We start from the raw sequence: 72089 nt of genomic DNA, 5'->3' as shown, positions 1-72089 counted from the left end.
GGAGAAGATTCGAATCAGTATTCCAGAACTGCCCCCACGTACAAAGCTTTTACACACGCACACACTTTTTTAAAAGTATGGAGGAGACATACCCCACCCAGTGCTCTTCTCTTCTTCTAAGCGTCAACTCCTCCCATTGTTTGCCCCCCAAGTAGCATCTGCCTGATTTCTTGTCATTCTCCAGTGCCTTCACATAATTGTTTCTCTTACTTTGTTTGGAGTTCATAGTTGTTACCTGTGGAGAGTTTGATCACATAGACACTACTTAGTCATTAGCAGAAGCAGAAACTTGAGCAATGAATTCTTTTAGGAATCTTATTGACGAGCCCAACATTCCAGCTTATAGCTATATACATGCAATGCCCACACCTCTCCTTGTTCAGGTATACATTTATTACATGTAAGCTTTTTCCAACTCTGTTACATTTGTCTCATTTAAAAACCTGGGGGGATAAAAAAAAAAAAAAAACCTGGGGGTTCCACATCTGGAGAACTAACACTAGAAGCAATTTATCATATTATTGTTAATGGCCTAGAGTGGGATTCAGCTTACCCCAAAAGTCAAGAGAGACCGAAGAGATAACAAAGAAGAGCCTATGTCAGGAACTCACTATAGAGTTGTGACTTTAAAAACTCAGGTAATAGACTTGAATTGCTCAAAACAACAGTGAACTAAGGAGTAGGGCCCATGAGTGTTCATTTTGGAAGGCAGCTGTGCTTACCACACTACCGACATTCTTCATACTAGTGTCTGACTCTACGACCCTCAAACAAAATTCACATTCTATACCACGCCTAGATCCTACTCGGGGATAGGTATGAGAGTCGGTTAACTTATGTTCAAATCGATTGCTCACAGTTCCAAGGAGAAAGCTCTGGTTCTAGAAATCTCCTTTTACCTTAGATATCAACCCCATCAGCCATTAGTTACTTAGCAGAAGCAAGAAAAGCAGATGTTCTGCAGAAATCATCTTAAGTTCCATAAGACAAAAATCTCTATTAAAACTTAACCACGAAGACAGTTATGTTCACCACTATCAAAATAATAATAATGATAATAATAAATTTTTAAAAAAGATCAAGGACTGGGAAGTTATGTGGAGAAGAGAGAATTCCTTTAGGTCATGATTTACGTAACGAAATTATTATAACTCGGTGAATGAGCATCAATATCACACATGGGAGATAGGGGCAGGATTTTTTTGTATTCTGATGGGCACCTTTAAAAGCTATTATACCTTGTTATTTTCTAGTTGATAGGAAAAACACAAAATTGTAAATAATGCTGTGTATCCTCATAGTTTTAATATCACCTCTCCTGGCAGCCTATTCAAAGCACTTAAAGACAATGATGACAACTTTAAAAATAGACTGTGGGTTTCATTATGTTACAGAACTTATTCAATGATTCAGTGTTTTTAGTGGAATATGATATCCAGATGTAAGAATACCAAAATCTGTATTGGTCAGAGTTCTACCAGAAGAATAAAACCAGTAGGAGATAAATAGATAGATAGATAGATGTCTATCATTCGTTTATTTTTATAATAGCTTTGGAGGATCATGTTTGTTTATGTTCAAAGGCTGGAGTAATGTGGTTTTGGCGACAAGTGCATCATATGGGATTCAAGAGACTATGGTCTCTCCCTCCCCAATTTTTTTTTATTAAAAAAAAAGAGGCCATGTGCTCTCTGTTCTTCATTCTTATCTTCTCTTGAGTTACTTCTCTTGCAAACTCCGATGATTAGACATGATGGCCTCTAACAGCATATATCTTTCTACACGTGTGTGATGGCATAATTCCATGCATACATAGGCCCTGAGACTTGGAGATACTCCAAAACTGCTTTCTGACCTCTTTGAACGCTACATCTGTGCTCTCAGGACACCATAAAAGAATGTTATAATAAAAAGATTTAAGGATTTGTTAATACCACAATCACAATTTTTAAAAATGCTAACAAAATTAATAAAAAAACACTGATCAGTTCCTCCACTATCCTGTGGTTAAAAATATTCAAGTCAAATGTTAATTCCTAACGTGGTTTTAGATGGAGTCCAAAGATTTGCTTGTCTTTTCCCTTTGTATTTATAAAGAAAATATTTTCCATTTACGATGACCAACAAAGTTTCAAGTAAACAAATTAATTCCCCAGAGCTTTTTATGATTTGCACATGTGGGGAAACTATGTTGGTTCTTCAAATCATGCTGAAAATTAAAAAAAAAAAATTCTAATAGCAAAAGATTTGTAAATAATTAAATGAATACAGTAGATGTCTTTGAAGATGGGCTTGCAAAATATGTTAGAGATGTGTGCATTCAGGAAAAGTGCCTAGAACTCATACACGAATATGAGGATTTAAAAAAAAAAAAAATTAGCAGCCAGCTGGCAAGGGCTTATCAAATAGTGGTATCAAGTTAGCTACTGGCAGTTATAGCTGGACAGCCTGACTCCCACATGAAATGTATGTGCCATTGTCAACTCCCATGCTAGCTTCACATTTTTGTCCCGGGTGCTGTTCTTTCTTCCTTCTGACATATGATCACAATGGAAAAATGAAGAGCAGGGGCTCCTGGATGGCTCGGTCGGTTGAGCATCTGACTTCGGCTCAGGGCATGATCTCGTGAGTTCAAGGCCCACCTCAGGATCGCTGCTGTCAGCCTGTCAGCCCAGACCCGTTTGGGGTCCTCTCTCCCCCTCCCTACCCTCCCCCAAATGCACTCTCTCAAAGCTAAATAAACAATAAAAAAAAGGGAAAAAGGAATTGGAAAGGGATCTCAGGGTATAGAGATTTGAAGGGGCAAAGTTAGGGCTGATGTAATGAAGCGCTTGCTGTAGTGACTCACTTACTTCTTTTTGTCCATCTCAGGAGTTGGCTCTAGAACCCTTTAAGGTACTGTTTCCGAAAAAGTCCTAGCTCATTTTCTAAGAAATATGGAGTAGTTTAGGCAACTCGCTGTACATTTCTGACTTTAAAAACTCAGGTAATAAACTTGAATTGTTCAAAACAATACTGACCTAAGGAGTAGGGCCCATGAGTGTTCATTTTGGAAGGCAGCTGTGCTCACCAGTCTACCACCACTCTTCATACTAGTGCCTGTTTGGGATAAATTAGGTTTTGTTTGGTTTTGTTTTTCTTATCCTTATAAATACTGGGAAAAAATTTAAATTAAAAGACCTAGTGTTAAAGATCTAATTTTTGAAACTTGATTGGGATGTTTAGAGGTAGTACTAGCCTCTAGAATAGTAAAACCCAGAGTAAACTAAATATAACTTCATGCCATGCCTTGTTAAAAATCTTTTCTCTTAGAGACCATCTTTCAGCAGAATTTCAGCCAACAAAACTGGCGGACGTGGGCACACACGTACACACACAGAGACACACACTCAGACACTCACATACACACTATCTCTGAGGTTATTATCTCAGAGGGTAAATGAGGGAGGAGATGAAAAAGCAAGAATAAAAACCGAGAAGAATAAAAGGAGACAGGCTCACACTCTTAATTTTACGTGGAAGCAGAAGTAAGCCGTAGACAATCTGGGCTCTGAACCAAATAGGAAAGAAGATAATCAGAGGAAACCTCAAAGATCGATATTTAATTAAAGAGAATAAAAGTATTGCAGTTGGGAAACATTTTTCGTATCAGTGTGGTCTGATTGTTCCAGACTTATCTCAGAACAATAAAGGTTCAAGATGAATATATTCTACTCAAATTTACAGGAAACTCAAATCAGATTAAGCAGTGATGAAGAGCAGTTGAAACTTACTGATTAGAGTCACTAATTGGGTTCAGGTATTGCCATTTCCTTGAATGGTCCTCTAAGTTGTCTATCTTATTTAAAATTAATTTGTTAGTGTTTTTATTATAGTGAATAGCTTTCTAATCTGTATCTTGGGTAGGGACACGGAAGAGAAACCCAGCTATTTAGTATAAGGCAGTTTAGGCAGCCCCATTCACCTTGGGTTTCAACCACTTTTTAGGCCACTAACTGGAGGTGCTCCTTAGAGCATTACTGACCTCATAAACACACCTAAAAGCAACACCACAAGCAACATACTCAGATCCCATAAAGGGATGAGTAAAAGCTGCTTGCAGACCATTGTCCTAATTTCCTCCCAGCCCTGTAGCAAATCACCACAAAGGCAATGGCCTACAAACACACAAATTTATTATCTTCCTGTTCTGGAGGTCAGAAGTCTAAAAGGGGTCATCAGAACTGTGTTCCTTGTGTAGGCTCCAGAGAAGAGTCCTGGCCTTTGTCAGCTTCTAGCAGCTGTCTGTCTTCCTCCGCTAGTGGCCCCTTCCTCCAGCTTCACAGCCAGCAGCATAGCCTCTGGCTATGTGCATCTCCCTCTTACAGGACTCTTGTGATTCTATGGTAATTCCATCACACTTGGATAATACACGACAATCTCCCCACCTCAAAAATCCTTAATTTAACCTTATCTGCAAAGTCCTCTTGCCCTATAAAGAAACATACTCACAGGTTCTGGAGATTAGGACATGGGTCTCTTTGGTAGGGAGTGGGTCACATTATATAATCTGCAACAATTGTCAAAATGCCAACAGGATATAAAGAAACCTGGTCCTAATGCTCATTCACAATGAACTATTATAAGAGGAAAAAGAAACGATTAGCCCAGGATACTTTAACTCCACCTTGATTAAGCTAAAGGAAAAGAGCCAATGTAGGTAAAGATTCCTAAAATGTAACCTGAAAGGAAAAATAAAACAGTACTGAAACAATTAACTCCAAGGATTCAAAGTACCAGGTCAGCCATTACTATATGTTTAGAGAGATAAGGAAAAATTATGAAGAACAAAGAATATTTGGCCTTTATTTGCCGTGTATTCTGTTCCTTATCATCCTAAAGTGAATACCTTAGCCTGTTTACTAAAAGAAGTGAAATTTCCCCTAACATTTCAATTTTTTATTTGTTTTTTGTATTGATATTTAATACATTTTTATTAAGTATTCTCTAAGCACTCTTGACCTTAGCACTACTTTGACCTTAGAACTACTTTTTATCGGGAAGCAGTGTTTGTGAAAATACTCGTTCTGGAGAATTGTTTGTTCACTTAAAGTTGTAAACAATGTTTGTCTTAGGAGGTTGAATTGACTCACCAGCCCTAATAATTTCTGTGACTTAATTGATCCTGTTAGAAGCAACTCAGCCAATAGGAAAATAAAAGTTTAGGCATTTAAATGAGGAGAGTGTCCCATAGCCTTCTTATTTGTAAAACTTGATTTTGTAAATAAATACTTTGTTGATTTTAAAAACAGTTGTTTTTAGGGGCACTTGAGTAGCTCAGTTGGTTAAGTGTCTGACTTTGGATCAGGTTATGATCTCACGGTTCATGAAATTGAGCCCCTCATCGGGCTCTGTCCTGTCAGGGAGGAGCCTGCTTGGGATTCTCTCCATTCTTTGTTCTCTCTGCCTCTCCCCTGCTTGCTCTCTCTCTCTCTCAAAATAAATATATAAATATTTTTTTAAAAATGTAACTTTTTAAAATCAGTGACACTGTATTTTTATGAGTCTTCTGACCCAACAAGTCCTTCAATAGCATGCAACTGAATCTTAAATGTGGATATCCAAGCGTCCCAGCAGCTCTCTTCCTTATACATTTGAAACTTTTCGTATTTCAAAGTGAAAAAAAAAATATTTTTACACCTATTCTAAAATATACACCTAAACTTTTATTTTATTATTATTATTATTATTATTATTATTTAGAGTGGGAGAGTGTGAGCAGGGGAGAAGAGCAGAGGGAGAGAGAGAATCCTCAGGACACCTGGGTGGCTGAGTTGGTTAAGTGTCTGAGCCTTGATTTCTGCTCGGGTCATGATCTCACAGTTTTGAAGACTGAGCCCCTCGCTAACAATGAAGAGCCTGTTTAGAGTCCTCTCTTCCCCTCTCTCTGCCCGTTCCCTGCTTGTGCACACATACGTGCACTCTCTCTCTCTGTCTCTCTCTCTTAGAATAAATAAATAAACGTTAAAAGAGAGAGAGAGAGAGAGAGAGAGGGAATGAGAAAGAGAGAGAGAGAGGGAATGAGAAAGAGAGAGAGAGAATCCTTAGCAGGCTCAGTGGGGAGACTGACATGGAACTCGATTCCACGATCCCAGGATCATGACCTGAGCCAAAATCAAGAGTCGGATATCCAACTGATTCAGCCACCCAGGTGCCCCTCAACTTTTAGAATTTTGAAGCTGTACCTGGTGAGAGCTCGCACAGAGCCTCTGGGCTTTGAGCCCCCAAGCAGCCACACCTGGGACTACTTGCCTTCTTCCATGTGGAATATAATACCTACGGCTCCTCCCTGGGCTGTGTCGATGATGGGCAGTGTCACCCGTAGCCAGATGACAGAACACCTCTTGGGCATCACCAAGGTATCAGAGGAGCGGTGAGTACCTCTGTCATTCATTTTGCTTATTGTTTTGGAGACCATGACATGCCCTTAAACTCCTCTCGCTTCAAGAGCCCCTGAGGTAACTGACTGGGGCTAGAGGTCAGCAGACTGGGACCTCCCACAGACCCAGAGCCTGCCTGGTCACCAAAGAGCTGCAGATGCCCTGTTGCATTAGATAGCAGAGTCTTCTTTCTGTTGGTGTTATTCTTACTTAACTCTTAACAATTTGTTTGTTTTTATCGGGGCACCTGACTCAGTTGGTAGAGTGCACAACTCTTGGTCTTGGGATCGTGAGTTAGAGCCCCACCTTGGGCGTGGAGCCTACTTTAAAAAATTTGTTTGTATTATCAGTATTATTGTTCTGCAAGCTGGTGAACACTTTTGAGCACCAACTTGCTCTAGACTATTGAGTATTCAGAATACTTGCAGCATCTTTTTGGCTCTGTTAGAGACTGCATTGGGTAGTGGCTGTGTCTAAAGGCTAATAAATACAGACACATAGAAGGAAAGTCATAATAGTATTTTAAATTTACTGTGGGTTATTGTGTGCCACTGGGCCCAAATGTGTAAAATGTGACTTGCTAGTTCCTTCTGAATCATTTGAAAACCCAGAGTGGTACATAAATAATTGAATAGTGACTTTTAATTAAGGCTCTGTAGTGAAAGCTGCTTTATGCAAAATTAAATGCTTTTTAATAGCTAATTTAGAAATCACGTTTAAACACTGGAAGTACCATACAAGGAAACTCAGCAAATTACTAATTTGATTTGGCAAAGTGTTCTCAGATGACACTTAGGATTCAATTTCTTTTTGTAAATGAGTGTTTCCTTTCATTCACAAAGCTCAGAATTTTATTTCAATTGCCTATACTTCTCAAAGAAGAGAAGATATCAAATGAGAAAACAGAGACCACATAATATATTAAATAATATTTTATCTTAATGTGAAAAACTAATATGGCCTATGAATACGTGGGAACTAAATAAGGTTTCCTATACTTGTCTAAGTTTTATACTTTTAGAGGTAACTAGGTGTTATGGATTGAATTGTGGCCCCCATTCGTATGTTGGTGTCCTAGCCCCTAATACCTTACAATGTGAATCTATCCAGAAGTAGGACCACCGCAGATGTATTTAGTTAAGATGAGGTTATTCTGGAGCAGGGTCGGCTCCTAACCCAATGACTGGTGTCCTTATGGCCTGGGGAGAATTGGACACAGAGACACTCAGGGAGAACATTGTGTGAAGATGAGGGCAGAGATCAGATTGATGCAGCAGAAGCCAAGGAATGCCAGAGCTTGCCAGCAAACTAGCAGCGGCCAAGAAAGTGGCATGGAAGAGGTTCTCCTGCATAGCTCTGAGCAGGAACCAGCCCTACTGACATTGATTTTAGACTCTCAGCCTCCACACCTGGAAGACAATAAGTTTCTACTGTTTATACCACCCAGTTTGTCGTACTTTGTCATGACAGCCCTAGAAATGTTATGGACTGAGTGTTTTCATCCTTCAAAATTCATACGGTGAAATCCTAACTCCCCATGTGATGGTACTTAAAAGTAGGGTTTTTAGGGGTTAAATGAGGTTTAGATGAGATCATGCTGGTAGGTTCTCCATAATTGTATTAGTGTTCTTATAAAAAGAGACATCGGAGAGCTTGCACTGTGTATCTCTCTGCCCTGTGAAGACACAGTGAAAAGGTGGCCATCTGCAAGCCAAGAAGAGAGCTCTCACCAGAATCCAAGCATGCTACCATGGCATCCTGATCTTGAACTTCCCAGCCTCAGAACTGTGAAAAATAAACGTGTGTCATGTCAGCCACCCAGTCTATGGTGGTTTGTTAGAGCAAGCAGCCGAAGCCAACCAAGACACCAACTAATACACGAGGTGATGTGTGCGGAACTCTGAGATGCAGCACCAGTAGGTCTGCTGGCTGTCCCAAATCAAGCTGACATAAAATTTCTTCTAGAGTATTAGATGTAATTATGATCAAAAGCCACATTTTTAAGCATCCTAACATCGATCAGAAATTGCTTTTAGAAACAAATGAATATAACAAATATCATTAAATATGCAGTATAATATCATTTTCTAAAAGTCTTCAACATTGGGAATTTTATCACCCAGAGCTAATTTAAACATTTGCTAAATTAAAACATATGGTAACCAAACACGGTTTCCATAAATGTGACTAAGGCAAATAAAATGTTCATTTCAGTAATTATACTTCATTTCCTAAGGCCAAATAATTATATTATCTTTTAATCTTCAAAGCAGCACTGTAGGATAAAGCTAGTATTAATCTGACTGTACAGTTGATGAACCAGCTTAGCAAAGCGAAGTTACTCATCCAAATTTTTACAGAAAACAAGTCATGGAAATCTGATTTTACTTTCTTTGACTTAGTTTTGCCTTCCCACACATGTTCCTCCAAGCCTCCCTTTATTAATGTTATTATAGTCCCTAATAAAAAGTTTATTAACTCCTCATAGGGTCACAGCTGAATGAGATGAAAGTTATTTCACAGCACAATATCTCATATATAAAGAGTATATATCTCATATATAAAGTTATTCAAGTTAGCCTCTAATTGTAGTCACAATTAGGTGAAATAATATATATAATATGCTTAGCACATTGTCAGGCCCCCAGTAAGCACTGACTACATATCACCTGTTAATAGCAACAAAATTCTTTTAATAATGGATAAAGAGATTTATGTTACAATAATGGGTCATTATTATATTATATGTATACATATACACTGATAATAAAAGAATGGTGAAAAAGGGAAATAAATCTTTTGCCTATGCTCAATAAACTTAAAACTATATAATTTTTTGTCTTTTCTTTATACCTGTACACCTTTGTACTTTTACCTGTTTATCTGTAGGGATGACCCAGAAAGTTGAACAAAGAGACCCAGATTGCTCATGGGGGCCTGGACTGCTGTTGTACTTGGTCTCTACAGGTGTTTTATGACTTGTCTCATTCATTCTCCAGGGCTGCCCTGAGACCAGAAAACAGGTCTCCAAGCCGTGGATGACTCTATTAGTTGACTGCCCCGAGATTGCTTCCCATTATTTGCTGTCAGGAGGTGCTCAATATATTGAAATTTGTAGCTCCTCATGCAGATGACTGAGCTCATGATATCAGATATCTGGAAGGATGAAGGTTACGCATGATGCATTCTTCTGCTGGGTAATACTTTCAGGAGTTCCAGCAATTTCTTAGTCCCAGAACCTGGTTAACTCTGTGATTGTCAAGTAGCTGAAGCCAGATGTATAGGTAATTATGCCTGTGCTATCTTCTTACATAGTTCTAGGTACTAGAGTCTTTCTTTCTTTACACTTACTATTTGCCAGATGTATAAGTAATTATATCTTACAGAGTTCTAGATACTACAATCTCACTTATTTTTTACACTTATTATTTTCTGTAAAAAAGTAGATTGTTTTTCCATTGGTGATTAAATTATTAGATGACTGACAAAAAAGAATAGATTACTCTTCGATTGTTTTAATGCCGTTGGGCCAGAACAAAATTTGCATAAGCATTTTATATTTCTGTGAGTAGCTTCTGAAATAGAAATGATTCAACCAATCTTATTGAATAGAAACTCTAGTTACATAGCTGATATAATAGTGGAGGAACTTTAGAAATGTCCATGTGGTAAAAGGTTAAGGATGATTCTAGACTGTATAGCTCCTCAAGAAGAGATATATTAATAATGTCGCTGGAGCAGGGGATGGAATCACTAAAGTATGTTAATGGTTGGAAATTTCTTGTTCCCCTGGTGTCCCTGGGTGATTCGAGTGGTATTCCTAGCTGTCACACCTCCCCCACAGCTCATGTTTTATGAGCTACATCACATCTTGCCTGACAGATCTCTGCTTTAAAATAATACTCAACAGTAATCCACCAGACCCTTTGGGCAAACAGGCACATGGTTTTATCCAGGAAGATAATCTTTCAAACCATAGACTGGCTTTAAAGAGCACAGATTACGAGGAAGCTTCAGTGTTATACCTACCCAGTTAGGATCGTAAAGTCTCTTACAATCTTGATTTCCTCATCTTCAGCTCCTCTCTGTGAGAGCCAACCTAGGAATAATAAGTACTTCTCAATCTTCCAGTCAAGAGAATCCCATGGATATTGATACCACGAAAAGAGGGAGCTCCAATTTTAATCATTTAACAAATATTTAGTATTTGAGGACTAGGAGACCCGTACGGTGATCCTTCATGGGCACTTAGCACCAATGAGACAGAACTAGTCTATGACTTCGTGGAACACAAGTTTTCCTGGGAAAGGAAAATATAAAAACACAAAAATAAATGCTTAATTGCGATTATTGGAAATGCTTTGAAGGAAGAATACAAGGTGTTAGTGCATTTATTAAGTGGACCTGATTTAGAATGAGGGTAACATTTAACTTGAGAAACCCAAGGTGCCCAGAGTTTGGTCAGGCCAGCATGACAGGGAAGTGGTATGGGGAATAGGTATGTGGGACTGGGGAGAAAAGATGTGAGGACGGGTGCTTCAGGCAAAATGAACAATGATCCCGTATGAAGGCCGCACAGGAGACCAGATTTGATGCGGCCTAGAAATAAAAAAAGAAAAAAAAGTCGGTGAAGACATAGAAACAGGGTGAGTTAGGGGTGGGGGTTGAGAAATTAGCCTGTAAAAGTGGACTGGGCGAAGTAGGTCAAATTAAACAAGTTGAATTTTATTCTTAGAGCAAAAGAAATATCTTTTTTTTATTCTGGGTTTATTGAGATATAATTGACATATAATGTTGTGTAGGTTTCCAATGTATAACCTATTGACATGACGCATTTATATATCGCAAGAGGATTACCACTGTAGCATTAGTCAACACCTCCGTCCTATCACATAATTGCCATTTTGTTTTTGTGGCGAGGACATTTAAATTCTACTCTCTTAGCAACTTTAAATACATAATACAGTAATGTTAGCTATAATCACAATGCTGCACAAAGAGCCCCAGAACTTGCTAATGTTATAACTGCAAATTTGTACCCTTAGACCAATACCTCCCTACTTCCTCAATCTCGACCCTGGTAACCATCAGTCTGAGAAAGATCTTGAATGATCTTCAGCAAGAGTGAGTCATAACCAAATGTATGTGGAGGATGAATTGTAGGAAAACAAGAGTAGAAGAGAAGCTGGTTCAAAGACGATCCTAGTAATCCAGGTGCATGTGAGTGGGGACTGGAGCCCTCTGAACACAGGAGACACACGGGGAAATAGGTAGATTTTCCAAAAGTAAAGTCAGCAGGACTTGATGACTGAATGTGGGGGGTGTGAGGTACAGCAAGATGTCAGGCAGTTTTTCCCACCAGTCAGGGGTGATGATGCTTGTTTGAAGTGATAAAGATACCTGGGAGGAGAGGGCAGACACAAGAAGAATGAAGTTGAATTTTGGGGAGAGGTGTATAAAAATCAAGAGTTAAGTTTGGAGTGAAACAACACGTGTAGTTACAAGTGTAACTGTGGTCCCATGGATAGTAGTCCTTATAGCAGGAGGCTAGCAGATCACCTAGGGCAGAGGTACTCAATTCTGGATTTTCATTAAGATCACCTGGAGGGGTGTGTGTGTGTGTGTGTGTGTGTGTGTGTGTGTGTGTTTAGTATGGATGTCCAAGACCCAGTCTGAAGGAATTGGATCAAAATACGTGGAACTGAAGCCAAGAAACCAGTATGTTTAAAAGCTTCCTCGGGCAATTCTTGTAGGTCACCAAAATGAAGAATTACTGGCTAAGATGAGGGAAAAGCTAACATTAAGTTGCTTCTCACCTCATGTTCAAATTTTCGTATATTCTTGTGTATCTTAGGGCTAACATCACCTAACTGATGATAACTTCATTTGCTCACACACCATTTCTTTTGCGTCTACTATCATCCTGGACCTGGGTTCTTGCTCTTCCCTATTGCCTGGATTAAATCTCCTGGGTCTAACAAGAACAACACAATTTTACAGTGGACAAAATCAAAAGCGGAGACATCATCCATGGGACAATTTGAAGGTTTAAGGATCTTCTGAATAATTAATATTTGGAGGTCTCCTTAGAGACTGAATGCCTGTGGATAACATTGCCACACACAAAGAATCCAGAGGCAAACAACAATGCTCTTGCCAAGCTGTGTAACATCTCTTTTCAAATGCAAACATCTCAGAGGCTGGGGTATCTTTTACTCATTCTAAAGAAAAGGTGGATAACCTCAGACCTCGGCAGGACTGCACCCCATCAGCTCAGCTCTTCAGTCACTGTCAGTGCAACTAAAAGAATAATTTCCTGCCTGGTGAGCTGCTGTGGCTTGAAAATTTAAGTATAAATAACAAGTGTCAGAATGTCTTTAATCAGTGAATTAGCATTTCAAAGATCAAAGATAATAGACCTTGAAGTCTCTGCCTGCTCTATAGAGCTGTCACTAGGCTAATAGTTTAGACACTCCTGTCTCCTTCCTTCCTGTCTCTTTATAGCCCTTCTGTGGCCTAGAGTGTGGCACCCCCCTCCAGTTTCAGGAATGTGCTGGTCACTCCTTTTCCCTTTGTGGTTTTTCTATGAATGTCTTTTTCTATTTCCTGTGCTTGTCCAGCTCTTCTTCCGCCTGTATCTTTCATTACACAAATACTTACTGAGTTTTCAGTTAGTTTTATGCTCTGTGCTAAATTCTGGATAGTTAACAAAAAAATAAAACAAATATGATCCTTGCCCACATATGCAAATTTCCTGTTTGCCTTTTCCTTTTCCTTCAGTTTGTCTACTTCGTTCTTTTTCTTTCTACTTTGTTAAGAAGAAAACCACAGACCCCAAATGGCATCATTTAGGTTAAAGGCCCCAAAATCAGTAAACCAAGACTTAATACCTAACCTAACTGCAGTTTCAACCCCCTAGAAATAGAACCTTTAACCGGAGGACATGGGAATTTCCTGGTCAGCACTAGGAAATTTACCGATAGTCCCCTTTTTTTTTCCTCAGAAGGGTGACCTTGCCTAAAACAATGGATTCTTTGCTAATGATTTCCTTTTTTTCACTCCCTCTCTACCTTTAGAAACCTTTCCTTTTCTGTAGTCCTTTGGAGCTCCCCTCTGCTTACTAAGTGGGACGCTGCCTGCCTGATTCATGAATCAATTAATAAAGCCAGTTAGATATTTAAAATTTACTCAGTTGAAATTCTGTTATTTAACGTCTTACATCTCCATTAACTGGCTATAACGTGGAATTAAGTTTTTTAGAAATGCAATTTATGCATATTGAATCTAATCCCCCTTCTTTTCACTGTGCCATGTTTTAATGCTTTTTTCCTTCAAAAATTAAAGTAAAACAGTCACTAAAGCTAACTGAGCAGAGTCTGGGATATTATCTGGTATTCAAGCACATTAGTAATTCTCAGTAAAATGTATTAAAATTATTCACATCAAGTGGAATAAATAAAAGACTGTGCTTAGTCTCATGTCATTTTAGGTCAAGTTTTGCTAAAAAAACAAACAAAAAAAGAATCTCTGCGCCAAACTTATAAAAAACTTTATAATTTTCAGAGCCTTTTAGATTTTAGAATAAGGATGGAGATTTTGGACTTGTCTACACATGCCTGCCCACAGTAGGTGTCCTTAGAAATATGTGTTCAATTTGCATTGCATCCACGTTATTGTCTGGGATGCTAAAATAAAATAAAAATACATGCATAATGCAAGGATAAATATAAATTAAAAATAAGAGAGACTTGATCTCTCTGTTGAAAATAAAATATTTTCCTCCCTTTTTTCAGAAAAGTTGTAATTGGAAGTACTTTCTCCTCCCTTTGAAATGTATATAAATCCTTTTGAGGACTAGATTGGCAGTTGGTCAGTGATAGGACAGAGAATGTGCTTCTCAAGGACCTGATAACCGTCTCTTTGAACCATCTCTTTGAATGTAAGGGAGATAGGACCCTTGTTTCCCAGTTTCTGGGGTGAGGGAGGGAGAGATAATGGCGGCCTAATTTGGTGGGCACCTTGCTCCAAGTTGCAAAACTACTTTCTGTCATAAAGATATGAGAAGTTTGTTTTTCATCATGATAAAGCCAATTAGCTAACATAGGTGGTCACCCAATTGCCAGGTAAAGTTAGGATGAACTATGTGTGACAAATGGTGTTGTCACATCTTCTTACTTGAGGAGTGGTTATCATTTATCTTGCAAGCATGTATATTACGGGTTGTATCTTCTTGGCTATCTAAAGGGGTGTGAGTCCTTTCTGTTTTTGCAGTCACTTAGAGTGTTGCCCGTGATGCGTATGACATCTTGGTTTAATGCTTAATTGGTTAAAAAAATTTTTTTTCTAGGGGAGCCTGGGTGGCTCAGTTGGTTGGGCGTACGACTTTGACTCAGGTCATGATCTTCCCGTCCTTGGGTTGGAGCCCTGCCTCAGGCTCTGTGCTGACAATTTGGAGCTCAGAGCCTGGAGCCTGCTTCAGGCTCTGTGTCTCCCTCTGTCTCTGCACCTGCCCGCTCGCACTCTGTCTCTCTCAGAAATAAATAAACATTAAAAAAAGTTTTTTTAAGTGTTTCTCAACTACCTTTGTGGAGAGGATTTCTGGGTTGGAAGAAGATTTTGTTTTTAATTTTACTTCCCCAACAATTTATACCATGGTATAGTAGCCACATTTTAAAGATCGTGTTCAGCTAATTTTAATTCCTTCTTACCAAAACTTTTGCTTGCTAATTATTGATAAATATCAGTTAATGTTAAATTAACTCCTTGCTTAAAGTATGGGCAGTTGGCAGGTACCACTTGTAAAAGTAATATGTGTACCTCTTAAATATTGCTGCATAAGTCAGAGACTGTTGGGACAGTGAGAAAGGGATGATACTAGAGTAAAATGAGAGAAAAGATAAGGAAATTTTCTGAAGTCTGTCACAAAAGGTAAAGAGAGGAGAGAAAAGGATCAGGGCTGAGCTAGTCTGAGAGATTATTTTATTCAGTGAGTGTGAGGGTTAATTATATGTGTCAACTTGACTGAGCTATGGGATGCCCAGAGATCTGGTAAAACACCATTTCCTGGTGTGTCCCTGAGGGGGTTTTCAGAAGAGATTAGCATTTGGATCAGTAGATGAAGTAAAGAAGATCTACCCTCGCCCATGCCAGTGGGTGTCATCCAATTGTTTGAGGGCCTGAATAGAACAAAAAGACAGAGGAAGCTCAGATTTACTCCTTTTGCTTGAGGTCAGACATCCAGCTTCTCTGGGCCTTGGACAGCAGCACTTTGGATTCTCCATTTTTCAGACTCAGACCTAGACTTATACCATTGTCCCCTTTCCGGTATTGGGGCCTTAGTACTCAGACTTACACCGTTGGCTCCCTTGGTTCTCAGGCCTTCAGACTGAAACTGAATTACACAAGTGCTTTTTCTGCTTTTCCAGCCTTTAGACAGTAAATCATGGGACTCCTTGGCCTCCACAATTGGATAAGCCAATTCCTATAAATAAATCTCCTTCTCTCTCCCTCTCTCTCTCTCCTATTGGTTCTGTTTATTTCTGGACAACTGTGACAAATACAATGAGACTCATTACAGTGTTCCTGTAGAGTTATCAATTTTTAACTCAATTAGGATCCCAAACACATGCGCTGTCATGTAAACTTAGTTTATTGGTTAGCTCACTGCATGTATTTGGACTTATTGTAAATATTGTAGACCTGCAGATATTTTCAGAATTTAGGTGTTAAATCTGTTATAATATCTTTGGCTGCACAGAGAATACCTGACTCAATGTCCTTTGAAGATTTACGCTAACTCCTCTGACTGCAAGTTTAGAGGAAGGGCAGGACTTCATCATTGAGTAAATCCAGGGCTTCAGACTCCATTTCTTTTTTATTGTACTAGTTGTGATTTTGCGTTAGCATGATCCTCAGACTTTATCATGGTATGTTCCATGCTTTACATCTGCCTACCATGTAAGGAAACTGTTGACCAACTATTTCAAGCAAGACTACTGAGATTCTCCTTAATCAGACCACTTAATTGACATCTCTACATCTGGATGAGAGCTTCTGGACAAGGGAAGGCCATTCATCAAACCATGTAAGATCCATCCTTTAGGTAGAGTGAAATTACCTTCCTCTGTTACATGTACCGCTTGGGAAATTAGTGTGTACTTTCATCAAGGAAGAAGGTAGTTGGAATAAATGGACACTGGGGAGATATCCAACACATCATGTATTGTATAGGCCAACACGTGTCTGTTACATCAAATTGTACAATGTACCATCTACCAAGGAACATATGAGTTTGTTTTACTAGGTTCTAGAGGAGACTCAAGGTGTATCTGCTTTGCGTATCTTTTCATGCAAGTAATATCATACTAGCAATAAGTCATTACCATGTGACATGCCTGTGGGCAAGATGAACAGTGCTGACTACATTTGGCTTTCTGAACAACACCATAGTCTTTTGCAGTAGTTATTTTAGAAAATGAGCTATACGGAGTATCTGGGCCATAAGTTCCTTATGCCAGTTTAAGCCTGCCATGCTCCCTCTTCCTGCGCTATGACAACCTTAGAAGCCTCATGTTGAGATATTCACATCACTAGGTGATAGAGCCTCCATTAACCCAAACTGGGTGATAATATAGAGCCAAAGGCTCTGCTATCTCTAATGAGACAGGATAGGCCAGAAATAAACCTTACTTCTGTTAATCCATGAGATTTCTAGGTCATATGACCACAACATAACCTAGTCTATCTTGATTAGATATTATGTCATTATTATATCATATATGGGGTTATCTGAGCATTATTATAACTTTCAAGTGTTTTTATCTCATATTTATAAGGTAATATTTATATTAGCAGGTGTTGACTGTGGGCTTATTGGAACATTTTCTCCTTATGGTCCATCTTTGTCTCTTTTAGGTCTATAAATTAGTATATAAAACATGTTTTCCTTACCCAGCCTTCTCATTGCACCTATAGTTTAACAACAAAAGTATGTTACTTTTAGGAGTAAAAATTTTAAGCTTTGAAGTATGAATTTCATGGTTAAGGATTCAAGTAACTACTATACAAGAGTCCACTTAAGAGCACAATTGAGCTACATTGAAAATGCTGCTTTGTTGCCACTAAGTCGAGAATATACAATAATGTTTTACATTATAATGCTTTCATGTTTTCAAACATTTTTTTTAAGTATGGTTTCTCTCTTTTTCTCTTCACTGTGATTCAATGAGGTATTACAAGAAGAGTATAATTACAGGTTACAGATGAGTACACTGAAGGTCAGATCTAACCAAGGTCTAATCCATGGCTAAAACAAGATTTATAGACTCTCAAATCAGTGGTATTTATATCATGCCACATGTCAAAACCGCTTCTCTAAATAAATGTAATAGTCATATTTCCTATGATTTTCTAAAAAGATGAGGCAATAATTAGTCTTACTTTTAGCAGTATAAACTAATTTACTGCATTTTGCCTTAAGCTAATTGGTTAGAACTGGAAGTTTACTTTATGCTTGCCAACTAACACAACAATGATTGAAAATTCTCTTATTTAATGCTATTTAGTAAGTAAGCTCCAAGTGTAAAACTATGTATCTCTGAAAATTAGCATTGGCACGTTTTATTATACAAGAGTTAATTATAAAAAGCACTTATTTTCCAACTGGGATCCTAGCCACTAGAAGGAGTCAGAAAGGCTGTTATATGCATGTTGGAGTTTATTATTTACCCAGTGAGAGGATACAGATTAAAATCAGCAAAGGAAAAAGGTGCATGGGGAGAGTCCCAGGAGTCATCAGGTTCAAGTTTTCAGGCATTCCCTCCAAGTGGGGTCTCAAGGGGACAAGCTTATTCTCCCAGCAATGATGCATGACAACACATACAAAGTGTCGTGAACTATGGAAGCTCACTTAAGCCTTGATGTCCAGGGTTTTTGTTGGGGGTCTGTCATGTAGGTGTGCAGCCCAGTGACTGACCACAACTCAGACTCCTGTCCTTCCCCTGCTCCCATCCCCTGCTGGAACAAAACAGACATTCACTATAAAAACAGCATACCCCAAGGCCTTGGGCATACAAACACACTTAGGTAAGCTATTCCAAGGGCTCTGGCCTTCTCTCAGGAACTGGTCCAGGGCAGTCCTAAAGACTGGATTTTCTTTGGAATGCTCAGGATTTGAGCAATGCAGGCCTGCACAAAATAGTGAACGTTTTTTTCCCCTAGATATAGAATGGGACTTGAAATTAGAACAAAGGAAGTCTGCCATATGACCAATAATGAATCCTTTGTGATCCCTAAACCTCAACTTTGTGATCTCTAAAATGGAGTAAATAACATAAAAAATCATAATGCTCTCACTGGAGTATAATAAAAGCCAAGTAAAGGAATAGACGTAAGTAAGTTTTATAACATACTTTATTCAGGTGATTATGGAAAGTAGGGGCTAGACATCTTGTAAATGCATGATAGCATCAATATTTTGTGCATTTATTTATTCATTAAGTAAACACAAATTGAATGCCTAGAATTTGCTGAGACTAGGAGAGAAAAAAAATATTAAACCATACTAACATGTTTGTTCTCTCACAAAATGTATCATATACTAATAAAAGGTAGAGAGAGAAGTGAAAAGACCTGGGAACATAGTGATAAAGATGGTGATGGGTCTGGTAGGAGCTATGATGGGGGTAGCTTAGATGAATAATGTAACTAAGTTAGTGGTGTTCACCAATTACTACAGTAATTTGATACATTCTAGTCAAGCAGAAAGTGCATGGAGGCTTTAATAGCAGGTCTGTGTTCTCCAGGCTCTTGGGTCACTGCATGGAGAACAGCCCTTCTGATTTCGACTTCTTCATGTGGGAGGAATAAATGTCTGTATTGCTAGGATCATGAAATTTAATGGTCAAACTGTTATTGCAGCTTAGTCTACCTTAGTTGGCTGATAGGGTACCCAACCCAGACCTAGGAGTGAAGAAGACCCAGAGTGAAAGAATACCAGGGAATTAAAATAATTTAATGTGATTGGATTAAAGAGTGCTTGAAGGGCAGTAAGAAGTACTAGGATGAAAGGTAGTTATGGTCCAAGCTTTGAAAAGGCTTGTAAGCCATGTTAAGGAATTGGACAAATGGCAAAGAACCACTGAAAATTTTAAGCTAGGGGCACCTGGGTGGCTGAGTCATTTTGACGGCCCTGATTTCTTGATTTAGGCTCAGGTCTTGAGCTCACAGTCATGAGATTGAATCCCATGTTGGGCTCCATGCTGAGCATGGAGCCTGCTTTGGATTCATTCGCTCGCTCTCCTTCTCTCTCTCTGCCCCTCTCCCCCTCAAAATAAAGAAATAAACATCTAAAAAGAAAAGTTTAAGCTAGCATGACAATCAGGTTACATTTATGTTTTAGAATGATTACTCTTGTTGCAGGATAGAGAATAGATTTAAGTAGGCCAAAATCTGAGGTAAGGAGGCTCATAGAGGCTAGCGAAGAAAGCCCCAGGAAAGGTATCCTGAATTGATGACGAGACCGGGGTGAAGGGTGGGGGTGGGGTGGAGAAGAATATAAATAAATCTTTCACAGGCTTTGGGAGGGATTCTAGCAATGTGTTCAAATAATTCAATGTTTTTGTAAAATTTGCAAACACAAGATATTTTAATGCTAATCAGGTGACTCTCTCTACTCCAACTTGCCCTCTATTAATCTTCTCCATCTTGTTGAATGGCTTTGTAGAGACTGTGAACATACTTGGGTTCAGTGAGGGGAAGTTGAGTTGGGAACACATTTAGTTTGGGCTTAGTGTGATATAATTATGTAGCCTGCAGCCACTTCCATATGTAGTTAGTTATTCCATATGTATATTGCATGTATAGTTTAGCTAGTCCCATGTAGGAATGGCTTCCAGGAAAATTCATATTGACACTGTGTCAATTCACCCTATGAAACAAGGTGCAGTGCCAGAAGTCATAATGTGTTATGGATTTATCCTATGGAACCCAGCACAAAAAGAATATGAAAAAGAAAGTTTTGTGATTTATAGGGCCAGAAGGAAGTCTGTAGAATTTTTTTTCAATCATTAGATATGTAAAATTGTAAATGGAAGATTCCATTTCAATCACACCTCATCAAAATGGAAGTTTTCTCATAGCAGATAGAATTACGTAAAACTCATAATATTTCACTGCACATGGACATCCATGCAAACTTACTGAGTGTTGTCAATTCAAGAGTATTTAGGATTATGAAATGCCTTGAATTGGAAGAAATTTGTTAAGTGGTGGCAGCTAGCATCAAAGATAGCCCCAAATGCCTCCTGGCGGCTGTGCCTTTGTATATAGTCTCCTCCCCTTAAATCTGGGTTGGCCATATCAGGCTTTGACAAATAAAATATGGTAGAAGTAGTATAGGGGAGTTCTAAAGCTAAGTTCCAAGAAGTCTTTCAGCTTCTGCCTGGATCTCTTGGAACACGTACTCCAGGAGCAGCAATACATTGTGTAAGAAGTCCAGTTACCCTGAAATTGCCATGTGAGGAAGCTCATGCTACTCATGCGAAAAGCCTGCATCCTCCACCTGCTTCAGCCATCCCAGCTGAGGCTCCAGACGTGTGGTGAGGAAGCCATCTTGAATATCTGGCCATTTTGAGCCTTCCGATCACTTTAACAGTCTCCAACTGATAGCAACAGAATGAGAAATCTGAAGTGAGAAATGCCGAGCTGAATACACAAAAGACACAGAATCATAACAGTTGATGACAAATTGTTTAAAAAAATTTTTTTAATGTTTATTTATTTTTGATACAGAGAGAGTGAGAGCGAGCTGGGGAGGGGCAGAGAGAAAGGGAGACACAGAATCCAAAGCAGGCTCCAGGCTCTGAGCTGTCAGCACAGAGCCTGACCCGGGCTCAAACTCATGAACTGTGAGATCATCACCTGAGCCGAAGTTGGATGCTTAACGGAATGAGCCATGCAGGTGCCCCACAAGTTATTGTTTTAAGCTTTGGTGTTTGAGGGTGGTTTGTTGTATAGCTGATAGGTAACTGAAATAGAATCACTGTGGTATAATTAAAGCCACAAAATCTTTGCCACACTCCCATCAAGAGGGTGGGTCTATTTTCCTTTCCCCTTGAATGTGGCCTGGCCTGTGACGGCTTTGCCCAACAAGTTCTGTGGAGGTGATACTGTGCCAGTTCTGAGTCCCATCTTTGAGAAGATTATTACTGTCTTCCTTGCTTTTAGAGCACTGAGCCACGTACGTAGTCAATTCACAGACACTACATGAAGAGGCCTTGAGATGACATGGAGAAGGGGTGTCTCAGGTGAACTCCAGGACGTGAGGATGGACCCTCCAGACCAACTTGGCTGCTACCTGAATATCACCAAACAACCCTGTCAATTCTGTACGGAACAGAAGAATTGGCCAGTCAAGCCCTGCTCAAATTCTTGACCTATAAAATGGTGAGATATAATAAAATGGTTATTGTTTTAAGCTATTAAATTTAGGGGTAATGTGTTATGTAGAAATAGATAATGATTAGGGGTTTCCCCCAAATTTATATAGCATTACCAATAATGCATTGTGATTGTAAGTTGTAAAGCAGAAAATGTTAAACTAAATTATTGATAATAAAAAATAGATTTCAATCAACCATGCTAGAGGAAACACTGAATTATGTTTCCATCCTTTTTGTGGAAAATACTACAAAATGGTTGTCATGTAAAGAAGAAATCAGAGTAAGAAGACAAAAGAGTAGGGCAAATGTATTCTAGAGTTAGATAAGTGGTTAGTAAAAACAATATGAGTTTTGTGAGGTTTGTAGAATTTATCGTTTATTTTAAAAATTTATAATTTGCTGTGTTTTCTTTTTCCATTTTAGACAATTACTTTTTGCACCTAAGTTTTGTTTTTTTTTTAATTTTTATTTTTGTACTCTAGTATCCTTTTTCTTAAAGAGCTCCTCCAAGTTTTCAGAACACTGCAGTCAAAGGGAAGGTCTTACAAGCTTCCAAAGAGAGAACAAAAAATATAAATTGTCATAAGCAAAGTATCAGGAATCAGAAAGGCTGGATTTTTCAAAAGCACTGCATGATAAAATTTATTAGAGAAAGACCTTCAAACTTATAAAGAGAAACAAATTCCAACCTAGAATTCAATACATTAGGAGCCATTAATAAAATGAGAAAGCAGGATGAAAATATTTTCTGACTAGTGTATGGTCTCAAAAAATTTACCATGCTTCCTATTTCAGGAAAGTTTTAAACGTGTGCCAGTATACTTAAACTTGTGTAAATAGGATATGACTTAACTCTGGCACACATTTATTTCCAAAAACTAGGTCTCTTTGCCCTAAATTGTACCTGCTAGACTTTGCCAAAAATATCTTGGAGACACAATTGGCACTTTATGGTAGCAACAGTTAATATACAAAACCCTCTGATGTGAAATGACAAAGGTCACCTTATCAGCTACATTCCCTAAAAAAACAGTTACTGTTCAAAAGAAAAATTTGTGCAAGAAACTAAGTTTGAAAATACACTGATGATTTTTTTTTGTATTTTTTTCTAGAATAACAATAATATCGTTTATATGATATAAAATCTCAGATTACTCGTACTTAAGGCTGTAAGTTTTTTTCCCCTCCTCCACTCTTCATCAGAGTAATCATCAGAAAGGGATCCTCGAGGAACATGAGGACACTCCAGGAGACCCCCTTCACCCTTTTCCAATCACTGTTTCCACACATACCTCCCCAAACGCATGACTATCCTGACGTTTATGGTTACCCACTCCTTGCTTTTATTTATAGTTTGCCTCTTGAGTGTTCATCTCTGAATACTGCATTAGAATTGATGTTTTTGAGTTTTATATAAATGGAAGGATGTACTATACATTCTTGTATTTCTGGTTTCTTTTAACCCAGTGTCTGTAAGACACATGCATATTATGGAGGTAGCTGTGTTTTGTTCAGTTTCAGTTTGGGATACGTTTCCATTATGTGAGTGTACCATGATTTCATTATCTATTTCCGGTACTGATGGATATCTGAGTTGTTTCCAGCTTGAATGATTTCCAGTGTGCCAGGACCTGCATTATACTATATCAATCTTATTTTAGAACTCATAAACTGTTTATAGGTAAGAGTCAGAAAGATACTTTAAAAAAAATTAAGTACATTTGGTCACCCTTATAAATGTCAGATTTCCTTTCATTTTCTCAAACATAATGACAGCTTATTTTAATAAATTCAGTTGACCCCTATAATTGTACCTTTTCCTATTCATTTTTTACCTATTTTTCTCTGATGTATGTGTCTTAACGAAGGCAGTTTTATTATTAGCTTTCAGATATAAAAATGATGTATTTACTGAAGTAGCCACTGGACTAAATAAATGCAATACATACTGATCTACAGTACTCAAAATGGAAAGCCTTAGATTTCCAGAAATTTCTTTCATGTGATGGAACCTTAAAAATATCATCAATTTACTTCTAATTGTACTCTCATTGGTACATCATTAATATAGCACATGAAAAAAAAAATGGAAGGGAAGATGTGGAGAAAACCGAGGCAAAGGGTAAGCAGATTATCTCATGCTTAAAGCTGATTGTCCCCCCTCATTACAGGCAGCTGATCAGTGGTCTGGTTGGTTTGTCTGGCCGTCAAGCTGGATTTGCCTGTTAGGCCCTGGAATTCTCTGCAATGCTGTAAAAGCTGAATTTGCTACTACAAATGGTCACAGAAATTTAGAATTGAGATTTTAATGCCATAGCATATGACCAGATAGTCACATATATGCATATATTTTAGTCCCATTGACATTACATAGAAGGAAATAAGAAGTCGGTAAAAGCAAGAAAAACTTCAAGTTTAATTTGTGGTTGGAAGAAAAACTTTCTCTGAAAATGAATTATCATTTGAAGTCATTTGGCATTAATGTTGAAACATTCTGCATAGCAAAAGGGAGACAATATTATTGTAGGATGGAGGAATATGTCACATACAATTGCTAAAACCTGGCAAAACATCAAAAAGGATAACAGGGAAAATAGCGGAAGAGAGAGATTTGGAAGGAGAGAAGTAACAATTGATCAGCTGCTTTGTCTTATTCTTGGCCAAGAAATTCCCTTCTTATGCTTCACTGGATCCAAAAGATTACAAATCATCTCAAATAGAAGATTCTACAGTCCTTTCTTTTATTTGTCCAGGAGACAGAAGAATATCAGAGAATAATGGACAAAAAAAAAATGTGGAATAAAAAATGTATTTGTCATTAGAAATCATTTAGCTGGATCAATTTTAGTTAAAACCATTGACAGACATTTTAGGAATTGGCATTTAATTTATTTAATAGTATTTTATTGGTTAAAGCAATATACTGGGGTTTAGCTATAACAAGGTGTACTGTAGTTGAAGTGTTTTAAAATTGCTATATTATTTATGTGGCCATAAAATGTGCATGAACAATTTCATATTCATATTTCTGAGAAGTCTAAAAAGTTTTTTGGTAGAGTAGTTAACAATGTTGTACAAAAGCTTAGGAGTTGTTTTGTTTAAGATTTATTGAAAACAATGAAATCCTTGTATTGAATTATTAAGAGGAAAATGTGGAGGTGCGCTTGGGTGGCTCAGTCTGTTGGGTGTATGGCTTCAGCTCAGGTCATGATCTCACAGTTTGTGAGTTCAAGCCCCGCCTCAGGCTCTCGTGCTGACAGCTCAGAGCCTGAAGCCTGCTTTCGATTCTGTGTCTCCCTCTCTCTCTGCCCCTTCCCTGCTCACACTCTGTCTGTCTCTGTCTCAAAAATAAATAAATACTTAAAAAAAATAAAGAAAAATTAAAAAATATATATATATTGACCTTAAACTTGAATGGCAAAAAATAATAAAAAATTAAGGGGCACCTGGGTGGCTCAGTTAATTGAGTGGCTGACTTGATTTCGGCTCAGGTAATGATTTTGGAATCATGGGATGGAGCCCCATGTCAGCCTCTGTTTTGAGCATGGAACTTGCTTAAGATTCTCTGTTGATCTCTTCCTCTGCCCCTCTGCCCTGTTTGTGTGCACACATTCTCTCTCTTTCTCTCTTTAAAAAAAAAAAAAAAAAAAATTAAAATAAAAAAGTTAAGATAATATCAAGCTAAATCTAAACCATGAAGAATTTAAATTTATTTTTTAATATTAAAATTTTTTTTTAAAACAAATTATTCTCGTTAATTTTTTTTAAATCTGTCTTTTAAATGTTTGTTTTTTTGAGAGAGAGAGAGAGACAGAGCATGAGCAGGGAAGGGGCAGAGAGAGAGGGAGACACACGATCAGAAGCAGGCTCCGGGCTCCAAGCTATTAGCACAGAGCCTAATGTGCCGCTCGAACTCATGAACCATGAGATCGTGATCTGAGCCAAAGTCCGACACTGAATCGACTGAGCCACCCAGGCACGCCCCTGTTTAAAATTTTTTAAATAGACTCTTTTTTATTTTTAAGTGAACTCTACACTCAACATGGGGCTCAAATTCACAACCCCAAGATCAAGAGTCACATGCTTTCCCAACTGAGCCAGCCAGGCACCCCCATGAAGAGTTTTTAAATGTTCCTTACAGCCTGAAGTGGATTACCCGGATGAAGTTAGAGAATTTCCTTCCCTGATAAAATGATGAGGACTGAAAAATTCAAAGACGGTTTGAAATGTGACTAGGGAAATATTTTTAGGGGAAAATGTAGTTAGACTTATTTTTCAAGAAAATGGACCTCTCAGATCTATTGTGGAGAGCATAATTGAAGCCAGTCCCAATGTCCATCACTGCATTTGTGCTGATGTTTCTAGCCAGTGACTGAGTGTGGCAAGGATACTGAGGCAGCTGCATTGCAGGAGAGTGTGCTAGATTCTTTGCACATCTGACTCAAAGACTCTTTGCTGGCCTTGCCAAATCTTCTTAAAACTGCCCTGAAGTCTAACACCTTCCTCTCTCCCTCCTTCTCTCCCTTCTTTCCTTCCCTCTTTACTTTCACAGAAGTCAGACCTCTGTTGCATTCTTTTAGTGCTCACAGCCTTCTGTAGTACCTGGGAAACCTCACAGATGTGTCTTCCAATAAATCTCTTGCATATCTAGTACAGTCTTGGTGTCTGTTTCTCAGAGGATCCGGACTAACGCACAAGAATGCTGTTTCCCTGGCTAAAAAAAAAAAAAGAGAGAAAGAAAGCAAGCAAGCAAGCAAAAAAAAAATTAAAACAAAGGAGAGAGGAGTATAGCAATCTCCTAAATTGTTAAAAATTCATTTCACATTCAAGGACCAAGAAATTATATGTAAAACTAATTAATTTAGTTTATCTTTGTTATTTCCATCTAAAACTATTAAAAACAATATGCTTAGGAGACCCAATTTTAATTAATTAATTAATTATTTTAAATACTTATTCATTTTTGAGAGAGAGAGAGAGACAGAGTGAAAGCGGAGGAGGGGCAGAGAGAGAGGGAGACAGAATTCAGAGCAGGCTCCAGGCTCTGAGCTGTCAACACAGAGCCTGACATGGGGCTCAAACTCAGACCACGAGATCATGAGCTGAACCGAAGTCGGATGTTTAACCAACTGAGCCACCTAGGTGCCCCAGAAGACCCAACTTTTAAAGAAAGTAAGTTTCAATTATCCATTTTATTGATTTTATGGCCAAAGACAATTTTATTGTACAAATACAAAACTTCCTCTTCCACTTAATAAAATAGTCTCTTAGCTTAGTCTCCATTGAAACTCTCTGAGAACTATAGTCCAATGTTCTATTCTTTTTCTCACATTAAAAAAAAAAAGGCAGTTTGTTAACAAAGGGGCAATATGGAGGCATTATACGGAAAAAGGACATTACCTATGGCAGATTTTATTTTCCAAAGACACACTGCAGCATTTCCCATATATGTGCTCCTCTGCAATGTGACCTTGCAACCCTCCCATAATAGGTCTGTGTTCCCTCACCTTAATATGGGCAGGCTCACACTGCTGTGGGCATACCAGTAGGTAGAAGTGACCATTCCTGGATCTGTGAGTTGATATCTCTTACTAACTTTGGAAAATTCCTGACCGTTACTCTCTTTATATATGTCTTTTGTCCCCTTTTTTTTTTTTTTTTTTTTTTTTGTTTTCTCCTTCTGGAACTGCACACACACTATTCGATTTTGTCCTAAAGGTATCAGAGGCTCTGAACCATTTTTTTCACTTTTTTTTTTAATCTTTGTGTTTTAGTCTGAGTAATTTCTATTTATCTCTCTTTCAACTGAATTTTTTCTTCTGTTTTATCCAGTTTTCTTAAATCACATTAAATTTTTTCTGATTGTATTTCTCATTTCATTTACATTTTTTCCAATAATCTTGATCTTTCTGCTGAAATTCTCCATATGTTCCTGCATGTTTTCCACTGAATCTTTAACACATTTATCATGTTTAGTTTTCAGGACCTGTATGAAAATTTGAATATCAGGATCATCTCTGGGCCTGATTCTATGGATCACTTTTTCTTTTGACCATAAGCCAATTTTTTTTGATTATCCACACCTTTCATAATTTTTGATTGTGTGTCACAGAGTGTATATAAAAGAACTGTTGAGAATGTATTAAATGATACAGGCCTTATTCTATCAGGCTGCTATGCTGGGTGCCTACCTCGATAGAAGAAAAAATACAGGTTTAATTAGATTCAGTCAGCATTGGCTTCAAATATTTTGATCAAGACCTTTTTTCTACAGGAAGGAGGTCTGTATGGAGAACGCTTTGTACTTTGCGCTCAGTCACCAGCTTTCTGAACCTTGGAAGTTCTCTGTTTTATAACCTGGCTGCTGCCATTTTGTTTGCTGTGGAGTGGTCTTTGTTCTCCAGTCATGTTCTCTGCTTTCAGTCATGTCTTTGTAAGATCTCCTTATCCTGCTGTTCTATTTCAGGCATGGAGGATTCTTACAATATATCATAGGGGGATTTCTCTCTTCTACCCCCTTAGCCTTGAGTAGCCAATGCCTTGGATTAGGTCAAGAGTCAGATTGCTCCATAGGGGTCTTTCTTGTCTTGCCCATCCTGATCCAGCTGTTAACCACTTTCTTGTATTTGGGGAAGATCTGTGAACCTTGAGATAGTTGGGGAAGGAGTACTCTTCTCTGACCACAGACTTTGAAACTTGTAACCCCTGTACTAAGTGAAGGTTCATGGGTTAAATCTGGCAAGCAATCATAGACTCACTCTGTAGCTGGAGCCCCCTGGATTATACACTGTCACACCAGTTCACACATGGGCAATAAAACATGGTTAAAAGATCACCTCATTTCTCTTTGTCCCTCTCTATGCAGTCTTCTTTCTACAGCCAACCCACAGAAGATAATGGCAACTGTGAACTTTTCTTCCTAAGACTGTCTTATTACTTCCCGGATTTTCGTTCTTTCAGATGTCTTTAGGTCTTCAATTCTCTGACAGTTTTTGTTGTTGTTGTTGTTTTGTTTTAAACTGTGAATTTGTAACATATCTGGCTCATTCTTATTGGGATGGAAATAATTGGTCTTTTATAAATCCTAAGGAGAAATTCATCATGTTCACTACCTCCCACCCTCCTCCCAATTTGCAGTAGTTCCTCGGTTTTCCCCATCAAAGCCCATAAATCCTATGAGGGAATGCTTCTACCACTACAGCTCTTGCCCGGCTTCTGTAATTGTTCCCTAAATTCCCCTTTAGACTTCAGGAAAATCATAACTACCCATTCTTGCTAGAGCTGAGCTGCTCCATTATTTTTTCTTGGCTTCCTTTAACTTTGTCCACACTTTAAAAAATAGTCTCTTTATTAAACTCTTTTCAATTATGCTATTTGGATGAACTATATCCTTCCTGCTGGACCCCTAACCAACAGGTGGCATTTCGTTGAGATAAACAAAGAGATTCAGCCCACAGGGAGATAGTAGAAGATATTATGAAGGAGACAAAAAAAGAGTTGCCATGACTAGGGGGAGCAATGAAGTGGTACAATATTGGTGGCCTCCAGGAATGAGAAGTGGATGAACCGATCTCCTCGCTCGGACTTCTTTAGTAAGTTTTTGGCTTTTACAGTGGAAGGCTGAGCAGCATTGTATTGTTTGGGTTGGATGGTCATTTTCTAGAGTGATTTTTGGAATACTTCGGGGTGTACAGAAAAGATTAATGTGGAATAGAAAAGCAAAAGAATCAATGGAGGCTTCTTGGTGTGGTGGGATTTGGGGAAGTAAGGAGAGCTTAGAAGACAGAGCAGGAAATTCCAAGAACACTAACTATTTCAACCAATTGTAGTGTTCTACTTAACATATGTTTTAGGACCACCTGGGTGGTTCAGTGGGTTAAGCGTGGGACTCTTGATTTTGGCTCAGGTCATGATCCCAGCATTCCATTTGTGAGTGCTGACAGCATGGGGCCTGCTTTGGATCCTCTCCCTCTCCCTCTGCTCCCCTCTAATAAATAAATAAACTTTAAAAAATCCATATATTTAGCATTTGCTATCACATAATTTACTCAGTATGAACCTTTAGGTTCCATATAAATATCTGAACATTTCTTCATAAGAACCTGTTTTGGTAGATGGTACTACGAAACAACCAAGCCTTTACTAGCTTAGCTTAGGTGCCTGAAACACAGTAGGCATTAGAAAACTATTAGTCTTGGGGTGGCTGGGTGGCTCAGTCAATTAAGTATCTGACTTCAGATCAGGTCGTCTGTGGGTTCCAGCCCTGCCTCAGGCTCTGTGCTGACAGCTCAGAGCCTGGAGCCTGTTTCAGATTCTGTGTCTCCCTCTCTCTGTACCTCCCCTGCTTGTGCTGTCTCTCTTTCAAAAATAAATAAACATTAAAAGAAAAAAGCCTATTAGATCTACTAATACTGGCCTACACTTATTGAGCACTTACTTTGTGCCAGGCACTGTGCAAAAAAGTGCTTAACATAATATCTCAATTTATAGGTGAGAAATCTGAGGATACAAGATGCATTTCCGCAGTAGACAGTCAATAAAGTGATAATGGACTGACTTGAGGTGAGGACTGTATCATTTAAATATTTTTCACAATTCTTATTTGGGAAAAAAAGAAAAATTTATTGATATTTAGTATTGAAAGACAAAAATAATCTCTCCTGATTTTCTCTGGCATGCACGTATTCATGGTTTATCAGTATTTGGAAATTCCTGTAGGATAAATTTGACGTGACAGGAGTCACATTTATGGGCCATGTACTGTACCTACTTTCCTAGAGAAGCCGAGAATTCGCTCTCTCCTTTTATTCCTTCCCTTATTTCCTTACTTTTATTTTCCCCCACTTCATTCTCTCTTTTAAATCATTCACATTCGTTTATTTATTTCTCCATTTATTCCTGCCTTCCTTCAAACAAGGCCAGGTGCTTAATTTAAAAATCTCATTCAAAATGGTGCCACGTCATCCACCAGGGCCAGGAACCGAGAGGTGCTGTCATATTTCTCCCTGCCAGCGTGGATCTCCGTCGAGCCCCGCCCTCTTCTCCTCACCTGCTCCCCAGGAAACGACAGGGAGGCCGCTGTCACACGGTCTGGCCTCGAGCTAGGTCCCCTACGGCCTCCACCCCCTCCCCCTCGGCCCCGGGCCGTCTAGCCTCTCCCGGCTGCCGGCAGGCGGAGCGCATTTATTTGCATATTTCTACCTTTGTTCCCTGCCGGCGGCCAATCAGCGCGCGGGGCGAGGCGGGGGTGCTGGGCGGGGCTCGGGCTCAGGCTCCAGCTGCTGCGGCCGCAGGTTCCAGAGCGGGTTCGAGCCGCGGCGGGCGCGCAGCGCACTGCAGCCGCAGCCCAGGCCTCCCACCCCGGCCTCGGCCAGGCCTCAAAGGCAAGGACAAAGAGGCTGTTCCGGAGGCTCCGCCCGAGCCTCGTTTACCTGCGGTTTCGGCAACCACAGGCTCCAAGATGGTTTGCGGGGGCTTCGCGTGTTCCAAGAACTGCCTGTGCGCTCTCAACCTGCTGTACACAGTGAGTACCCTGAACCGGTTCCTCCCCGCCTGCGGGCTTTGCACCTGCTCGGTTGCTCCTTGGTTCCCCTGCCTGACCAGCGACTCTGACTTCATTCCGCACCCCTTCCCGTCTTCCCACGCTCTGCGCGCCCCTGACCTCACCATCACTCCCCGCCGGAGACCAGGAGCCGGCTCTTGTCGCAGTCTCTTCCTTTCCCTCATTGTGAAGCCGCCGTCTTTCTGGCTCACTGGCCGCGTCTCTGCCACATTGCTCTACCCCGCCCCCTCACCCACCGCCTTGTTTTTCTGTCGTTTGACCAGACCTTTCCACTTACCATCCCTATCCCTTCGGATACTCGCTCCTGGCTTCCAACCCCGTCTGGGGCGGGTTTGGAGGCGGGAGAGCAGCCTCAGGTTTGAGGACAGTTTTGCAAAAATAGCGTGATCTGAAACTGACAAGGCGGCATATGGATGGTGTGCATCTTGGTTAGCTATCCGTGCTCTTGTGATTTAAATTGAGGTCACCGAGTAGGTTCACAGGATATCCGCAGCTTCCGAAGTTTGTTTCGTGCTTACATAAAGGGATGCCTTTTTTTTTTTTTTTTTTTTTTGTCAGTTTGTTCATACTGGATGCTTTTTCCATGTGGTCTCCCGATTTATTAATATCCTAACTCCATTTTAAGCAAAATCCTCCAGTAAATAAGCAAGCCTCCACCCAAGTCATTCCTTTCTCTGCTAATAAGCTTGGGCCTTTTAGTTTTAATGGTGCAGTCTACCTCTGTGATTTTTGAGGTGCAATTCTGGGCGAATGGAGCAGTTGCCGTTTATTGATTGCCTATCACAGCCCAGGTCTTCATTCATGATTTCATTCCTCATTCTGACAGCCATCTGAGGCAAGGGGCATGGTGTAAATCTTAAACATAAGATAACAGACCAAAAAGGGTTTTAATAAGTTGGCAAGTCAGGAATAGAACCTAGGCTGTGAGATCCAGATCTTTCCAAAGGCTTCTCTCCCAGGTGGAAGAAACTTCCTCTTCTGTCATCATCCCTCCATCATAGTCTATCTCCCTTCTATAAATACACCTGCTGGTTTGCAGCACCCACCCTGAAAACAAACCCAGTTCTCCTGTATTAGCAGCGAGCTAGGCCATCTGTGCAAGCTTAGGTTACATCCTAGGAATGGAGAGGCTGCCTTGTGGTCACCAACAGGAGAGGGAGGCTGGATTGGTTTACCATTAATGTTCCTTTGTACATGAACATGCTTGCAAAGCTTTGAAGGCAAGACAGTGGAATCAAGTATGCTTTTCTGGTTAGTTAGTAGGAATCTAATCAACATGGTCACAGATAGTAGACTCGGGAGAAAAATTGTAAAACACCTGGTGATTCAGCTCCTTGTAATTGGAGAACCATGTCAAGTTTCAGACCAAAATTCACCTTTGTCTTGCTTGAAGCATGCTTATCTTATTGACTGTATATTAAGTAAGTGCTGACCAATTCTCCAGGTATTTTCTTTTCTTAGCATGAATGGCCTGCTATTCAAATTCATCATTTTGTGCCCTGACTTTCGCCCTCTCCCCATGATTTGGTCACCTGTTCCCCAGACACTTAGTCTTATAATATCTGCTTACACACAGTAGAAAGTCTACTTTGCATGCTTACTTGGCTGTGGGGTCTATATAAATTAATGTGCAATCTATGTATGTATATCTATATATCTATACACACATATATATGCATAATATATATTATATATACATGTTAAAAGACAAGTTATTTTTAAGTCTAGTTGTTTTCAAGATATGTCATTTTTGGTTGTATTTAGTGTGTATCAGGAAAGCAAGGAGAAAGGTGATCTAAAGGAACATTTTAAGATTTTTATATCTATTCCAACTTATTGGCCTTCAGAATGCATTCTATTGATTTTTAATAGTTATGTAGTAAACCTTAATTAGAAGCCACAAGGCTATATAATAGTTAGCACCCTATTAAATCCTAGACTTTTTAGATAAAACGGGTATTTCTTAAGATGAATTAGTGTCTACTCTTTATACATTGTGAACAAGCTTAAGTAAGTTCAGCAGTTTAAATTGGAGGTGAATGAGACATACAATTTGGACCAGGTCTTAAATAGATGCCGACAGTAGCCACTACTATTATTTAGATTCCATATCTTCCTTGGAACATTTTAAGATGAGAAATGTGAAGTAGTTAGGATTGAGGATTGAGGTTGAGGGTGGATTGAGGGTGAAGGATTGAGGGTGAAGACTGAGGAGACATTTCCTTCTAAGGTGGAACTAGGTGGACCTTTCATAGGTTCAAATCCCACCAGGGTAACTACCTCTAAAATAGGCGCAAAGTTGCAGGATGAGTCTGAGATCATTCCTGAAAGTGTTAGTAAGATCAGGATTGCATACGGGAGTGGCAGGTGTAAAGGCCATGGCCTGCTTTTGTGTTGAAGCATTTTCTTGAGGAACTTAGGACTCTACAAGCCCAACTGTCCACATGCTCAAGTGGCCTGCTGGTGAGCCTAAATTGAGAGCAGAATTCATGATCAGACCAGAATGCATGTCACTAAAATAGCTTGGAAGGAACTTCCCCTGAACCTGTCTTGGACTTCTGATCACTAGCCAACGGAACAACAGTTGATTTTTGTTGTTATTTATGGTTGGGTCATTTTAAATCAATAGGATCCCTAGCCTTGAATAAGTTTAAGTTAGTGTAGTGAATATAAACTGTTTATAGATATGGTAGGAAGAGGAGAAGCCGAGTTCTCTTCCCTGCATTTTCATGGTGTTATGAGAAAAAGAAAGGCTTGCTTCAGAACTTCGTATCAAAGTAACTGAACATTTCTTCACTCAGTAAATATTTATTTATTTATTTATAACAGGCACTGTTCTCAGCCTGGGAAGACAGCAGTGAACCAAACTGGGCTTTAAAATTAATGAGCTTTGTGAAGCCTCGTTTTTTAAAATGTACTTTTTTTCCGTATGACCTCAGGAGCTTTGTTCAGTGAATAAATTTGCCTTGTGTATATCCCACTGAGAACATTGAGAGGTAATAAACACATACAAAGGCAAATACCAATTCTGTGAAAACAGGATCTAATTGGGATTCGTGAAGTGGGAAAACTAAATGTGATATAAGGGAGGGACTGACGTTAGCTGACGTAAAATTTAGGACTAGGAGACATCTTTGTGGATTAGAGAAGTGGGAAGGGAAGAAGCTGTAATAGAGTCAAGGGAAACATAGAAAGAGTGTGAAACTTTTTCATACTGCTTAGGATATAAATGCAAATGAGAGCTACTTTGGGAAAATGGTCTGTTTTATTTTTCATGGTTTATTAGAAAATAATTTTGGTTGGAAATGTTCTGACAAATCATGAAAAACAACTTTTTTAAATTATAAGGGGCGCCTGGGTGGCTTGGTCAGTTGAGCGTCCAACTCGGCTCAAGTCATGATCTCGGGGTTCTTGACTTTGAGGCCCACTTCCGGCTGGGCTTGCTGCTGACAGTGCAGATCTCGCTTCTGTTCCTCTTTCCCCTGTCTCTACTCCTCCCCCGCTTATGCACTCAAAAATAAGTAATTAAAAAAATATATAAAATTATACTTCTGATTTATGGGGAATTTTCAGAATATGAAATAAATGTTATACTAAAATGCGTTAACATTTCTAAGATTTATAATTTATCTCCTTGTGCTTCCTAAACAGAGAAGAAGAGGCTTGAAGGAGTTGTGCTAATTTTCAATATATATATAATATATATAAAATACACATGCACATGTATGAATAGTTTTAATTGAGAATGTAAAGAACATAAATAACTAATCTTAAAATGAGAAATGTCATTTCAGGAGTTTGTTTCTTTTTCCATATTCATTCTTTAAATTCTTTCCAAGTTTGTTTTATTGATTTCTTTTATTTTTTGCAATTTTTTTCCCCTATACCTTTGGTTGCTTTGGGAAAAATCTCCATACGGCATCAAAAATTATACTGATTTACATCCATTCTAAGACCTTGAATTACAATGATTTACCTCTTTCTCTCTCGGAAATTGGATTGTCTTAAAATAGATAAAACATACCATATTTATAGATAAAAAATATATCTATACAGTCTATAGGGAGAAAAAGAATTGGATTCAGGAAGAGAACGTAGGTCTAAATACCAACTCTACAACTTGCTTGGAATTTATCGTTGGGCAAACAGCTCACTTTATTTGAGCTTCAGTTTTTCCATTTATAAACTGGTGATGATATTTTTCACTCTTCCCAATGAGTTTTTAGGATAAAATGGAAAAATGTGGGCAAACGCTTTGGATGTACTACAGAAAGCCAAAAAAAAAAAAAAAAGTTTCAGCCTCAAGTGGAAAAAGTTTATTTTAAATTTCTGAATTACAAACCTGCGTGTGATGATGAAAATATTTTTAGGCTATTGGGGTTTCTAACACTTAAGGGTAGTTAGTGTTGACTCAAGCAGACTCTATGGAGGCATGAGTTCATGGCCTGAAAATAGTAATGTTAATCTTTCAGTTGTAGGGAAAAAATGATGGAAGCACAGTAGGTGTAAATATGGAATGATTAACCTGTGTATTTTTTTTTTTTTTAGTCACTCTGGTCATTAGGGTGCTGGAAAACTATAATTTTGTTCAGTCTTAACTCTAAAATAAATGCCACCAGCACTGCAGCCAAAGAAAAACCTATGTATTGCTGTTACTTTCAAATGATGACACTTGTCATTTTTCAAAATTCGGAGCATCAGTTTTCAAATTATTCCTGTTTCATATTTTAATGTGTGGTTAGGCGTATGTGATTTTTCCCTGTGTTCCTGTTCACACTGCTGAATGAATTTAAAATGGTTACGTGGTTGCTGAATATTTTCTTGCGTTTTGAATTTAAAAATGATTCACTGTTGACAAAACCTGAGATTTTTCACATGATGCTGTTGTGCTGATATTTATAGTCTGCCTTTGTGCCAAATGCGTTTGTAAAATTTCCCAACTTTCGATTTAAAAATGGTAACCCAAATGTGCTATTTATGCCATTTCTCACTTGAAGTGAGGTTATTGACTTTTGTAAAGTTTAACAACATGAGTCAAGAGGCATTGCAAAAAAAGAAACAATTCATTTTGGGAAAAATTGCATTTCAGCCCAAATTCGAAAAGTGAGATTTGAGTATGTCAGTGGCTTGATTTACACACAGTTTTAAGTGGTTTAAAAATGGGCTATTATCACTTTGAACACATTTGGATTACTGGTGAATGCAGGTTAGGTTTAGATACTCTTCCTTCACCTGAATTTATCCTCCCAATTATTTTATGGCTGTGAAATGAATGACCCAAACCCATCTGTGATAATAGAGGAAAACTCTTAGTGAAATCAACCCAAATTCTTTAACACGCCATTCAAGATCTTTCCCCACCCACCCCTCCTGTCTGCATCCCTTTACATATTTCAGCCACACAGAATTCCCCACACAAAATGCCCTTTGTTGCCTTTCCATCTTTGCTGATCCTGCCCTCAACCTATAGTACCTTGCCCTGTCTTTGTAAAGTTACTCGAATAAAGCCTCATTTCTTTTCAAAGGCGTTGTTTCCTTAAATTTTTCCTTGGGTATCTTAATACTTGAGTGCCACTCCAGACTAATTCAGTCAGATCCAGGAGAGAGGGAAGGCATGTGATTATTTTTTTAAACCTTTTTAAAACTTCCTACCTAATTCTAAATTACACTGAAGGCTGAGAGTCAGTAATGTAAGATTTTGTTTTACCCTGTCTTTGCCCTTGACCATACCTACTCTCCATATTGTAGATTGCTTTGTGTTTGCTATTTACCCCAGCTAACCATTAACCGTTTGTTGTTGTTGTTGTTGTTGTTGTTGGCAGAGCTCATCGCTTTCCCTTTGTTGGATCCTTCAGTGTGTAGCATTTTCTTTTTTTAAAACACAGAGGCTATACTCTTCAAATACTTCTTGAATCAAATTGAGATAATTGGCTGCCCCCTTTTCACCAGGAGTAAAACATACCTAATGAAAACTTCATAAAAATGATAATTTGATCAAAATTAAATCTAGAAGACAGCCAAATATTTTAAAATGTGGAAGTTAGCATTGGGTTACAAAATAATATTAAGTAGGCATTACATTTATATATCCAACGTAGAATCTAATGTGTTTCTTGAAATACTCTTTTTTCCTCTACTGTTGACCAACATTTCATATACTTCTACTCAGGTTTTCCTGTAACGTTTCCCATGAACAAATCCACTTCCTCTAAAATTGGACTGTAAATCATAGTTGGCTAGGGATTTCACATTACTAGTCTAATATACTGTTAGTCTAATATAAATACAAGATGAAACCAAATAATTTTCTTTCCTTTATTCATTCCAATAATAAATACTGACTGAGCATCAAGAGCAGTGAACAAAACAAACCAAAATGTGCTGCCTTTATTGGTCTTTTATTTATGGGACAAAGTTAGATGATAAATAAGTAAATACATTATATATCTTATGAGAAGGTAGGCAAGTGCTGTGGAGAAAAATGGAGGAAGAGGAATGAAGAGTGGTGAGGCAGTGGATAGGTAGGGGAGGATAAGTACATATTTAATATATGGCCAGGATTAGTCTGCTTGGGAAGACAGCACTGGAGTAAAGATTTGAAAGTGATGAAACACAAATAGGAAATAGGAAGTGATGAAAGTGATGAAAGACAAAGAGGAAAAGTGTTTCAGATGGATGGAACTTTGAAAAAGATCCACTAAGAGGAGTATTCCTGGTTTATGTAAGGGACAGAGACGAGTCCATTGTGACTGGGACAGAATGAGCCAGGTGTGGAGTGGTACAGGATGTGAGTCAGAGAAGGTCTGAGGTGAAGATTGTGAAGGGTCCTGAGAACCCTGGAAGGATGAGAGCTTTTATGCAGAATGAAATGGGCAGCCATTGGTAGCTTTGGGCCTGATTTTCATTTAAAAGATTGTCTGGCTACTGAATTGGGAATAGATGATAGAGGGCAACAATGGAAGCAGTGAGATCATATGTAAGGTTACTGCAGTAATTCAGGCGAGAGGTGTACCAGTATAATTATCAATGGAACAACATTATTTTCTGATGGTTTGGAATGAGGTGTGAGAGAAAGAGAGGAGTCATGGATTACTCATGATTTATGGCTTAAGCCACTGTCAAGATGGATCTTCTATTAATAGGAATGGAAAGACTGTGGGTGGAGAAAGCTTTGGGAGGAAAATAAGGGGTTCAGTATTAGATATGATTGGCCAATCAGATACCCAAATGGAGATGTCAGGTAGCAGTTAGACTACCAATGGTGCAGTTCAGGGGAGAAAAGTAGCTGGAAGTTTAAATCCTGGGAGCCATCAACATAGAGAATGGTAGTTAGAGATTATATTGGATGACATCCACAAGTTAGTGAGGTTAGAGGGAGAATAGCACTTATCTGTGGATTGATCCAGGGGCACTCCTAGTAAGAGTTTCAGGAGCCAGGAAAGAAGCCAGAAAAGGTAAGAGGAAAACCTGGTAGAGGTTGGTGTCCTAGAAACCAAGTGCAAATCTTTTTAAGGAGATAGAATTGAACATCTGTGTCAAATGCTGTTAAGTAAGATGAGGACTAAGACTTGATTCTAGAACTGATCAGTGGAATCATTGGAAAGAGCAATTGCCCTCCTCCTTTTCATATGATCAACTCTGTACCTCTCAGCAGTATGGGCAAGGTCCTAATCACTTTTCCTTTCCTGGCTGCCCAACACAGCCTTGACATATAGTTGACATTTAGTTAATTGAATGAAGGAGTCAGTGCAGTGCTCTTGCTTCCATAACTCTATTTCTTGTCTCCCAGAACTGCTCCAGAGAAGTAAGGGGTAGGATACAGTTGGAACTTGGTTGGCGGCCGTGAGCACCGCCTCAAACTGTGATCCTTGGAACATGATAAGTCAGGATCCCTTACTTTTGATACCTTCTATATCATTTCTTAGCAGATATTATATAATAAGTATATGTTATTTTGTGTCTGGTAAGTATAAAATCTGCTTGGCACCAGGGAGAACATAAGGAAGAAAAATATGTGACAAATGCACTTCAGGCTTCTTTGTGTCATTTGAAGAATGAAAATGACACAAAGAACTGAGGTCTTGGCTTCAACACTAAATGTCTGGGTATTTAGCAATATCTAGATTATTTATAGACTCTTCAGATTTCTATCCAGATGTTTGGCATGGTAGAAACACATGCTTGATCATCCATAGTTGAGTTGTTCTTCAGTTTTCCACATTAGGCAGAAGTTCAGAGGGAGAATTGAGCGTTCAAGTGTAATTGCTCATTGTGAATGTTGAAGCATGTACAGGGAAGAGTCTGGGGCCTTTGCTTTCTTTATATGTCTGGGTGGGGGGTACATTTTGGTGGTATAGTCTCTCTGAACCTTATTACTGTTTTGAATTTCTTATCCTCTGCTACCATCACAACCTCTCCCCTGTTTCAGTGCTGACAAACCATTTTCGAATAATTTAACTACAGAATCGAATCCAGTTCTTTTCAAATGTTCTATCTTCCTTTTTCATCCTTAAAGCAGTTCACTTAGATAGAATTCAGATGCTAAAAAAATGCAGAAGTAACTAGAAATATTTTGGAAACAATTCACATTTTTCTTTGCATCTCATTTTGAAATGTGGGTATTTGATGAAACAATGAAAATCTTTTTTATAGCTTATATAGAGAAAGGATAATCTGGAACATCATTAAGCTAAATTTCTTTCTCCCAAATACTGTATTGGTTAGGGACTAAGCATTTGCCTGTCCTTAAAACATAATGAGTGCTATCATGAGCTCTTTCTCATTCAGCAGTGTATTTTAAGTACCTCTTCTGTACCAGGCACTTAGCCAGGTGCTAGGAATATCAGAAAAACATGTGCCTTGCTTGTGTGGCACTTAAAGTATAGAAGGCTCATTGGAAGAATTGGAAGTATGGCTGGAGGTGGGGAATAGTGGCCAATGAATTACCTCCAGTGGTAATTCAGGCTCTGCACATCCTTGGATTTGTTCGCCTGGGATTTGGACTTTATTCTAAGATGAGAGGCAAAAGATAGCTGGCCTGAGAATGGCCTGATATTGCTGGCTTTAAAAAAGGACCAAAGACCACTGTATTAGCAATAGGTAATAGAAACCCAGCTACTGCTGCTTAAAATAGTAAGCTTTGTTATTTTCATGTAGTAAGATGTCCAGAAGCAGGTAGTCCAGAGCAGGGGCACAATTCAAGGATCTTATCAGGCATCAGTCTTCATTGTTTTCCTGCCCTACCATCCTTGGCATGTAACTTTCTTCCTTTTCACCAAGTTACATCAGCAACTCCAGGCATTATGATTTGTTCCATTCCAGAACAAGAATGATGCCGTAAAATGCTTTTCCTTGGAAAGGTGTATCTTTTTTTGAGACAATTTTATTGAGGTATTATTTACATATCATGAGCTGCCCATATTTACAGTATAGAGTTGATACGTTTTGAAATATATCTGTGAACCCATTGCTACATTCAAGACCTTGAACATATCTATTACCCCTCACAGTTTGCTTATCCTCCTTTGTAATCCCTCTCTCCTGCTGCACAGCCCCTGCTCCCCATGTGCAAGCAACCACTCACCTGCTCAGTAGTAAAATTTAGGGTGGAGTTAAATTTGGTAATTCTTGAGAGCGTGTTTGCACAAAGAAGATGCTGTGGACATTTTTCTGGATCATTGATTTAGCTTCTTGTTTTGTCCTTAGAGTAAAGAGTTTTTGGGAGGGAGGTGTTTTCAGCTAAAAAGGAAGGGCTCATTTTTTTTTAAAAGCCTACATTCAAGGTGAATGATTTAGTCTATGTAGGGAAAGTGGTCTCAATTGTGAAGGCAAAGTCTCTACAAGTATAGAGGTATGAAAAAACTTATGATAAACATTTGCAAGATGAAGCTTGTATTAACCAGAATTCTTGATGGGTTATAGATGAGCTTTAAAGACTACGTTGATGAGAGAGCACAAATTCTTGAAATAATACATAGAATTGGGACATCCAGTAGTTGGATTGTCAAGTATGGCTTGACCAAGGGGATCAGAAAAGGTCAGAACTCTCTTGCTCCTTTTATCTACTTCTCAGCTCAGCTTGCTTACATTCTTTTTGAAGATCTTACCATGTGCCAAGATGGCCACTGGCAGAATCAATTTTAATTGTGCTTGTAACTTACTGTGCCAGAGAAACTCATTTTTTTTTTTTTTCTTTCAATATCCCTATTGGTTTATGGACCCATCCCATGGACCAGTAACTGTGGACAGGAGGATGAACAACCACGGTTGATAGGCCTATGTTGTGTGTCTCTGCCACCGGTACTGGTCAGATGGAGCCAGTGAAATACTATAATTAAGAGGTTTACAAGGGGTGGGGCACCTGAGTGTCTCAGTCAGTTAAGTGGCCAACTTCGGCTCAGGTCATGATCTCACTGGTTCATGAGCTAAAGCTCCATGTTGGGCTCTTTGCTGCCAGCTTGGAGCCTGGAGCCTCTTTCAGATTCTGTGTCTCCCTCTCTCTGCTCCTCCCCCACTCACACTCTGTCTCTCTCAAAAATAAACAAACATTAAAAAACATTTAAAAAAAAAAAAGGTTTACAAGGGATGAATGTGCTGGCTTATAAAGGAAACATGTGTCCATTACAGAGGTCATTCCTCTTCTGAGCAGTAATTTGGTTCTTCTGTTCCTAATTCTAGAATATTCTAGCAGCTCCCTCATTCGAAAAGCTTAGTGTTTTGTTTTAATACTTCAACACAAACCTAAGCTAGATTATAAAGAACATTCTACACAATGTATTTTTTTCCTTGTTCTGTAATGGCATTGCATGTATCCAGAAGTGTACAAGTACATGTTTATTAGTGTTAAACAATTTTACCTGCTGCAGTGATGTTGAAGATAGACTTTTTACTCTTCCCCTCTACTCTGGGCGATGCACTGTGTGCTTTTGTGTGAAAGTAGGCCTATGTGACAACATTTCTAGGTTGGGTAAAAGGAAAATAGAAAGCACAAAATGAACAAGCTACCATTTGGTGGTTAACTAATAGAAAAATCCTGTGAGTAGAAGACTTCCCTGTTCTTTTATACATGGCTGTGCAGTCAGGTCTCATAAGGAGTAAGCTAAAGAGATACTGTACAAACCCGTAACGATCTGGCTACAAGGCAAGAAGTACATCTTATGCAGTATAATGCTGTCTTCAGTATTATATTTCAGTGTTAATAATTACCTAAATATAATGCTAGGCACTATGCTATGGAGAAAAAAATGCACCAAGCAGAAAGCTCTGCTCTGTGTCGTTGGGCGTGTGACTTAGCCATTCTGATTTATCACCTCTAAGGAAGGGGATATGTCACTGGCCAGGTAGCTTTGTGCCTCACTGTTCTGTGAGTTTGTGCTGTCTTGTGAGCCCTGGTTGAGAACTGCTTTCCCTTCCGCTAGCACCCTCCTGTTGCTTCCTTCCTCACAATCCATCCCTGTGTGAACTACTGTTTCTCCCACCACCTCCTCGTTTTAGGACTTGGTTGGGGAAGTAATGCCAGTTGTAGATACTTTTATAATCTTGCTTTGGTGTGGCTTTTCCATTATAGCTCGTCTAATCTCTCTTCTAGAAGCTCTTTTTATGTGATGTACTTTTCTTTGTTTTAAAGAGAAAACAGGAAGGGTTGGTGCTTCCTGCTCATAAAAACATTGCTATTGCGGAGTTAACGGATCCATAATCTGTTTTTATCAGTACTCTGTCTCCCATGCGAAGGAAACTATTTGTTATAGATCTAAATTTACTTTCTATTACAATTGGTCTCATAAGGAAACTTGTTATTATTGAACAAAGGATTCTTGCAGTTTCTTTGTCTACCAAGTTCTGGTGACAAACTTAGGCTTTTTAATTATACAGTTAGAATTAATTTTATTGGAATCAATAATTTTTAGATCACTAGTTTGGAAGACTTCATCCAGTCCTATTCTCTTCAAAATTACAAACCAACCATAACATATAATTACCACTACTCAGAAATAAATTGTTGCATTACTATCTTTAAAGGGCTTCTTTTCAGTAAGTCAAAGAAATGCTTATAAGCAAGTCTAATTAAAGCCATATCATAAAACTTTGGGTGCTATTTCTAAGTAAAAAAATTGTGTATATTGAGGGCTTTGTGTTACAATGTGTTAGAAACACCAGTCACACAGAACAAAACATTTATATTGTTTTCAATTATTTTATTAAAAAAAAAAAACAACGGGCGCCTGGGTGGCTCAGTCTGTTGAGTGTCCGACTTTGGCTTAGGTCATGATCTCACGGTCTGTGAGTTGGAGGCCTGCGTCGGGCTCTGTGCTGTCAGCTCGGAGCCTGCTTCGGATTCTGTGTTTCCTTCTCTCTCTGCCCCTCCCCTGCTTGTGCTCTGTCTCTCAAAAATAAATAAATGTAAAAAAAAAAAAAATTAAAACAAACAAACATATTTTGGGGGTTATCAGAAAATTGACTAGCCCAATTAAGTTTATGTTTGGACAGAGTATAGTCATAACTGCAAAGTTTGTTTTGGATTGGACAGTTAAATCTATGGTCTCTTCCATCTTACAGATGAGGATGTATGTGTGTGTGTCAACATGCCTGTGTTTGAGAGCTGGATACAGGAAGGGGAGATAGTGTGGTGTCATTTTCACACATGAGATCATCCAAGTGTGATAGATCTAGGGTGTTGCTTTCTGTTATAAACAAGGGAAGATTCAGCAAATTATTGGCTACTGCTTTCAAGTATATACCACTGTTGTCTTAAAGCCTTCCTTTTTCCTAAACAGAAGCAAATTACAGGATAGAATGTGGACAGTACTTGCAGGTGCACAGATGAAAATTAATGTGGAATATTTGAGAAATGAATGAGAATATCTTGATTTATATGGCTGTGTTTGAGGAATAGTGGGAACAAAGGTTTGATGAGGCAAGTTAGAACAATTTACAAAGGAAGGCACAGCAGGAGAATTGAGAATTGGTGCCCTGGTAAGAAAGGGGATGTTAGATTTTCAAGGCTCATTTAAATTAGGAAATATTTCATGTGCACAGAAAATATGGTAGACTCTTGGGAACCCAACAAGCTAATTACACAGATGCCAGTGTTTTGCCACATCTCCCACTTTTTTAGAAGTTAAGTGTACAGGGGTGCCTGGGTGGCTCAGTTGGTTAAGCGTCTGACTTTGGCTCAAGTCATGATCTCTCGGTTTGTGGGTTCGAGCCCTCCTTTGGGCTCTGTGATCTGTGCTCCAGCTCTGAGCCTGGAGACTGCTTAGGATTGTGGGTCTCCTTTCTCTGCCCCTCTCCCACTCTCACTCTGTGTCTCTCTCAAAAAATAAACATCAAAAAAATAAAAAATAAATAAAGAAGTTCGGTGTTACAATACAGGTAAAGGTTCACTCCATTCCCTTTCCCATTTTTCCCCTCTTGAAAGTAGTCACTATTTTAAAATCAACATCTGTCATTTCCATCCATGTTTATATACTTAACAACAATTTTAACTATTAACCACAAAGAACATACGGTGGCTTTTTATGTGTTTGAAAATTGATGAAGTGGTATGTCGTATCAGTATTTATGTAATGTGTTTCATTTCTTTTCTGTTTGAAACTTATTGATTTAACAGAAATCGATTAAAATCATTTGTATTCTACTGTGTGATCACATTAGAGTTTATGAATGTCATATTCATGGTCTCTGAGGTGGTTTTCAACTTTTTACTGTGACAAACAAGACTGCAGGAAAATCCTGATGTATGATGTCTAGTTGGGGACATGGGTATTTCTCTTGGGTATTAATCTAGAAGCAGAATTGCTGGTTTAGTAAGGGGTACATTTCTTTAATTTTCCTAGGTGCTGCCAGATTGTTGTGTAAAGTGACTACAAAAATTTACACTTTGACTTAAATGAGTTCTAGACTCTTCACATCATTAGTGTCATCAGGCCTAATTTTTGCATGTGAGATGGTATCCTGTTGTTCTAATTTTTGTTTTCCTGATATATAATGTGATTTAACGTCTTCTGCGTGTTAATTGCCTTTTGGATTCTTCTTCGGTGGATTGCCTATCATTGCCTTTGGCTACTTTACAGTGTGCTTTTTGTCCTTTTAAATTGTTTTCCAGGTATTCTTTAATATTTATGTGCTGGAAATATCCTCTAGTCCTAGGCTTATTCCACAGTTGTCTGTTTTTTTTTTTTTTTTTTTTATCATGTAGAAGTTTTAAATTTTCACATCAGGTGTAGTGTGATAGGTAAGAACACAGAATCCACAGCCATATAGCCTCCGGCTTCAGATCCCCTCTTATCCCCAGTTCTGTCCCCTCTTTGCTGTGTAACCTTGGGCAAGTTACTTCACATCTCTGTGCATGACTTTCCCCATCTGGAAAATGGAGGCAACAGTATTACCTACCTCTTATTGTACTAAGTGCTTTATGTAAAGCACTTAGAATACTTCCTTGCACATAGTAAACATTACATTAGTATAATATTTGATTTTTGGGGCGTTGTGTTTAAGAAGTTTTTCTTTAACCACAAAGTCAAAACAATTTTCTCTATTTTTTCCTAAAACTTCAAGTTTTGTCTTTTATATTTAGGGTTTAAATCTATGGTATGAGGTAGGGACTACTGCTATTTTTTGTTTGTTTTAATGGGCAGGGAATTGTCATAGGGCTATTAATTAAAGACTACTCTTTCCCTACTTATTTGGAATTCTATCTCTTTCCAAGCCCAGACTATTGGCTTATTTAGTTTTGTGTCAACGACTTGATTTTAATTACCAAACTGTTACAGTAAGTTGTGATACTTGTTTGGATTTGTAACTTATTTGGTTTTTTTTTTAGTTTTATTTATATGTTTAATTTTACTAATTAAAAAAATAATAAAACATGCCCAAAAGATGTAGAGTCAGGCTCAGGTTTTGCAGAGTGTGGTGAAAGCGACAAAAAAGAGTCTGGGACAGTTCCTTGTAAGCACTGACAAAGTCATTTCCATTTGCCACTAAGAGCATTTCTTATGCATAGTGCTGGTGAGAGTGCAGCCGGGCTGAGAAAGAGTACAACAGCTATAGCCTTTCTACTTAAGCTTAAAAATGTTCCTAGCCCTTTGGTGACATTTATTCTTCCATGTAAATTAATGGATCATTGTATAAAGTTCTATCCAAAACAAACCTTATTGAGCTTTGACTAGAAATACATTGAATTTGTAGGCTAAATTGGAGGTGCATCGATACTTTATTATAGTCAGCGTTCCCACCCGTGAACATGTTATATTTCATTTTAGTTTTTTATGTTCTTCAATTAATTTTATAATTTTCTCCATGAAGGTCTTTAATACTTTTGGTAGATTTATTTCTGTGTACCTGATATTTGCAGGGCTATTACAGATCACCTCCGAAAAAATACATTAAAAATTTGGGGGAATGCATGAGCACACTGTTGATGTTTGTATATTGGTCCTATTTATAGCAACTTTTCTCATCTTACCAATTTTAATATTTGCAGTCTCTTGGATTTCCCATGTGGATACTCCTATTAATATGGATAACGAGAGCTGTGTTTCCTTCTCATCTGTGTTCAGTGCTCAGGCTTACTCAGTTGTCAAAGATCTCCATTACAATGCTGAATAGAAGGGGTGATAGCACCTTGGTTTTATTCCTGAATTTTGAAGGAAAGTTTCTCAGGTTTTATCATGGAGTATGATTTTTGCCTTGGGTTTTTGATGGCTATTCTTTATCAGTTAAGGAAATTTGGGAGAATTTACTCTTGTTCTCTTTAATAGAAAATAATTTTGCTGAATGCCTGTCACCTTTTTTTTTTTTCTTTTTTAATAAAGCTTTATTTATCCTTCTTATAATATGCTTCTCTTCTTCCTACTTTCTTTGACTTTGCTCTGTTTGGCTCTTTTTCCAGTCTCTCTTTTTAAATATGGTTTTGTTTTGTTCATATTGTTTTCATTTCTTCTTTTATCTTTTTAGTCAGTTTAAACATAATAATTTTAGGGGCACCTGGGTGGCTCAGTCAGTTAAGCCCCAACTTCGGCTCAGGTCATGATCTCACTGCTCGTGAGTTCGAGCCCCGCGTCGGGCTCTGTGCTGACAGCTCAGCCTGGAGCCTGCTTCCAATTGTGTGTCTCCCTCTCTCTCTGTCCCTCTCCTGTTCACTCTCTGTGTCTTTCTCTCAAAAATAAATAAATGTTAAAATATTTAAAAAAAATAATAATTTTGGTCTCATTTGGTTAGTTCTAGTACCTCAACGTCTTGGGGACTCTAATTCTTCTTTTGCTGTGTCTGTTGTATCTCTCTAGTGGTAGATTTTTTTTTTTTTTTTCTTATGTGTTTTGTGATTTTTGACAACAAAGTTTTTACTTTTTTCCCTGGGAATGGTGTGAGGGCTAGGAGTTGCAGATGTTCCCCCTGAATCATTTTGAATTTGCTTCTGTGAGTTTTGCTTCCCTAAATACCATCACTGCCTGTGATGAGCTTTTATCTGGATTGCTTGGCGTGAAGCTTCCTGCACGCCTGGGTAGTGACATTGAGACTCCATACATTTAGACTATAGACTCTAAGCTTGGAGTTTCTCTTTTTTACAAAAAGCTTTTTAAAAGGACTCAAAATTGTTTGCTGTCTTCCTGGATGTGGTAGTACGGTTTCTATAACTGCTTACCCTGAAAATATAGCTTTCTGGAAGACCTCATTATGTTAGCGTCTTTAGTTTCACTTCCCAGTCCTGCCCGGTTTGAAACCCAAGTCCCTCCTCTTTAGGGACTCTTCTGATCTAGGAACTCGTTTCTATCCTTCCCATCCAGGAACACCTGCCCACCCCCTACCAGTTGTATGCTTAGAGTCTGAGTTTGCATTTTCCCTTCCTTTCTGGCCTGTAGGACTTTCCCATAGTTTTTTAGTGCTCAGCTACATATTTAAACAAAATATTACAATCTTTTTCAATATTTTTTATTGAATTTCAGTCTTTTTAAAGTATTTGTAGTAGGAGAGATTCTATGGTAGCTCGGTTGCCCATTATCCCAGAACCCTCTAAGGTAGGCTGAATATTATCCCTCTGCCCCCAAAGCTGTACATCCTAATCTTTGGATATGGGTTGCTATGTTACCTTACATAGCAAAGGGAACTTTGAAATGTGATTACCTTAAACATGTTGAGATGGGGAGATTATTCTGGATTATCTGGGAAAGCCCTGTGTAATCACGAAGGCCCTTATAAGAGGGATGCAGGAGGCCTATCCTCCAAGAAAGAGATACGCTGAAAAAAATAGGTTGTAGTCTGAGAGGTTTGTATATGCTGCACTGCTGGCTTTGAAGGTGGTGGAAGGAGTTACAGGCAATGGAATCCATGTGTCTTCTAGAAGGTGGAAGGGGCAAAGAAGTGAATTCGCCCTAAGAGCTTCCAGAAGGAATGCAGCCCTACTGACACTGTAATTTAGCTTAGTAAGAGCCATATTGGACTTCTGAGCTCCAGTATTGCAGCAGAATAAATTTGTATTGTTTTAAGCGACTAGACTGGTAGTAATTTGTTAAAGTGACAATAGGGAACTGATATACTTTCTTCAATGTTCTTAAAGGAGGAGTGCTTTGTATTGTTACAGGGATAGACTGACAACTATGTTAGAGACACAGAGAGTAAACTTGGTGAGGAATACTCTTGACAGAGAGCTATATAGAAGGGAGTAGGCTGTTTCTTCCCCTACTTCAAAAAAAAAAAAAAATCAGAGCAGAGATACCCACTAGAATGTTCTAGATAATGTTTCCAATAATAGCATAATGCCTAGCCTGAGACCTGGAATATTTTATAGATGTGATAAAGTATCCCTCTCTTTTAGTTGTGGACATTACTTTTCAAAAGGCAAAAGATTCTTATTAATGAGCCTGTAAGTTGGTAGCTGAGAGAGCAGAAGACAGTTTTCTCATTTTGCTGAGATGTTGCTGCTGTACATAAAGGATTTGGTGTGCTAGGAGGGTGCTGACAAGGATCCCTGAACACTTCACTCCAGCTGCATGGTAGGATTTCATTAGTGGTAAAATATTAGGCCGGTTTCTGTAATTGTTAAGCTAGTTGTTCCTGCCTTGTCCAGCGCCAGGCGTGTGAATTGTTCCATATTAGTTTCCTAGGGCTTCTTTGATGAATTACCTACCACAGACATGGTGGCTTAAAAACATTAGACATTTATTCCCACAGTTCAGGAGACGGACGCCCAAAGTCAAGGCATCATCAGGGTTGCACTCTCTCTGAGAGCCCTGGGGGAGCATCTCTTCCTTGCCTCTTTCACCTTCAGGTGGCTGGCAGCATTCCTTGACTTGGAGCCACACCTCTCTCTGCCTCTGTCATTACGTGGCCAACTCCTCTCTGTGTCTCCCTCTGCGTCTGTCTTATCAGGATATTTGTGATGACATTTAGGGTCAACCTGATCATCCTGAATAAGCTCCTCCTTTTAAGATTTTTAATTTAGTCACATCTTTTGCCACATAAAATAATATTCATTCTTTTGTTCTACAAAATAGTATTCACGGTATGGTCATTTTTTTGGGCTTACTACCTACTCCTTTACTATTTCTTTGCAGTGTTTGGCCTCCTCTATTTATCTGGATTTTTTGGATTATTGTTATGCCCTCTGACCCATCCTATAAAAATGTCTGATAAAGAGATTGTCCCATTGTAATTTTTTATTCTCTCCTACACTGACTTCTAGAGCAAGGGCCCGCAAACCACAGCTCATGGGCCACATCCATTCCACTGCCTGTTATTGTAGACTGTCAGCTAAGAATGGGTTTATATTTTCAAATGATTGAAAAAAATTAAAGGAAGAGTAATATTTTAGTACATACAAAAATTACATGAATTTAAATTTCAGTACCTGTAAATGAAGTGTTATTGGAACACAGACCTGCTCATTCATTTGCTGATGCTTTTGTGTTACAGTAGCAGAGGTGAATAGTTGTGGCAGAGACTGTGTGATCCCCAAGGCCAGATGGTCGCTATCTGGCCCTTTACAGAGAAAATTGGCCCACCTTTGTTCTAGTAGGGCTTGTCCCTGGCCTTTAGCATATAGTGAGCACTAGTCATTTGTTACTGAGTATTTGACTTGTAAGAATTTCATCAACATAGTAAGGATTTGATATGATTCCCAAAAGGATTTTTTAAAACTAGGAGGTTAGTGGGGTGCTTGGGTGGCTCAGTCGGTTAAGTGTCCGACTTCGGCTCAGGTTGTGATCTCACGGTCCGTGATTTCAAGCCCCGCGTCGGGCTCTGTGCTGACAGCTCAGAACCTGGAGCCTGCTTCGGATTTGGTGTCTCCCTCTCTCTCTGACCCTTCCCTGTTCATGCTCTGTCTCTCTCTGTCTCAAAAATAAATACACATTAAAAAAAAAATTTAAAAAAAAACAAACTAGGGGGTTAGAAGAAGTGTAATTATTCTATTATTCATGCTTCTGATCTTTTTGGTTCTAAGATTTAAAGAATTAGAGAGTGATAACCCCGCTTCCAAATTTAATTGAATTAGGAAATAGGCATCATACCTAGGAACTGAAGTTGGGAAGTGTGATGGTTATTTTATGTGTCACGTCCAGGCTATGGTGCCCAAATATTTGATTGAATGCTAGTGTATCTATTGATTTGAAGGCACTTTTTAGATTTAACATTTACACTGAATTGACTTTAAGTAAAGCAGATTACCCCATTGTGGTGTGCCTCATCCAATCAGTTGGAAACCTTAAGAACAAAACCTGAGATTTCTTTCTTTTCTTTTTCTTCTTCTTCTTCTTTTTTTTTTTTCAATGTTTATTTATTTGAGAGAGACAGAGACGGCATGAGTGGGGTATAGGGCAGAGAGACAGGGAGAGAGAGAGAGAATCCCAAACAAGCTTCATACTGCCAGCACGAGTCTGACGCGGGCTCGAACTTACAAACCCCGCGAGATTATAACTTGAGCCAAAACCAAGACTCAGACACTTAACTGACTGGGCCACCCAGGTGCCCCAAGACTGAGGTTTCTTAAAGAAGATAGATTTCTGCCTCAAGACTGTATCATAGAAAGCCTGCCTGAATTATCAACCTGCTGTCCTTGTCCTACAAATTATGAACATGCTGTCCCCACAACTGCATGAGCTAATTCCTTAAAATACATCTCTATTTCTAAATATATATCCTATTGGTTCTCTTGCTCTGGCTAACCCTGACTGATACAGCAGGTTACTGTGATGTGTTGCAAATGTGGAGCATCTGAAGTGTTGGGTCCCACGGTGCAGTGAGGATGCTGAGTGTAGGCAAGGCAAAGGGCTGTCCCTTCATGAACTCCCCTCGTTCCATACCTTGTGCAAGGAAACGTGTTATATTTGGATACCATAGAGTCAGAAATAAGCTCACTTATTTCTGATGGAGTAGAAGATTTTTTCTCAGTCCAAGATAGCCTGAGGTCCTGAGAAGATGGTAAGTGAGGTGATAAAAACAAGACAGAAGCAAACGGGCTTGCTGATAGAGAACTGGAGAAAACGAGAGAGGGACCAAGCAACTTCCGGATGGCAAAGTTTTTGAGAATTTCTTCCTTCTTCTTCAACCTCTGAAGACAAAAGCTTTTTGTGTATAATAACTGCAGAGGAGAACACCGAGTCCATGTATCTCCCTAACTTGGTTCTGTCACACTGCACACTGTTTCTTTCCTTCTCAAGTTCTGCTTTATGATAAATGGATAAAAATACAAATAGGTGTCCTATTTGTCAATGTTTGGCAGATTTGCTTGTGTCTCGACATGTGCAAGAATCTTTAGATACCAGGATATTTAAAATTTGTGTTAATAAACTGTAATTACATATGGAAAATAAAATATTTGAATAAAAATCCATTTGAGTGACTGTTGATTTATATTTCACAACAAATTTTATTGGGTCTTGAAATGGTGCTAGAAGTATATTTTATGATTTTATGTATTTTGATTCCTCTCAATTGTATTACACTGTCACCTGCTCCAAGAAATGGTTGGCTCTCAATTGAATTGAAGAGACTGTCTCCTTCCTGCCCCACAACACCGACCCCATCCTTCCCACATACCTGTTTGAGCTTTATCTTCTATCAGTTCATCATAATCTTTCTAAGGCATGCTCTTTATTTGCTCTTTTAAAGAAGTAATTGTAACTTTGAGTTTTACAGGTAAGTTTCACTTACCTCTTCACTTGATTTTATTTTATGAGTAAATGATTAGAATGTAAAATAATTTCTTCGTGCTCAGAATGCCATTTTACTCAAAATAGTGCAAGTCTCTTACACTGTTTTTGTCCTAAGAGTTTTAATGATCTTTCACTGTCTGAATTCAAATAGAATACATAATGACATCTAAAGAAGTTATTTTCAACAGTTCCTTGAGAAATTTTGGACTGTTCATAAGGCCTGGGTTCTGAGATAGGTTTCAGGGCTATAGACAGGTAAGAAGATGGGGGCCCATTCTCAAGGTGCTCTGAGTCTCCCAGGAGAGACAGGCTTGGCGACAGAATGTGAGTGTGTTGAAGGGAACAGTAGAACCATATTTAAAGAACAGAGTTTATTAGGGATGGGGAAGGTTACAGTGCAACTGGGCTTTGAAGGAAACATAAGTGATTACCATGTGAAGAAATCAACATGTTGGATTGAGATGTATTGGCAGTGATAAGTTCTTCATATGCCATTATTTCAAAAGCGTAGGGAGAAATCATATAGAGCTTAGTAAACCAGATGACCTCTGAGTCTCCGTAATAATTTCATAGATTATTATTAGTTTTTTTAAAGCATGACTGATTTGTTAAAACAACATCATCTACTAAGATTTGGGTGTATTCTAGTATTGAGTATGAGCAGTCATTTGCAAGATACTGAAAAATGTTCTTGATATTATTATATAAATTGATGTTTTTCTCCCCTGTTTCTCTTTCCTTTTTCCCCTACCCCATCCCTGGCCCTTTTGGTTGTTTTTGCAGTTGGTTAGTCTGTTGCTAATTGGAATCGCCGCATGGGGCATTGGTTTCGGGCTGATTTCCAGCCTCCGGGTGGTCGGCGTCGTCATTGCAGTGGGCATTTTCCTGTTCCTAATTGCCTTGGTGGGGCTGATTGGAGCTGTAAAACACCATCAGGTGTTGCTTTTTTTTGTATCCTTTTTTAAAAGCCGAATTTTTACCCCAATTGAATTTGTTCTTACCTTTATTGATTATTCTTTCGATAACTTACAACGGATTTGGAATTATCATTAGGAAATTAATTGCCAGACAGCAACTCCTAGCATGCCCTATGTGTATTTGTTGTGTAATCACAACAGTTTGTTGTGTAATCAACATTAGGAATGTTTCTTAACGGTGAAATTACTGTATGTTCATATGTTTCCATTTTCTCCTTTTCCCATCGTGAAGAGTGTATTCTGGGAGTTCAGTATAGTCCTCTTTATGTGTTGCAAATTCAAAGTTACGTTGAACTGATTCAGTGACCTATAGACCCTTTCTAGAAGGTTAATATTTGGTTGAGAATTTCAGTGATTGTTTTTTAGATTTAATAGTAAGAAATCTTACGTATGTTTATCTATACTTATTTCTTGTTTTATACATGTAAAAATGTTTATTACAATCTAAATGAAGTTGTGGTAGATCAGCTGTTAGTTAAATATTAGTATTTTTTATTATGAACTTATACCTACAGTGTATTAATGAAAATAACAATCGTGTGTCTTCTTTTTGAACTTTCTCTAGGTGCCATTTGTTCTGTTTTCTGATTGAATCCCTTCTAGTACATTCTGATGTTGTCAGTACCTCTATTTTATATTATTTTAAGAGTATCAAGAAATGCCTTAACTTCAATTCTCAGTACATGATTATTCTCTTACTCGTATTCGTTGTTCAGTTTTCTGTATCATGTGCTTGCTTAGCCCTGAACGAGGAGCAACAGGTAAGCAAAGGCATTTATCTCCAGCTTTGTTAGACCACGTAGGGTGTGTAAGAAAAAAGGGGGAGAAATGATTGGAATATAAAGTAACTTCTTGCTCAGAATGGCATTTCACTCCACATACCTAACATCTTTTGTTCCCGATTGCCTTCATGGGGCTGATTGGCGCCCTGAGACACCATCAGGTGTTGCTATTTTTTGCATCCTTGAAGTAGAATTTGGCCTTCCCTGGGTAAAAAGTGCTACTACTAAAAGATGTCCACCCAGTCTTTCCCCACCATTATGCAATGAAACATTTGTGATTCCATTCTAACAACTACACTTTCCAAACTCTAATTGGTAAAAGAATAAGGATCTCTGGGGCAATGGAAAATTTGTCTTGTTTCAGTCTGAGAATTTTTTGAACTAAGTGCTTTTTTAAAAAATGCATGTAAAAATTGAGACTTTTCATTCTTGGGATAGACACAGTGCTTTAATTTTTGTTGCAGATTCAGTTCTTGCCCTTTGAAAACTTCTAATGGTCTTCCAAAGAGTATTTATTTTAGATACTCTCAGTATTAAAAGTTGCAGTCTCTAGCTTTATACATTTTGTCCAGGGATAACACATTTTAATGCATATACTAATGCATTTTCTAGGGTCAGCTTCTCGAAGTTGGTTGGAACAATACAGCAAGTGCTCGAAATGACATCCAGAGAAATTTAAATTGCTGTGGGTTTCGAACTTATAACCCAAATGACACCTGTCTGGCTGTAAGTATAAAGCATAATGTATTTTTTGGAGATGTATTGCTTACAGATGAATAATGATTACCATGAAAGAAATGGATTTTCTGATGCTCAGTTGTATTTTTAAAATGCTGTACATACACCATGGACATTATTGTATCATTTGTCTGTCCTCAAGTATCTACTGCTGAGAGTGCTAAATATCCCAGGGCCCTGCCAGACACAGATGTTTCTGGTTCTGCCCCTAATTCATTCCCATTCAACTCTTCCTAAAACAAGTTGTGAAAGAAAAGAGCCCATCAGCCTTCAAGATGCAGAGGAGCCGTACAAATATCTTGGTTTTGAAACATATCAGGGTAGTGGGAGGAATCTGTCTATCCTAAATTGTGCTTTTTAACCATTTAAATGTCGCGGGAGAAGGTATGTGGATCCTATTTCCTCCCTCCCTCCTTCCCCATTACAACTTCATGCTCCTTCTGTGTGGGAGCTGAGCTAGCAATGGGCAAATTAGAGCCATACTGTTGTCCCAGGCCAGACCCCTGTATGAGGTTGGAGTTGGAGCTTAGCTCTCCTAGGAAGTTCACATGTGTTAAAATTTTGAGGAAACTCTATAACATCTCTCTGAGCCCTGAACTGGCTTGTCCCTCAATGAAGCCTCTTTCATGGGATTATTAACTTTCTACTGCTGTGGAACACACGAACAACACCCGTGTATTATCTCAGTTTCCATGGGTCAGAAGTGTGAGTGTGGCTTAGTTGGGTCTTCCACTTAGGACCTCCCCTGGGGGAGATCAAGGTGTTGGCCAAGGCTGCAGTCTCATCAGAGGCCTAGGGTCCTCTGGCAAGCTCAGTGGGTTCTTGGTAGAATTGGGTGTCTGTCTGGTGGTTGTAGGACTTAGGTCCCGTTTTCTTGCTCTCACAATATGGCAGCATCAAAGTCAGCTTGATAATTTCCATTCTGTTAAGATGATATCTTATGTAACACACTGCAAACATGGGAGTGACTGTCTATCGTATTCAAAAATCCCATCCACAGTCAAGGGGGGTGATTACTCAAGGTGTGTACACTGGGGGTGGGAATCATGTGAGCCATCTAAGAATTTAGGACAGTACTAAATAGCCAAGGCCCAGAGTGGGTATAATACTCCAGCCACTCATTTTTATGTGGGTTCAATTTTTATTGGCTTTTTATAACTGTACTTTGAAATAAAAGTCCTCTTTTTTTTTTTTTTTAATTGATACAGAGCTGTGTCAAAAGCAGCCACCCATGTTCACTGTGTGCTCCAATAATAGGAAAATATGCTGGAGAGGTTTTGAGATTTGTTGGTGGCATTGGCCTCTTCTTCAGCTTCACAGAGGTATGTGCAAATATCTCGCTATCTTTCCACGTTTGTCATAGGGATCCATTTTATATGGCGAGAGAGCATTACATTTTACCTTAGCATGGCCCTTAACTTTTGGAATGTATCGATGAATATTTTCACTGAGACTTAGTATTATAATTGTTTGAACCCTGGCTTGAAATCAGAAGACCTCACAGATCTAGCATGAACTTTAGACAGGGTGAGATGCTTCATCATTAAATCATTTAAAATTTAATGAACTAATAAAATGAATTTGGACTGGTTTATTTCTAGAGTCTCTTCTATTTATAGAGTTGTATGATAAATTATCATTTTAAATTTTGGAATAGGTAAGACATTCGTACTGTTTAATATATATAGTATATAACACATACACACATATACACATATAAAGAAAAGCTTTGAAAAATTGCCTTCCAAACCCATCCTCCATTGTTCCTAGCCTTCCAAAACCTACAGGTAAACAGTATTATTAATTTCTTATTTATATAACTTGTATTAATATATTTTTCATATTAATACAGTTACAGATAATATATGTGTCTGTAAGCAAAACCACACACATATTGTTTGATAATTGTAGAGGAATGCTAATTCCTTTTGCATTGTCTTTATTAAATTCTCAATCTCTGTGGACATTTCTTGATAAAGCTGAGTTGGCAATATGTATCAAAATTTTTTAAACTCATACATTATTTTGAGAGAGCGAGCGCGAGAGAGAATTCCCAACAGGCTCAGCACTGTCAATGCAGAGCCTGACATGGGGCTCAGACTCATGAGCCATGAGATCATGACCTGAGCCAAAATCAAGAATCAGGCACCTAACTGACTGAGCCACCCAGGCACCCCTATAGCACATTATATATGTGGTATATATTACATATTTTATATATAATATATTTACATATATTATATATTTATATGTTATATACATGTATATATGTTATATATTTTATTGTTTTCAGTTTCCTTTTTTTTCTCCTCGTGAGAAGAAAAAATTCACACTTGGCTGTTATTTACAAAGTGGAGATAAAGACCAAGGTTAATATTCATTTTTTAAAAGAAGTCTCCCCTAACATCTCTTCCTATTCTAAGCATTTTTTCTGTTTCACTTTTTCTCAAGAAAGAGCTGTCTTGTCGGTTGGTTGTGACATCGGACAAGAAAATTGATGTATTGTTTAAAAACAATTCTGTGCATTATTTCTTCCTTTCCTTTAATCAGTATGATTTTTTTTCCCCATGAAACAACTTAAAAATACAGATAGAAAAAAATCGGGATGAGCCATCTCCATTACCCCATTAGCCAGATTCAACAATTATCAGGATTTTGCTACTTGGTTTCCTTTTTACTTTGGGATTTATTTTGAGAATTTAATTCTTTATTTTTTATTTTTTTTAAATGTTTATTTAAAAACAAACCATGAGATCATGACCTGAGCTGAAATAAAGAGTTGGATGCTTAACCAACTGAGCCACACGGGTGCCCTGAATTTGATTCTTTTGAGCAGCTCCGTTTTCTTCTCATCAGGTTATACTACCTTCAATTATGCCTATTTTTTTTTTTAATTTTTTTTAACATTTATTTATTTATTTATTTATTTATTTATTTATTTTGAGACAGAGAGAGAGACAGAGTATGAATGGAGGAGGGTCAGAGAGAGAGGGAGACACAGAATCTGAAACAGGCTCTAGGCTCTGAGCTGCCAGCACAGAGAGCCTGATGCGGGGCTTGAACTCACAGACTGCGAGATCATGACCTGAGCCGAAGTCGGACACTTAACCGACTGAGCCACCCAGGCGTTCCACCTATTTTTTTTTCTAAAAACAGACTTTATTTATTATTTTTTTGGAGCAGGTTTTGGTCCATAGCAAAACTGAGAGAAAGGTACAGGATTCCCATATATCCCTGCCCTTAGAAAGGCATGCATAGTCTCCTCCATTGTCACCATTACTCACCACAGTGGGACATTGTTACAATTGATGAACCCACAATGACACATCATAATCACTCAAAGTCCATAGTTTATGTTAAGGTTTACTTTTGTACATCATATGGTTTGGACAAATGTATAATGACATGTATTATAATGACATCATTATAATATCATACAGAATATTTTTTGCTGTCCTGCCCTATAGGTCTTCTCTGTTCTGCCTATTCATCCCTCCTCCTACTGTTTGTTTGTTTGTTTGTTTATCATTTCTGTTAATATAAACTCTTGAGTCTTAGGTATCTAAGAGGTAAGAAGACATTGTTCTTTCATAGGCTCTTGCTTTATATTTTATATACAATGTCCTTTGAAACCTGGTTAGAGATTTTAAAAATAATTTATCCCACACGATATTTTCTGGATAGTAAATATTTTATAGGTACTCTCACTTTTCAATTTTTTGTTGTATTCAGTATTTCACCGAATCATAGGGATGAGGCTAACTAACCGAACCAATGATTTCCTCTCACAGGTGAAACAGAATGATTTGATTTGAACTATTTATCATGCCTGAAAATAAACTTAAACCCTAAAAAAACCATTTAGAATCTGAAAAAAAAGTTAAAAAGTTAGCACACGTTCTTTGTAGAAACTGTAGAAAATACAGAAAATTATTAAGATGAAAAATTACATGTATTTACTAACTAAAATTACAAATACCAATCTTTATATTTTGGCATATTACCTTTTGTCTTCCTATATTTAACAAATAAACATAAAGCATAATAAATAGGCTTATGACACAATTTCTATGTTGGTGACCTGCATTCCAGATGTAGGTTCTAGGATCAGCTGAGTTCATGATCCCTTCTAGTCAAAGTCACCCTTGAATATCTTCAAATCATTTTAAGCAGCTTTGTAAGCTTAAAATCCATTATCTAACTTTGATCTTTTTGCACTTTGGGTGTGGCCTCCCTTCCAAACTCCCTGGAAATGAGGGATGAGATAGTGGCTCAACAATAAGGCAAAAGAAGAGACTGTCTCATTTTGTCACTTACAGCTGAATTGGAGGAATTAAGTTTTGGTAAAACGTGGCCTCCGATTATGAGGGTCTAATTTTACCCATTTGCTTTGTTTCCCCTAAGAACTGTAACGTACACTATCGGCATATATCCAGGGCTGATAGTCAGAATATTTAAGGGGCGTCTGAGTGGCGCAGTCAGTTTAGCATCCACCTCTTGATTTCTGCTCAAGTCATGATCTCCTGATTTGCGGGATCCAGCCCTGTGTTGGGCTCTGCAATGACAGCAAGGAGCGTGCTTGGGATTCTCTTTTTCTGCCCTTCCGTCTCTCCCTCTCTCTCTCAGAATAAATAAGTAAACATTAAAAAAAAAAATTAAAACCTCAAAAATTCTCACCAAAAGCTCTTCCCGTGTGCAGCATTTCTGAGGCAGAGTGAAGGAAATGATGCTTGGGCGGGTTGGGGGGTGTCCATGGAGTTGCTCTTTGACAACGGGTGTGTAAATATTTGAGCATTGTAACAACCAGCCTGGTTGAAGTGGTAGGTGGAATGTAAGCCTGAGAATGGCCTTCAGCACATCAGATTTCACATACAACCACAAACACTGAGAGCATCACTCCAGGTTTGAACCACGGTTCTAGCACTCATGACCTGTGTGACTATCACTCGGTTATTTAGCCTCTCTTGGCCTCAGTTCCTTTGCTGGTGGAATAAGGATAATGATAGTTCCCATCAAGTAGGGTGTTCGGGAAGTTGTTTGAATTTGTAAAGTGTGAAGAACAGAGCATGTCACAAAGTACTCTTGATGTGTTAAGTAAATTCCTTTTCTACCCCTGTCGTATGTATTTCATCCCAAACTTTCCACTTCCTTAAAGTAGACTTATTTTTCCTTGATTCACCTCAACGATCGTAGTTCCATCAGCTCTTATGTGTTGTAACTAATCAGTGCTGGTCGTCAATTTTATAACAACACCGGGGTTATTATTGTGGTAAGGGAGAAAATTGTGGAGTGATCATAATTCTCCAGAAGTAGTTTAGAGGGCTCATGAGTAGTAATGAAGTCAAATATACAAAATTTAGGTGAAAAGTTGTTACAGACCTAAAGTGGAAAATATAATTTGAAATTCATTTTGTTCCATTAAATTTTTATATCTTTTCAGTCTAGGAATTTTTGATTATTTTAAGTAAATCAACTTTGAGAGGGCAGAAACAGAATGAACACATTTCTTAATTAAAAAAAAAAATTATGTTGGTTAACGCTTTGGTAAACCTGGTGTAAGAAACAGCACAATAACAACTTAGTACTTTTCTAAAATTACGGATCTTTGTGCCCTTCGGGAGGTAGGAATTCTAACACTTTTTAATGATCTCCATTAGCAAAATTTGTTACTGTGGGGTTTTTGTTACTGCTGAATTTTCCCTCAACTCAGCTTGTTTCTGAATTATCAGAATATGTGATATTTTAGCTATCCAGACAATTCAGTGTTTGTAATAGGTTCCTAGTGCTGCTCTAACAAATAACCACGATTGGAGTTGCTTCAAGCAACACGGGTTTATGATTTTATGCTGCTAGAGGTCAGAAGTGTCAAATGCAGACTCCTTCTGGAGGCTTTCTGGGAGAGCCTGTTTCCTTGCCTTTGGCAGCCTCTAGAACTTCCTACAGTGTGCAGCTTGTGGCCATGGCCTCCATCTTCGAAGGCGGCACGTGGACTTAGCCTCCATCGTCGAAGGCAGCAGTGCAGCATCCTTTCTCTGACTGTCCCCTCTGCATCTGTCATCACATCACCCTTTCTCTGTGACTCTGATTTTGTTTGTCCTTCTTCCTTCTTATGATTACATCAGCCAGCCCACCCACATAATCTCCCTGTCTCAAGATCTTTAACCCAATCACATCTGCATAGTCCCTGTTACCATGTAAGGTAACCTATTCTGTCAGGTTCTGGGGATTATGTTGCAGACATCTGTGGAAGGCCATTATTTGGCCTACCACAGTAGTCATAGTAATTGTTCTTAGGGCCTCTAATTTGGGCTAGTCACTACACTTTAAAAGGAAAAAAGAAACTTCTTCCTCTTTGAACAAATAATGCAAAGCGCTTCAGAGGTCCAGAATTATGTATTGATGCACTGAAGAAATATATACAACTGTTACTTTCTCTTTCTTTTTCTTTTTCTTTTTTTTTTTTTTTCTTCCATTCCAGATCCTGGGTGTTTGGCTGACCTACAGATACAGGAACCAGAAAGATCCTCGTGCTAATCCTAGTGCATTCCTTTGATGCGAAAACAAGGAACATCTTTCATATTCTGATCTTGTTCACTTTCTCTAACTTAAAGTTCAGCTAATTTGCCTGTTTAAGGAAGCAGTATCTGAAAAGTTACATTATTGACAGTGGAATTATATATTTTTTATTCTTACGTTTCTCTAAATGTTTTCCTTTTCCATTGCTGAAAAAAATTAGATACTCGTGGTCTCCTCTGAACCTCAGTGGTACCTGTAATCTACTGTATTCACAGTGTCTGGCACTGTCCACTGTGGCCTTTCTTAGCATTTTTACCTGCAGAAGAACTTTGTATGGCACGATTGTGTTGATCATATTGTAAATCTAAATATACATCTCACTGGAATAATTAATTGTATGTAGCACTGTGCTGTGTAGATAGTTCCTACTGGAAAGAAGAGTTGACATTTATTACAGCCAGAAAGGGTGAAATTCTGTTAGGTTAAATTCAGTAAGGGAAATCCAAATTCCCCCATTTTTTTTTTTTTTTTGTCTTTTTAGGAAAGCTGTATTGTGAAAATTGTTAACATAAAAGTGATAATTTAGTTCCAGTAGTCTTTTATGATTACACTAATGTAGCCTAGAAATAGCTATGTCTTTAGGAACGTGTGGTTTAGTTTTTGATTCTTATAGGTAAGTACAAAGGAGAAATGGTCTCATGAATGTTCTGATGTGTAACATTTGCTTCAGGTTTCGAGATGTAATGAGTTTGGGAAATTGAGAAAGTCTAGCTATGTAACCTTCTTATTCTTTTATAATAATTTGAAGTCCAAAAGACTGCATTTTTAAACAAGTTACTATTACTGCATTGGCCCATGTAGCAAAAAGATATTTGATTATCTTACAAATTGTTAAATACCTTTTTCATGAATTTTCTCAGTATTGTGACAGCAACTCGTCAAATCCAAGCATATTTGAATGTGAGCTCCCATAATTTGAATTTGAAATAGTATTGTGGTTCTGTAGATTATGTTAAAAAATTAAAGAATGGAAACCTTTCTTTGTGTGTGAATGTTTCAATTAAATTAATGGAAGAATTGCTAAATGAATTCAGTGAAATGGAATTCTTTTCTTTATTGCTTTATTCACTCTGACCGACAGTCCAGTCCTGCCATTGTAGTGTATCATCTAGCCATGGAAATGAACTCCCAGCATTGATGTCTACTGGTAGTCCTCCCCACATTCTTTCTTGAAATGTTTCAGTGTTTAATATTTTCTCCACAGTGAGAATTCTCCATAGCGTTTTTTTAAAAAGAGAAGTCATTCGTATTTATTTGTGGAAAATATGTAAGTTCCTTCATGTTATTGACAGTTCATAAGTTCTTGCATTCTATGTGCTATATAGTCTTTTATTGGTAATTGTCACAGCGATGGGTTTTAGGCCAAGAAAGGGGGCAAATGGTCGATATATAGAATTTTACAGCATTTGGTGGTGGTGTCACCTCTATGACTCTGGAAGACCGGCTGATCTTACAAGAAAACCAAATTGTGCAGTTCCCATGGTACTGTCAGGAAGGAAAAATAGTTGTCTCTTTGCTCTTCTGAGTTCTTGTCTTAGACCATGTGTAAGAAAAGTCAGATCAACAAGGGAAAAACAGGTTTATTAACATGAATATCTTATGTATACATAGGAAATACCCCCGAAAGCTGAGAAACTCCCCATGATAGCCCAAGACATCATCTTAAATACTGTCTTTAGCTAAAGACTAAAGAAGGGTGTGTGTTGGGAGGTGGAAATTGGAGGGAAGGATAGTTACAGGGGTTAACAGGAAAAGCACTGTAAACAAAGGCACGTCTTGTAAAATGGGTTTTGGTCAGTGACTTCTACATTGCTACCTTTCTTGTGATTTAGAGTCATTCTCTTCCTGGTGCAGAGAAGGAGACACCTTTACATATAGGGATTTCCTTTATAAATGTAAATTTTCCTTAAAGAAGGATTAACCTCTACTCTCATTGCAGAACTGCTCCTGTGTCCTCTTTTTTTCAAGAATAATCAGCTCAAGGGGTGCCTGGGTGGCTCGGTTGAGCGTCTGACTTCAGCTCAGGTCATGATCTCATGGTTCAAGGCCTACATTGGGCTATCTGCTGTCTGCACAGATCCAAAGATCGTCTCTCTCTCTCTCTCTCTCTCTCTCTGTCTCTCTCTCTCTGCCCCTCTCCTGCTCATGCTTTCTCTCAAAAATAAACATTAAAAAAATAATCAGCTCAAAATAATCTTTATGTCAAAGAGTGGCATAGTCTGCTCTCCTTCAATGCCACATTGAGCCCTGGGCAACCGTAACATTGTTCCTACTTATCCCATAAGATGAGATTGGAAGTGATGCATGAAGCAAGTGAGATTTTTGAACACTGTCTTTACTTTAAGGCATTTTGTATTTTCCTCGTTTGCTTTGTTAAATTTGGAAGTTCCCTTGAGATTCTGGTATCTCTTGATGTAATACTTTTCTTGGTACAAAATGATTATATGTGGAAAGGGCTCTTCCATAGCCCTGTTTGCGCTCTAATTGCAGTGACTTTATTTGGGTCAACCCAATTACGAATCAGGGCCTGGGAAGCATGAATCTTTAGGGCTACTAAACTATAGCATTCTAAGAGTGGGTGGTAGCTAATGATTAACCATTCAAGAAATAATACATTCTCAAGTACCAAGAGCAGCCTTGTTAGATTAATCTGGGCCTGCTGTTCCCTTGGGCAGATCTGAAGGTGATGGATTGTCTAGCCTCTTCTGGGAGGTCTCCTGTGGATCTTTGTTTGTGTTCTGCAGGCAGAGATAAAGCTCCCATTGCACACTTTATTATAAACCCACTGGAAAGGCCTCTGAATGGGTCTATCCTGAAGCCCAAATGGCCACTAATGCAGCTACAGAAGTCAGGCTGATCCCAGCATTACAGGAGGGCCACTGCCTACGTGCACAGAGATGTTGCCACAAACACACGGCATCAGAGGAGGGTGAATTTCAGATCAGGGTCAGTCCTTGAGTTACGACAAACGGCTGTAATGCACACTCAAGACTCTAGAGCTCCTCTCTTCTAAACCTAACATTTATTTTTAAAAAGAAGCTACACTTGTTTTTTAAATTTCTTTTTTTCTATTTACATATTCCATTAAGAGGAATATTTATTTCTTAGAACATTTGCCCTGTCAACCTCGATATGAAGGGTGAAATTTTAGTTAATATTATGCTAATACAAGGGAAAAATGTGAGGCTATAATTCCTAAAATCAGAGTTCATGTAGCATACATTCATCTCAGATGCTCTGTGATCTAAACAGTGACTTTGGTATGAAAACCAGTTCTGCATGTTCAGCCTAACTAATATGCTACTGAGTACAACCGTGCAAAGAAAAGAAAAGAATCCAGAATAGTGGCTTAAAATCTTAGTTCCCTTAAGCCAAAAACCTTCTCCTACCTTTTTTTTTTTAATATTTGTTTATCCCTGTTTTAGGTTATGCGTCCTTTTGAAAATGCACTGAGTAAATGTATGAAACGATTTCACCTCATAGCTGGTATTGCACAAATTAGAATCACATTTTTACACCGTATTTTGTGAGAGAAAAACACTTTCAGACATTGTGATTGTACAAATAGGATCATTCACATGTCAATTTTATTATTAGAGTTGACAATAAAGTTAAGTACCGCGTTTTTCAGGTTTCTGGAAATTCCAGGGGATTTGTGTGGAGTTGCTATGCACTTGTTATGCTTGGGGCTAGCAGTTAATTTTCCACCTGACAATGCCAAATGTAATTAGAGTGTGTGTTATTGGTCAATGCTTTCTGAACAGTTTTAAGGGAGCAACCCAGTAATGCCCTTTACCCCACGCCTCCATTCAACCCCAGAGAGAGAGAGAGAGAGAAGAGAACAGAGGTCTTCTTGTTTGTCGTGATCACAACCGGGCAATTGTAGTCACGGAAATACCTCTGGAGATAGTGGGCAAGGGGGAAAATCAGACTCCTGTACCATGTGCCAGGCTACTTCTCATCCGTCTCCTCAGGAAAATCAGCTTTTGGAATTCATTTTCAAATGAGGGCCGGAGGGCGTTGCTTGGAGTTAGAATATATGGCAAACAATGGACTGTGATACCACTTGGAGGGTGAAACCACCTTTGCTTACTTTCAAGTTCTTGCGTTTTACAGTTTAGGAGGTCACAACTTGACGAGTGGCTTTTTCAAAGGTTAGGCTCATTTTACTTGGACTTTGAACTCTGACTCATTGGTGAGTGACTGAAGAAAGTTCTGTTCTTGACACAGAGCATGTTTTAAATTCTCCGCCAGCTCCTGTGCTCACCAGTGATTGCTAAATATAAGGACCTTAGAAGCTACTTAGGATTACTGACTGCATGAAACACACAAAAAACCAAAACAGAGCTAAGCAGTCATAGATGATCATTTGAAGCCTGCAGCTCTTAAGCAGGTGAAAATGGTTTAACCAGGCATGTTGAACATCCGTGTAAATGACTCACAGGTGATTTATGTTACCAAATTTTTTCCTAAATTACTTTCTCTTTTTCCACCTAAGCCATGGGGCCGCCAATAAAACTGAGAAAATATATATATATTTTTAGTGTGGTAAAATACACATAGCATAAAATGTATCATTTTTAACCATTTGTAAGTGTATAATTAAGTGACAGTAAGTACATTCACATTGTTCTACAACCATCACCATGAGCTTTTTCTCCCCCCCCCCTCCCCCCCGCCTTTTTTAATCTGGTCTAGTTAGTTAACATACAGTGCAATATTGGTTTCAGGAGTAGCATTTGGTGACTCGTCCCTTACATGCAACACCCAGTGCTCATCACAAGTGCCCTCCTTAGTACTCATCACCCATCTAACCCATCCCCCACCTCCCTCCCTCCATCAGCCCTCAGTCTCTTGTGGTTTCCATCTTTTCTCTTTCTCCCCCTCCCATACATTTATCTGTTTTCTGAAATTCCACACCTGAGTGAAATCATATGGTATTTGTCTTTCTCTGATTGACTTATTTTGCTTAACATAATACATTCTAGCTCCATCCACATCATTGCAAATGGCAAGACTTCATTCTTTTTTGATGGCTGAGTAATATTGCATTGTGTATATATATACTTCATCTTCTGTATACATTTATCAGTTGATGGACATTTGGGTTCTCTCTATAGTTTGGCTGTTGCTGATAATGCTGCCATAAACATTGGGGTGCATGTAATCCTTCAAATCTGTTTTTTTTTTTTTTTTTTTTGTATCCTTTGGGTAAATACCTAATAGTGCAATTGCTGGGTAGGGTAGTTCTACTTTTAGTTTTTTGAGGAACCTCCATATTGTTCTCCAGAGTGGCTGCAAACTAGTTTGCATTCTCAACAACGGTGCAAGAGGGTTCTCATTTCTCTGCATCCTCACCAACACCTGTTGTTTTTCTTCTGTTGTTAATTTTAGCCATTTTGACAGGTGTGAGGTTGAATCTCATCATGGTTTTGATTTGTATTTCCTTGAAGATGAGCCATGCTGAGCATCTTTTCATGTGTCTCTTAGCCATCCGGACGTCTTCTTTGGAAAAGTGTCTATGCACCATGAGCTTTTTCATCTTCCCAAGTTCACAGTGCACACCTGGTAAACAATAACACCTGCCTCACCCATTCCCCTTAGCCTTCAGCCCCTGGCGACTACCATGCTCCTTGCTGTGTTGGTGAATCTGACTATCCAGACACCTCATGTAAGTGGAAACAACGTATTTGTCCTTTTGTGACTGACTTATTTATTCACTTAGCATAGTGTTTTCAAGGTTAATCCATGTTGTAGTATTTGTCACAATTTTTTTTTTCCTTTTTAAGGCTGCATAGCATTCCATTGTATGTGTTTATCGCATTTTGTTTATCCATCCATCCACCGATGGACATTTGGGTGGCTTCCTCCTCCTGACTATGTGACAAATGCTGCTATGAACATCAGTACACAGATAGCTTTTCCCTGCTTTCAGGTGTTTGGGGGACATACTCAGAAGTGGATTTACTGGATTATATGGTAATTTTGGGTTTAATTTTGTAAGGAACAGCCGTATATATATATATTTTATAGTGGCTGCGCCATTTTATGTTGACAGTGTGCTACCAACCTTTTTATTCAGCTGTTTGAAATAATACTCCCTTGACCTACAGCATTCTTCCAATTCTGTGTAGTTAGGTTGTCAACATATGCTTTCGCTTAAATTTATTTGAACACAAAGGAAAGATCGGGAGATGGCAAGAAAGGGTTTGTTAGAACAGGCTTTGCTGATGTTTCCATATGCTTAAAGCAAAAGTTTGTGTGTTTGCATCTTCTCTTTCTAACCTGTGTGTGCACACACTTCCTGCTTTTGCCATTACAGCACATATTCTTAAATTCGTTTTCACTTATCCTTTTGTTTCTTCATAGTGTTTATTTTTATAGATGACAACATAGTGCCCTGTGAGTTCATAAACTATGTAACCATTATATTTCCAGGTTGCCTTTTTTTAAAAGTATGTTTAAATAATGTTGCCATTGGCATCTTCACAGAACTCTGTTTTTCTTGAATGATTTTGAGAGATCAAATGTATCATAAGGCTAGTTCTTAGCATTTCTTGAGGGTATGTTCAAGGGTGCAGATGTTCTTTGAATGACCTTTTCACTGAATTAGTGCTCTGATGGAGAAAGCTGTCTGCTAGAGGCTTTCTCTGAGAGGGTTAAATTGTGCAATATCTAACTAAAATTGAATTCTTAAAGTGTGTATAAGGAGTTCCCCACCAGGGTGGGGAGGGGTTGTCTTCAGTTAGGTGCCCAATCTTCTTGGGATGCCTTTGTACATATTCTTTTACACTAACACATATTCTGTTTTGGTGCTTCTGTTGACTAAGCTCATGACTATTTTTAGGCACCCAGTGACAAACTACATAATGAGGTGAGGTGATAACTTTGACTGTCTTTGGTCTTCATTGCTCCAGTGAAGTTTGTCTTGTCTCCTCTTTGAACATTTTGTGTGTCCAGAAGTCCTATTTGGTGAATGAATTAAATAGCTTTTCTCTGAAGGACTAAGTTGGGGGAAGAAATAACATTGAACACCCCCAAAAGGATTTATTTTTTAAAAAAAATCATGGCTGACTATGGTAGTATGCAAGATTGTTTTCATACATATATACTTCAAATTTAAAAAAAGTAACTGTTGTAACAATAACCCTGATCTAATTAATCAGTGTGTCCATCTGTGTTCCTGCATTCTCCAAAGTCTTCTAGGATCTTCTTAAGTCTCAAGGCCTGACACAGAAGGAAAAGCTTGCACATGTTGCTTTTTCTCTACAATTCAGTCTTCAGCAATTTGAGAGCTTTCTTCATGTTGTCAAGCACTAATGGGGGAAAAGGTTGCCACAGTCAAGATGCCACCAGCAATTGTGTTGATAGATCTAGTAAACCCCTAAACTTGGGTACTTTATTCATTGTCTAAATGGGGTTCTATTTCATGATAGGGTGAAGAGTTGGTAATTTTATTATGAAATTTTTTCCCCAAAAGTATGTGAATGGCTTTTATTTTCATTCCAGTTCTCTTCCAATATTTATTACATGCCTTTTCTACAAAGCACTGTGATATTACCTATGCAGGATACCTGCCTTTAAGGAGTCCAAAGTCTTATTAAGATATATGCTCTTATCTCGAGAATGTCCAGGGCTTGGAATGTGCTTCCCTGGTCCTCCCGGCACCCACCAGAGGCATTGCCAATGGACCATGATAATCTTTGCTGCTGCCCAGATGCAGCTTCACTGTCTTTCTCAGCGTAATATTTTGGGTCAATGCCGCTCAATAGACATTACTGTGATGATGAAAAATATCCAGTGCCGGTGCACTGAGTACTTAAACTGTGGTTAGTGTGCCAGAGGAATTGAATTTTGAATTTTAATTAATTGACTGTTGAAGTGCTATGTGTAGCTCATGGCTCACATATTGGGCGATATAGTTCTACGCGGCCACTAGTCATTGAGCAGAATTGGTTCTTGGGGTAAAGTCCAACTTTCTTCCCAGAAGGACTAATTAGATGTGACAACTAGGTACAGTCTCCCACTGAGGTGCTTTATCTGCACTGTCTTGTCTTTCCATTTTATGGCAAATCCAGGCAAAGTGAGAATCTTTCCAACTACTGGGAGCCGTCTTTCCTTCTGATCTTTAAAATTAAACTTAAACTCAATGTCAACAAACTGGACTACGTTATTTCATTTTCATCTTTTGGAAAAACTACATAAGGCATGCAGATTACCACTATTACTATTGTAATAAAACAATTACTACTGCATTTATTCTTTGGTAGGAGTTATGGGATAGACTGCCTAAGGGAAAGTTGAAAAGCAGGTAATGTGGTCACAGAATCCTCCAAGAGAAAAGGACACCTAATCTAAATAGTCTTTCATTGAGATTTAAAATAAATGAGATCTAGGTGAGTATGATTTGCACAAGGCTAGTTAGGGTCAAACTGATTCTCCTCACTAGAGCTCTACTCCTAGAGCAACAGTAATAGGTATGTTCACAGGAGGTAACACTTACAGAGCGCTACATCTGAAGGTTCGTAAGCGTAGAGACGATTCGAGTATCTTCCAGTGATGTCAGCTCTAACTGTCAGGGATGGGTCTACAAAGAAAAACCAAACAGGAATGAAGTCTCTGTTTTCAAGTAAGCTCTGCTGTGTGAGGAAGCCTATGTGTTTGTCTGTGGCCCACGCAAGGAACACAGCGTGTGATCTGTCTCACGGAGTTCCATGCCATCCACTCTGCATCCCTGCCAGTGGCTGCAGTCCCCCAACCAGGGCCCGGAGTATTTGACAGCTGTGGAATGCTATTTGTGGGAAAGGTTATGAACCCTGCTGTCCTATCTATAGCAACTCGAAAACAGAGTAATACATACTTTCAGGGTGGTGTTTGGTGCTTTGGTGGAAACATTGGCATTCCCTACTAAAGAATTATTTTAAACTTTTGAAACGCTTATGTGGTAATTGCAGTGTGTTACCAAGAGCAACCTAGATAATTAGAAACCCACATCCAATGCTAGTTTTCAGAACCCAAGGTTGTTTTTAATCAAGTAAAGAATGCCAACCTGTAAGAGAAGCAAAGTTCAAATAAGCATGTAGTTCCCCTGTTTTTTTTACTTTATTGTTATCTGGATGCATTTGAAAAATAAAGACTTAAGAGTCTTCCCTCATGCATACATATGTCCCTATAGGTTTAAGTCCATTTTTCCATGTTTTGTATTTAACTTGAAGCTTTCAAGTTAACGTTTCACTTAATGAGAAAAAAAGGTATTTTAACAATAAGGTGTATCAAAAAGGGTGATACTAGGGTCTACACACGTCTAGGCACCTTGTCTTGCAAGAGAAGATTGAAGGAGCTTAAGGTACATGTCCTGAAAATAAGATGAAGAGGTCCTGTGAGAACCAGACGCTTGTATGCAGAGTCTGTTGCTGGTACTTAAGTGGGCAATCTTTCATTTCAGAATGTTGGAATGGTACCAACTGACATTAATTACAGAAAGCAGACATCTATTTGTTCAACAAAGACTTAAAACCTATTATACTTCTGCTACGTGCACAGGATACAAACACACGGTCTACTCTTTGTAATAAATTAACATAAGAAAAGCTTTTTAACAACCATTGGCTCACAAGCCATGGCCTGCACCCTGGAACCACTAAGAGAGCTTTAAGAAATACCTCCAGCCTCCCCCTACCCCCCCATGCCTTCCCCTGCGCAAGATTCTGATTTAATGGGTTTGAGATGTGGCTGGGCAGCTTGATAGCTTGAGTTTTAAAATCTTCTAGGTGATTCTAATATGCAGGCAGTGTGGAAACTCCTGAGCTGGAAGAGCAAGCAAGCTGCCTGAGGTGGGTTTTTTGGAAGGCATTGAATGTGGGTTAAAATGCCCTTACACAGGGATACTATGAAAAGAACTCCTGCACAGAATGTAACTGGGTGACCTATAAAGTCCCGGTTTAAGGGCTCTCAGTTTTCTAAATCCTAACAAAATGGAATCTGTACTATTAGCTCCAGTTCAGCTTTTTTCCTTTATATCTCTCACTTGTTCCTCTTCCCTGTTAATGTGTCTTTAGTGAGTTAGATGGTCCAATAGTGAGTTAGAGCTCAGTGAGCGTGGGCTCTGCCATGGGGTGGATTTATTTATACAGTGTCCTTAAATCACTCTGACTTGGTTCAAAGCCACTCCCAACTCATTTGTTCAGTCGTTTAACAAATATTTATTGCCAGCCTACCAGAGGGTCATTCTGCAAATAGGAGGGTGAGAAGAAACAGACACAGTACCTGCCCCCAAGAGCTGTGGTCCTGTGGGGGAAAATATATACTAAACAATCACCCACTAAATGCAAACTTATCACTGAGGTAAGTGTGTCTCTTGAGAGGAACATGATGTCACAAGAGCACATAGTGGGGATTGTGCCAGGTCAGCGAACGACAGGGATGACTGGGGAGTTAACTCGGTGA

At 38.6% G+C, this 72089-nt stretch overlaps 2 protein-coding genes across 3 annotated transcripts in view; one reads left to right on the top strand and one right to left on the bottom strand.

The window, feature by feature from the left end:
• Positions 1 to 31108: 31108 nt before the first annotated feature.
• On the top strand, positions 31109 to 62622 carry TSPAN13 (tetraspanin 13). Its single transcript, XM_015082366.3, has 6 exons — positions 31109 to 31382; positions 53354 to 53521; positions 54228 to 54308; positions 54942 to 55055; positions 56276 to 56389; positions 61546 to 62622. Exons 1-6 carry the CDS (start codon positions 31320 to 31322, stop codon positions 61618 to 61620), a joined length of 615 nt encoding a protein of 204 aa, XP_014937852.1. The 5' UTR covers positions 31109 to 31319; the 3' UTR covers positions 61621 to 62622.
• Positions 62623 to 68665: 6043 nt separating this feature from the next.
• The window catches only part of AGR2 (anterior gradient 2, protein disulphide isomerase family member), a 10247-nt gene continuing 6823 nt past the window's right edge, over positions 68666 to 72089 (bottom strand). For both annotated transcript variants that reach the window (XM_015082371.3, XM_027072004.2), the window contains exons 7-8: positions 70147 to 70230; positions 68666 to 68959 (exon numbers count right to left, since the gene is read on the bottom strand). In XM_015082371.3, the coding sequence (XP_014937857.1) occupies positions 68910 to 68959; positions 70147 to 70230 (134 nt within the window). In that variant the 3' untranslated portion in view covers positions 68666 to 68909. The remainder of the gene's footprint in view (positions 68960 to 70146; positions 70231 to 72089) is intronic.

The sequence above is a fragment of the Acinonyx jubatus genome, chromosome A2 (genome assembly GCF_027475565.1).
Source record: "Acinonyx jubatus isolate Ajub_Pintada_27869175 chromosome A2, VMU_Ajub_asm_v1.0, whole genome shotgun sequence".
NCBI classification, from domain to species: Eukaryota; Metazoa; Chordata; class Mammalia; order Carnivora; family Felidae; genus Acinonyx; species Acinonyx jubatus.
This window is presented reverse-complemented; position numbering and strand designations above follow the sequence as displayed.

What these genes read in the sequence shown, in the direction of transcription:
- TSPAN13 (XM_015082366.3), top strand. Translation starts at nt 31,320, where the DNA reads ATGGTTTGCGGGGGCTTCGCGTGTTCCAAGAACTGCCTGTGCGCTCTC. An exon ending in CCCTGAACGAGGAGCAACAG is followed by an intron (nt 54,309 to 54,941) that starts GTAAGCAAAGGC and finishes TGCATTTTCTAG; the next exon opens with GGTCAGCTTCTCGAAGTTGG. An exon ending in TCTTCTTCAGCTTCACAGAG is followed by an intron (nt 56,390 to 61,545) that starts GTATGTGCAAAT and finishes CTTCCATTCCAG; the next exon opens with ATCCTGGGTGTTTGGCTGAC.